Below are 72,089 nucleotides of genomic sequence, written 5' to 3' on the forward strand. Positions count from 1 at the left end.
TTGGTATAAAACGCATGAAGAAGCTCCATGTTGATGGATCTTTGGACTCACTCGTTTTTGAAAAGTTTGAGACATGCGAACCATGTCTATTGGTGTATACGCATGAAGAAACTCCATGCAGATGGATCGTTTGGACTCACTTGATTTTGAATCACTTGAGATATGCAAATCATACCACATAGGCAAGATGACTGAAAAGCCTCGGTTTCAGTAAAATGGAACAAGATAGCAACTTGTTGGAAGCAACACATTTTGATGTGTGCAGTCCAATGAGTGTTGAGGCATGCAGTGAATATCGTTATGTTCTTACTTCACAGATGATTCGAGTAGATGTTGAGTATATTTACTTGATGAAACACAAGTCTGAATTATTGAATGGTTCAAGTAATTTCAGAGTGAAGTTTAAGATCTTCGTGACAAGAGGATAGAATGTCTATGATATGATCATAGAGATGAATATCTGAGTTACGAGTTTTGGCACACAATTAAGACATTGTGGAAATTGTTTCACAATTAATACCGCCTGGAACACCATAGTCTGATGGTGTGTCGGAACATCATAGTTGCACCCTATTGGATATGGTGCGTACCATGATGTCTCTTATAGAATTACCACTATCGTTCATGGGTTAGGCATTAGAGACAACCGCACTCACTTTAATAGGGCACCATGTAATTCCATTGAGACGACACCGTTTGAACTATGGTTTGGAGAAACCTAAGTTGTCGTTTCTTGAAAGTTTGGGGCTGCGACGCTTATGTGAAAAAGTTTCAGGTTGATAAGCTCGAACCCAAAGCGGATGAAATGCATCTTCATAGGACGCCCAAAATAGTTGGGTATACCTCCTAATTCAGATCCGAAAGCAATAGGGATTGTTTCTTGAATCGGGTCCTTTCTCGAGGAAAGGTTTCTCTCGAAAGAATTGAGTGGGAGGATGGTGGAGACTTGATGAGGTTATTGAATCGTCACTTCAACAAGTGTGTAGCAGGGCACAGGAAGTTGTTCCTGTGGCACCTACACCAATTGAAGTAGAAGCTTATGATAGTGATCATGAAGTTTTTGGATCAAGTCACTACCGTACCTCGTAGGACGACAAGGACACGTACTGCTTCGGAGTGGTACGGTGATCCTGTCTTGAAGGTCATGTTGCTAGACAACAATGAACCTACGAGCTATGGAGAAGCGATGGTGGGCCCATATTCCGACAAATGGTTAGAAGCCATGAAATCCGAGATAGGATCCATGTATCATAACAAAGCATGGACTTTGATGGACTTGCCCAATGATCGGCAAGCCATTGAGATAAATGGATCTTTAAGAAGAAGACGGACGTGGATGGTAATGTCACCATCTATGAAGCTCGACTTGTGGCGAAGAGTTTTTCACAAGTTCAAGGAGTTGACTACGATGAGATTTTCTCATCCGTAGCGATGCTTAAGTCCGTTGGAATCATGTTAGCATTAGCTGCATTTATGAAATCTGGCAGATGGATGTCAAAACGAGTTTCCTTACCAGTTTTCGTAAGGAAAGGTTGTATGCGATAAAATCAGAAAGGTTTTGTCGATCCTAAGGATGCTAAAAGGTATGCAAAGCTCCAGAAATCCTTCTAAAGGACTGGAGTAAGCATCTCGGAGTTGGAATGTACACTTTGATGAGATGATCAAAGATTTTGGGTATGTACAAAGTTTATGAGAAACTTGTATTTCCAAAGAAGTGAGTGGGAGCACTATAGAATTTCTGATGAGTATATGTTGTTTACACATTGTTGATCAAAAATGATGTAGAATTTCTAGAAAGCATATAGGGTTATTTGAAAAATGTTTTTCAAGTGAAAACCTGTTTTAAGCTACTTGAACATTGAGCATCAAGATCTATGAGGATAGATCAAAAACCGCTTAATGTTACTTTCAAATGAGCATATACCTTGACATGATCTTGAAGGTGTTCAAGGTGGATCAGTCAAAAAGGAGTTCTTGCCTGAGATGTAAGGTATGAAGTCAAGACTTAAAGCTCGACCATGGCAGAAAAGAGAGAAAGGACGAAGGTCGTCCCCTATGTTTCAGATGTAGGCTCTATAGTATGCTATGCTGTGTACCACACCGGAAGTGTGCCTTGCCATGAGTCAGTCAAGGGGTACAAGAATGATCCAGGAATGGATCATTGGAAAATGGTCAAAAAATTGTCCTTGGAGTAAATAAGGACATGTTTCTCGATTATGGAGGTGATAAAGAGTTCGGCGTAAAGGGTTACGTCGATGCAAGCTTTAACACCTATCCGAGTGACTCTGAGTAGCAAACCGGATACGTATAGTGGAGCGACCATTTGGAATAGCTCCAAGTGGAGCGTGGAAGCAGCATTTACAATATGACCTAGAGATTTGCAAAGTACATACGGATCTGAATGTTGCAGACCCGTTGACTAAAACCTCTCTCACAAGCAAAACATGATCAAACCCCAGAACTCATTGAGTCTTAAATCACATGATGATGTGAACTAGTTTAATGACACTAGTAAACTCTTTGGATGTTGGTCACATGGCGATGTGACCTGTGAGTGTTAATCACATGGAGATGTGAACTAGATTATTGACTCTAGTGCAAGTGGGAGACTGTTGGAAATATGCCCTAGAGGCAATAATAAATTGGTTATTATTATATTTCCTTGTTCATGATAATCGTTTATTATCCATGCTATAATTGTATTGATAGGAAACTCAGATACATGTGTGGATACATAGACAACACCATGTCCCTAGTAAGCCTCTAGTTGACTAGCTCGTTGATCAATAGATGGTTACAGTTTCCTGACCATGGACATTGGATGTCATTGATAACGGGATCACATCATTAGGAGAATGATGTGATGGACAAGACCCAATCCTAAGCCTAGCACAAAGATCGTGTAGTTCGTATGCTAAAGCTTTTCTAATGTCAAGTGTCATTTCCTTAGACCATGAGATTGTGCAACTCCTGGATACCGTAGGAATGCTTTGGGTGTACCAAACGTCACAACGTAACTGGGTGGCTATAAAGGTGCACTATAGGTATCTCCGAAAGTGTCTATTGGGCTGGCACGAATCGAGACTGGGATTTGTCACTCCATGTAAACGGAGAGGTATCTCTGGGCTCACTCGGTAGGACATCATCATAATGTGCACAATGTGACCAAGGGGTTGATCACGGGATGATGTGTTACGGAACGAGTAAAGAGACTTGCCGGTAACGATATTGAACAAGGTATCGGCATACCGACAATCGAATCTCGGGCAAGTATAATACCGCTAGACAAAGGGAATTGTATACGGGATCGATTGAGTCCTTGACATCGTGGTTCATCCGATGAGATCATCGTGGAACGTGTGGGAGCCAACATGGGTATCCATATCCCGCTGTTGGTAATTGACCGGAGAACGTCTCGGTCATGTCTACATGTCTCCCGAACCCGTAGGGTCTACACACTTAAGGTTCGATGACGCTAGGGTTATAAAGGAAGTTTGTATGTGGTTACCGAATGTTGTTCGGTGTCCCGGATGAGATCCAGGACATCACGAGGAGTTCCGGAATGGTCCGGAGGTAAAGATTTATATATGGGAAGTCCTATTTTGGCCACCGGAAAATGTTTGGGATTTTTCGGTATTGTATCGGGAAGGTTCTAGAAGGTTCCGGAGTGGGGCCCACCTGCATCGGGGGACCCACATGAACGTGGGTAGTGGGGGCAAGGCCCCACACCCCTGGTCAAGGCGCACCAAGATCCCCCTTAGAAGGAATAAGATCATATCCCGAAGGGATAAGATCAAGATCCCTAAAAAGGGGGGATAACAATCGGTGGGGAAGGAAATGATGGGATTTCTTTCCTCCCACCTTTGCCAATGCCCCAATGGACTTGGAGGGCAAGAAACCAGCCCCTCCACCCCTATATATAGTGGGGAGGCGCATGGGAGCTTCATCAGAAGTTCTGGCGCAGCCCTCCCCCTCTCCCAAGTCCTCCTCCTCTCCCGCGGTGCTTGGTGAAGCCCTGCAGGATTGCCACGCTCCTCCACCACCACCACGCCGTTGTGCTGCTGCTGGATGGAGTCTTCCTCAACCTCTCCCTCTCTCCTTGCTGGATCAAGGCATGGGAGACGTCACCGGGCTGTACGTGTGTTGAACGCGGAGGTGCCGTCCGTTCGGCACTAGGATCTCCGGTGATTTGGATCACGACGAGTACGACTCCTTCAACCCCGTTCTCTTGAATGCTTCCGCTTAGCGATCTGCAAGGGTATGTAGATGCACTATCCTTCCCCTCGTTGCTGGTTTCTCCATAGATAGATCTTGGTGACACGTAGGAAAATTTTGAATTTCTGCTACGTTCCCCAACACAATGGAGGATCCTCACGGCGACCGGATCATCATCGGAACACCATGGTCGAACCACCACTAGCACCCAAATCCTAACAGGGAGAAACCGAAGGGGACGACCACAGGAGGCGGGGGAATGCAGATCGGTGCGGAGGAATCGATAGAGCTTGTCGAGAGAAAGCAGTAGAGGGCCACGTCGGCGACGTGGTGGCCGAAACCCTAGCTGCAGGGGTGGGTCGCGCTTGGTCGCATGAGGATGTGTGTGTCGGATCTGGTTGGAGGGGATGGAGGAGTGGGGCGAGGGGGTCACGTGGGTGTGCTGGGCGCCGTCGAATCCCGCGAGAGCTTGCCGGAGCTGCTCGTGCGAGGGAGAGGGAGAGACGAGCGGGAGAGAGAGGGGTGGGGCGGAGAGAGAGGGGATAGAGATAGAGGAGGTGGGACAATGGTTTTTTTACCCGCGAAAGAAGATAGCCCCCCCTCTTTGCCGTCTGCCAGCAGATGGCAAAGAATATTTGCCATCTGCCAGCGGATGGCAAAGAGGTGCTAGCGGATTCTTTGCCATCTGCCAGCAGACATCAAAGAAATGACAGATGGCAAAGAACTTCTTTGCCATCTGCCAGTTCTTTTCCGTATGCTGTTTGGTAGCTGATGGCAAAGAGCATCTTGCAGACGGCAAAGAACTGGCAGACAACAAAATCCCTGATTCCAGTAGTGATCCCACAATATAAGATCGTTTTTTGAGCTATGTTAGCTTGAAAAATGATCTTATATTGTGTGACAGAGGGAGTAATACATATAAATAATGTATAATAATGCTAATGATTGCACATAAAGTACATGCTAGTAACTCAATGGAGTAACTTTCTTTTTCTTTGAGAACAATGAAGTAAGTAGCTAGTATGGCTTACTCGCAGGAATGTTAGAGTTACACAGAACCATTTATAAGAAGATATTAGTTAAACATTTGGTTGGATGAACCCGTCCAGTAAACCCGGATGGAGGGTGTACATCAGTAGTAGTACATTCGTACTACAAGTGTGTAGTATGATCTTGAGCTAATAAAAGGTGGCTTGCCTCCAAAGAAAGAAAGACAAATGTACCACATCCATCCATTCATTTGGTAGGGGTAATATTATAAATACCACTTCTCTCGAGGGGCCAGGGCACAAGATTCCCCATAGTCGAAAATAAAAATTCGGTAAAGAAGAAAACAGGAAAAATAAAAACGGAAAGGCCCAAAACCGTAATAAACCATAGACGGATTATAGAAGGCTCTCAAAACCATAATCAAATACTACCCTCAGTGCAATATGGGCCGGCTAACTGAAGTGAGCATTCGCTTCCTTCTTTCCTGGGAATCAAGGAAGTAGTAGCGGGACAGTCCTTTATTTCCCCCTTTAGACCAACTACAACAAGATCGCTCCTTAGGTTAGCTCTCTGCTCTACGTATTTGTTCTCTTCTTCTATCCAAAATACAGTGAGAGCTATGCATCACCCATAGATCTTGCCTCTAGGTTTTTGGTGTGTAAGCTTTTCTAGGGGAAAGGTTTCCACGGAAGTGTTATTGATTGTTTTTTTGCATGAAAGTTTGTTTTTGTGGTGGATTTGACCATTTTTTCGCTTGGTTCCCTTCTGTTGTTTTGTTTTTATATGGTGGGTTTTGACCAGTTTTCCGCATGGTTTTTTCCCTGTTTGTTTCAGTGATGGTTTATGTGTTCCTTTCAACAGTTTTTCATCAGCTTTCTCTTTTTCTCTTTTCTCTCCTTTTTCAACACACATAAAATATTTTCATGTACACGTAGATTTTTTTCAAATACATATTGCACATTTAAAAACACAAGCTTTTGAACATGTTTTAAATATGTGTTTAAAACATTCAAATACTTGTTCAAAATTTTTTTTACATGGTATAAATTATTTTTAAATGTCATGAAGACACTTTTTAAAAATCATGCATATATTTTTTAAGTGTCATGTACATTTTTCTTGAATGGTACAAATTTTTTTTCAATTACATGAAGATTTTTAACACTTAATAATTCTTCGAACATGCAGGTACCCATGATCATGGAGTTCGAGCCACGTGGAAGTTTGGAGCAAGGAGGAAATGAAGCGCTAATCTGAACACCACTGACAGAAAGATGTAGTACGGTAGTGTGAATCCAATCCTTGGGGAGACATGAGGGTGTATTCATTAAACATCTAGTGCTTTGATTACGAATGGTAGCATAGGGTAGCATTTTGACGAGTGTATATCATGTGCTTACTTTTTTCCAGGGTAGGGGTGTCATGCAATCTTGACCAAGAAAAATGCTTGGTACCAAAGAGAGAAAGTCAATGGTCCATGCATTCAATTTCAAGGGCAATACTAGAAATACCCTTCTTTCAAGGGGCCAACATGCAAGATTCCCTGAATTGAAACACTTGCTTCTGGGACCACCTCGTTCCTTCCACCTGACGCGTTGCCCCTCACTAGTGTGTGGGCCCTACCACATGCCCCCTTGCTTAGGGTTTGCCGTTTTTTGCGACCACCGTGTATATATGGGACTGTCCTTGCCCCCATGTGCCAACCTACACATTCGCTCCAATGTGTCTTTAATAACTCTCCCCGTTTACCTATTTAGGTGAGGATCCTTCCCCCCTAGTGACTACAATGAGGTACTAGCGACCATGTGCGGTGGCGGTATCTCAACATGCGCGCGGTGACACAGAGGGTGACAAAGCTAAAGCTGTGGCCGAGAATAAGAAGTCTCGGCGAGGCGCTGACAGGGATCAGTGCTTTGCAAGGCTTGACGTGCTTGGGGTCAGGCTTGAGATGGAGTATGAAGAAGTGGACTTCGAAGAGTTTGAGGTTGGCTCCAGGGACTCTAACTTGGATCTCGGGTGTGTCGGGATGGCAAAGGAGGACGATGTCGACGAGCTCATCAAGATTAAGCCATTCGCCATCGTCAAGAGGTCCCTCTCTAAAGGTATCAACGCCACATCACTAGATCCCGGTTTTAATCTGTCTATTAGGATTATGCTTTCCATACTTGCCTATTGTAGTATCACATTTTCTCATTTTTTATGTAGGGCATAAAAGTATGAAATCTTATATGGCAATTTATTTAAGGGTGTTTACTATTTTCTTATGTTGTTAAAGCTTTAAATATATGGTTAGATCATAACCCGGGGTGGAGCTAGGACGAGACCCCCTAGTTGCGTTCCGGATGTGAATCCATACACACATGTCTAGCATTCTATTGTGAACTATACTAGGTCCACAACCAAGTGTGCATCTGGCACCCCTTGGTTATAGGTAGCACCAAACCAGATAACAAGCTTGTCTGCAAGAGGCGTTTCTTATATTCATATGGTGTACACTCTGATATTTCCTGGTTTCATTCGGCTTACGCTTGTATGTTTTCCGATTTCATGCATACACTCATTTTCTCTCTCTAGGTGCAACGATGACATAAATTTATGTGTTGATCCGTAGATAACTATATAGGTTATGCATCAACCTAACCCGAAAGACCACTCTGAAGTTACATTTTTCCATTCTTAGGTAGGACACAAGGTTGTAATGACATAATATGTTGAATGTTCTTGGATATTTTTAAAATTAGCTATGTATGGTTTACACAATTTTTATGCTATTTGAGTACAAAAAACTCATGTGTAGATTTTGTATGCAAATTCTATGGTTTGCCCCAGAGCTACTGCTTCGTTCATGCATGGGCCAGTCCCATCATCTCAAAAGAAACAAAATCACTCTCAAATTATTTCTTCTTGGTGCCAAGTAAGACACAAAATCATGAAGTAATGTTGCCATGTTATTATATAGAAGTGTTAAGAATCTCTATATACATGGTTAGATCATGAGCACACTGTAAAAAAGTGCTTGGTACCAAAGAAAGAAAGTCAATGGTCCATGCATTCCATTTCAAGGGAAATACTAGAAATACCCCTTCTTTCAAGGGGCCAACATGCAAGATTCACTTAATTGAAACGCTTGCTTCTGGAACCATCTCATTCCTTCCGCCTATCATGTAGCCCCTCACTAGTGTGTGGACCCTATCACACACCCCCTTGTCTAGGGGTCGTCGTTTTTGCGACCATTGTGTATATATGGGACTGTCCTCGCCCCCATGTGCCAACCTACACATTCGCTCCCATGCGTCATTAAAAACCCTACCCATTTACCAATTTAGGCGAGGCTCCTTCCCCCTAGTGACTACAACAAGGTACTGGCGGCCATGTGTGGTGGCGGGATCTCAACATGCCCGCGGTGACACGGAGGGTGACAAAGCTAAAGCTGTGGGTGAGAAGAAGAAGGTCCGGCGAGGCGGTTGCGGGGGTCGGCGCCTTGCAAGACTTGACAGGCTTGGGGTCAGACTTGAGATGGAGTACGAAGATGTGGACTTTGAAGACTTTCAGGTTGGCTCCAGGGATTCCAACTTAGATTTCGGGCATCGAGATCAAGCCATTCGCCACCGTCTAGAGGTCCCTCTCCAAAGGTATCTACGCCTCTAGGGAATTTGACTTGGATCTCAGGCGTGGTGGGATGGGAAAGGAGGACGATGACAACTAGCTCGTCAAGATCAAGCCATTCGCCATTGTCAAGAGGTTGCTCTCCAAACGTATCAATGCCACACAACTAGATCTGGTTTTAATCCATCTATTAGGATTATACTTTCTATCCTTGTCTATTGTTGTATCACATTTTCTCATATTTTGGTTAGTGCATAAAAGTTTGAAATTGCATATGGCTATTTTTAAGGGGGTTAAATATTTTCTTATGTTGTTAAATATATGGTTCGATCATATCCTGGGGTGGAGCTAGGAGTAGACCCCGTAGTTGCGTCCGGGATGTGACGTCCATACACACATGTGTAGCATATATACTATGGTGAACTATACTAGGTCCATCGCCAAATGTGAACCTGGCTCCCCCTTGGCTATATGTAGCACCAAACCAGTTAATAAGCTTGTCTGCAAGAGGCGTTCCTATTTTCACATGCTTTACTCTTCTACATTTCCTGGTTTTATTCGGTTTAATATGCCATGAACACACTTTTTTAAAACCGTGAATATATTTTTTAAGTGTCTGATACGTCTCCAGCGTATCTATAAATTTTGATTGTTCCATGCTGTTATATTATCAATCTTGGATGTGTTATAATCATTTTATATCATTTTTTGGTACTAACCTATTGACATAGTGCCAAGTGCCAGTTCCTGTTTTTTCCGTGTTTTTTACATCGCAGAAAATCAATATTAGACAGAGTCCAAATGCCACAAAACTTTACGGAGATTTTTTATGGGCCAGAAGGAACACAACGGGCCCTAGCAGCACCTGGGGGGTGCCCCCGAGGGGGCATAACCAACCAGGGCGTGCTAAGAGGCCAAGGCGTGCCCTGGTGGGTTGTACCCACCTCGGGTGCCGCCCGGACCACCTCTTTGCTCTATAAATACCCAAATATTCCTAAAACCCTAGGGGAGTCGACGAAATATTCATCCAGCTGCCATAGATTCCAGAACCACCAGATCCAATCTGGACACCATCTCGGATGGGGTTCACCACCTCCATTGGTGCCTCTTCAATGATGCGTGAGTAGTTCTTTGTAGACCTTCGGGTCCGTAGTTGGTAGCTAGATGGCTTCATCTCTCTCTCTCTCTTGATTCTCAATACAATGGTCTCCTGGAGATCCATATGATGTAACTCTTTTTGCGGTGTGTTTGTTGGGATGTGTTGAACTTTGAGTTTATGATCAGTCATATCTTTTTATGTCCGTGAAAGTTATTTGAGTTCTTTGATCTCTTATATGCATGATCTCTTATAGCCTCGTACTTATTCTCCGATATTTGGGTTTTGTTTGACCAACTTGATCTACTTATCTTGCAACGGGAAGAGGTGCCCGGTAGTGGGTTCAATCTTACGGTGCTCGATCCTAGTGATAGAAAGGGAACCGACACGTATGTATCGCTGCTACTAAGGGTAAAAAGATGGGGTCTATATCTACGCAATAGATAAACGGATCTTGTCTACATCATGTCATCGTTCTTATCGCATTACTCCATTTTTCCATGAACTTAATACACTAGATGCATGCTGGATAGCGGTCGATGTGTCGAGTAATAGTAGTAGATGCAGGAAGGAGTCGGTCTACTAATCTTGGATGTGATGCCTATATAATGATCATTGCCTGGGTATCGTCATAAATATTTGAGGTTCTATCAATTTCCCAACAGTAATTTGTTTACCCACCGCGTTTGCTGTTTTTCTCAAGAGAAGCCACTAGTGAAACCTACGGCCCCCGGGTCTTCTTCCTCATATATTTGCTTGAGATCTACTTTTATTTTGCATTTTTATTCAGATCTATTAAACCAAAAATACAAAAATACTTTGTTGCAATTTATTTTATTTGCGTTCTATTATTTCAATCTACTACAATTTTCTGGCATCGTTACCCGAAAGGGATTGACAACCCCTTTAACACGTCGGGTTTCAAGGTGTTGTTATTTGTGTGTAGGTGTTGTTTACGTTGTGTTCCTTGGTTCTCCTACTGGTTCAATAACCTTGGTTTCTTCACTAAGGGAAATACCTACCGTCCCTGTGCTGCATCATCCCTTCCTCTTTGGGGAAATACCAACGTAGTGCTAGCAGACAGGAGCTTTTCTGGCACTATAGTCAGATAGCGATCAAAAGGAATTTCTGGCGCCGTTGCCGGGAAGGATCTTCTTCATAACCAGGTTGCTAATCACAAACCTCATCTCCTTGCAATTTACATTATTTGCCATTTGCCTCTCGTTTTCCTCTCCCCCACTTCACCAAAAATTGCCGTTTTATTCGCCTTTCTTTTTCTCTGATCTCTTGTCTCCAGTCCGAGTGGCTAGCGTCCCTACTCCTCCTTTGTCACCAGATTCTGAAGTTCTTTACTTCAAACAAAGACAAGGAGAATATTTGAAAGATGCTTGGTATGGGATTCTGGAATCATATCGTATTTCCAATCTGAAGGGGGATGCTAAGATTTTGCTTCGTAATTTTTACATACGATTAGCTTTGCATCATAGACAACTTCTGAATTTTGCCGCTAAAGGAAATTTTACTGAACTTGATGCAAAGGCTTCCTATGAAATTTTGGAAGGGATTTTGGGAATTACTCCTCAAAAGAAGGGTTTTTTTTACCCCTGAGGGAGTTCAAATGTTGGATAAACTTAGTGATTTTCATAAACATATGGTTGAAATTCAGAAATATAACGAATCCCTCAAACACCTCTATGGTAGTATCAATCGCATGAATACCCTGATTACTCTTTGCAACAAGCGATTGGATATTTTGGATCTTAATATGGTTTCTTTACCGGAGAATTTAGGGAAGCGTAAAGAACCTCCCGGGTTTGAGAAAACCCTTACAAAAGTTTCCAAAACTTCGGAAGACAAAACTTAGATCCTTGCTTTATGCCTAGCTAAGAGCATAAAACTGTAGCGCTTGTTGGGAGGCAACCCAATGAATAAAATTTATTTTTGCTTTTTGCTTCCTTTTCTTGTGTGTTAGCACAATTATGCTACTGTAATGATTTTTTTATTTTTTAATTAGTGTTTGTGCCAAGTAAAGCCTTTAGGATCTTCTTGGGTGATAGTTGTTTGCTCTTGCTAAAAAAACAGAAACTCTTATGCTCACGGTATTAATTTTAATTTTTTACACGAGAGGGATAAAATACCCATTCCACCTGCAGTAGATCAATATACAAAGTTCTCAGGTTTTACTAATTGTTCAGAATTTTTGGAGTTATAGAAGTATTAGAAATAGTCAGATTGCTACAGACTGTTCTATTTTGACAGATTCTGTTTTCTTTGTGTTGTGTGCTTATTTTGATGACTCTATGGTTTTCTTTGATGAGTTTTTGCCATAGAAAAGTTGGAATACAGTAGATATAATACAAAAACAAAATATGAATTGGTTTTATACAGTACTTATAGTAGTGGTTTATTATTCTTATACTAATGGATCTCACGAAGTTTTTGTTGAGTTTTGTGTGATTGAAGTTTTCAAGTTTTGGGTTATCTTATGATGGATGAAGGAGGATGGAAGAGCCTAAGCTTGGGGATTCCCCGGCATCCCAAGCTATTATCCAAAAATGAGCAACTAACTAAGCTTGGGTATGCCCCCGAATGGCATCCCCGCTTTCTTCCAACAACTATCAATATTTTACTCGAGACTATATTTTTATTCGTCACATGATATGTGTTTTGTTTGGAGCGTCTTGTATGATATGAGTCATCAATCCTTATTGGACACACCTATTGTCTGTTTTAAGTCATCAATCCTTGCTGGATACACCTATTTGAGAGAGCCAAAATTATGTCATGACTTGTTAGAATTGCCCTCTAAGCTTCACTTAAATCTTTTATGAGCTAGGACTTGCTCTAGTGCTTCACTTATATCTTTTTGAGCACGGTGTGCTTAGTACTTTTGAAGAAATGCTCTCTTGCTTCACTTAGATTTATTTGAGAGTTAGTAAAATTTTGAAGAAATTCTCTCTTGCTTCACTTAAATTATTTTGAGAGAAAGAAATATTATGCTCATGATCTTCACTTATATTTGTTTGAGCTTATGAAAAGCAACACATGAAAATTAGTCCCAAAGTGATAGATATCCAAGAAGGATAACGAAAAGAAAAATGTCATGAAGATCATTGGACAAAATAAACTTGATTCTTCATAATAGTTTTGAGATATGAATATGTGATATGTCAGTTATGTTGATGAGTAATTATGCTCTAGTAGGAATGTTGGTGTTAAGGTTTGTGATTCCCGAAGCATGCACGTATAGTCTCTCGTTATGCTATGATGTTGGAGCATGATTTATTTTTGATTATCTTCCTTATGAGTGGCGGTTGGGGATGAGCGATGGTCTTTTCCTACCAATCTACCCCCTAGGAGCATGTGTAGTAGTACTTTTCTTCGAGAGCTAATAAACTTTTGCAATAAATATATGAGTTCTTTATGACTAATGTGAGTCCATGGATTATACGCACTCTTACCTTTTCGCAATTTTCTAGCCTCTATACGGTACCGTGCATTTCCCTTTCTCACATTAAGACGTGGTGCAAACTTCGCAGGTGCATCCAAACCCGTGATATGATACACTCTATCACACATAAACCTCATTATATCTTCCACAAAACAGCCACCGCACCTACCTATTATGGCTTTTCCATGGCCATTCCGAGATATATTGCCATGCAACTTCCACCGCTTCCATTTGATGACTTGATCATTTATTCTCATATTGCTTTGCATGATCATATAGCTGACATAGTGTTTGTGGCTCAGCCATCGTTCATCATTTTTCATACATGTTATGGTAGATTATTGCACATCCTGGTACGTGCCAAAGGCATTCATATAGAGTCATATTTTGTCATAGGTATCGACTTGTAATTTTTATTTCTTTTGAGTTATAAGTAAATAGAAGTATGATGATCATCATTATTCATTTTTAGAGCAGTGCCCTAGTGAGGAAAGGATGATGGAGACTATGATTTTCCCACAAGTCGGGATGACACTCCGGACAATGAGAGAAAAAAAGAAAAGAAAAAAAGAAAAAAAAAGAAAAAAAAAGAAAAAAGAAAAAAAAATAAACAAAGAGAGAAGGGGCATTGCTAGTATCCTCTACCACAATTGTGCTTCAAAGTAGCACCATGTTTTTCATATGGAGAGTCTCCTATGTTGTCACTTTCATATACTAGTGGGAATTTTTCATTATAGGATTAGATGCACACCCACTTACTTTTCATATTGAGTTTTCATAGACTTATAGCTCTTAGTGCATTCGTTGCATGGCAATCCCTACTCCTCACGTTGATATCGATTGATGGGTGTCTCCATAGCCCGTTGGTTAGCCGTATTGATGTGAGACTTTCTTACTTTTTTGTCTTCTCTATATTTACCCCTATCATCATACTCTATTCCACCAATAGTGCTATATCCATGGCTTGCGCTCATGTATTGCGTGAGAGTTGAAAAAGCTGAAGCGCGTTAAAAAGCACGAGCCAATTGCTCGGCTTGTCATCGGGGTTGTGCATGATAAATACCTTGTGTTAAGAAGATAGAGCATGACAAGACTATATGATTTTGTAGGGATAACTTATTTTCGCATTGATATTTTGAAAGACATGGTTGCTAGTTGATATGCTTGAGTATCTAAATTATTATGTCAACACTAGACTATTGCTTTGCATCACATAAAAAGTCCAATTGTGCATACTATAAAGAAAAGAATATGATATGACATGTTAAACAACACTCCACATCAAAAATTCTATTTTTATCACTTACCTACTTGAGGACGAGTAGGAGTTAAGCTTGGGGATGTTGATACGTCTCCAACGTATCTATAATTTTTTATTGTTCCATGCTACTATATTATCAATTTTGGATGTTTTATAATCATTTATAGTCATTTTATATCATTTTTTGGTACTAACCTATTGACATAGTGCCAAGTGCCAGTTCCTTTTTTTCCGAGTATTTTACATCACAGAAAATCAATATCAGACGGAGTCCAAATGACACGAAACTTTACGGAGATTTTTTATGGGACAGAAGGAACACAACGGGCCCTGGCTGCGCCTGGGGGGTGCCTAGGGGGGCACAACCCACCAGGGCACGCCAGGAGGCCCAGGCGCGCCCTGGTGGGTTGTACCCACCTCGGATGCCCACCGGACCGCCTCTTTGCTCTATAAATACCCAAATATTCCCAAAACCCTAGGGGAGTTGGCGACATATTCATCCAGCCGCCGCAAAGTCCAGAACCACCAGATCCAATCTAGACACCGATAACCCGCAAGTATAGGGGATCAATTGTAGCCTCTTTCAATAAGTAGGAGTGTCTAACCCAACGAGGAGCTAAAGGTAAAAAAATATTACCTCAAGTTCTATCGACCACCGATACAACTCTACGCACACTTAACATTCGCTTTACCTAGAACAAGTATGAAACTAGAAGTATTCTGTAGGTGTTGTTGGATACGTTTGCAAGATAATAAAGAGCACGTAAATAAAAGCTAGGGGCTATTTAGATAAAGACACAACTAAATTAGTTTCAGTAGAGAGCTTTTTGTCACGAGAAAGTTATTTATCCCTAGACAATCGATAACTAGACCGGTAATCATTATTGCAATTTTATTTGAGGGAGAGGCATAAGCTAATATAGTTTCTCTTCTTAGATCATATGCACTTATGATTGGAACTCTAGCAAGTATCCGCAACTACTAAAGATCATTAAGGTAAAACCCAACCATAGCATTATAAGGCATCAAGTCCTCTTTACTCCCATACACAAACAGCCTACTTACTCGGGTCTGTGCTTCTGTCACTCACGCCACCCACCATAAGAAAATCATGAACATATTGTAAACCCTATAGCGGGGATCCCTCATGCTTGCGCAACACGAAGAGAACCATAGGACAACACCAATAATAAAACATGCAACTCAAACCAATCACGATCATCAATTAACCCATAGGACAAAATGGATCTACTCAAATATCATAGGATAGCCATACATCATTGGGAAATAATATATAGCGTTGAGCACCACGTTTAAGTAGAGATTACAACTGGTAAAAGAGGGGTTACACCGCTGCATAGAGGAGGGAAGAGTTGGTGATGACTCGGTGAACTTGTTGGTGTAGATTGTTGTCGCGATGATGGCCCTGGCGGTGTTCCGGTGCCATCGGGAGAGAGGGGGAGAGAGCCCCCTTCTTCTTCTTCTTCTTCCTTGACCTTCCCCCTAGATGGGAGAAGGGTTTCCCCTCTGGTCCATGGAGCCCCTCCAAGATTGGATCTCTCTCTCTCTCTGTTTCTTTCTGTTTCTGCGCTCCCTAATTCTGCCCTTTCACTGTTTCTTAAATTCCCGGAGATCCATAACTCCGATTGGGCTGAAATTTTGACACAATTTTTATCTGGATATTAGCTTTCTTGCGGTGAAAGAAGGGTACCAACCGCCTTACGGAGTGTCCACGAGGGCCCAGGGCGCGCCCTACCCCCTGGGGCGCGCCCCTCACCCTCATGGGCCCCTCGGGCATCGTCTTGCGTTGATTCCACATCCCAAATTTCACATATATTCCTAAAAAAATACCCGTAAGTTTTTATCCCGTTTGGACTCCGTTTGATATGGATTTTCTGTGAAACAAAAAACATGCAACAAACTGGAACTGGCACTGGGCACTGGATCAATATGTTAGTCCCAAAAAAAGTATAAAAAGTTGCCAAAAGTATGTAAAAGTTGTAGAATATTGGCATGGAACAATCAAAAATTATAGATACGATGGAGACGTGTCACACACCATCTCGGATGGGGTTCACCACCTCCATTGGTGCCTCTCCGATGATGCATGAGTAGTTCTTTGTAGACATTCAGGTCTGTAGTTAGTAGCTAGATGGATTCATCTCTCTCTCTTGATTCTCAATACAACACTACAAAAAAATACACTTCCGTGATGATACGTGTTTGTCATAGTAGGTCGCGTTTTTTGTCATGCATGTACATCCATGATGTTTTTATGACAGAGTCAAGATAGTCATACCTGTGCTATCGTAGAAGTGTTCCATGACATTACCAAAATTATCATCACGGAAGTGTCCACTTCCATGATGATAAATCACGCGTCACAGAAGTGCTTTCGTCAAGACCGACATGTGGCATCCACCGTAATGAAACGCCGTTAAGCTATCGGGTAGGATTTTGGATCCGATAACCCGTTAACAGCCCTGACCAATGGGAAATTTCCACGTGTAAAATTCTGATTGGCCGAAGGAACACCTGTCAGCTCGTCAGTGGGCCAGATGTCGCCCGTCCATTGGAGGAGACATGCCTATGATACGTCGACACGTGGCTGGGCCCAACAGAGGCCCATATAGGTTAAAAAGGCCGGCCCAGTCAAAGGCCCGAGAACCTAATCAGGTACTAGTGGGCCAGCCCAATAACGGCCTACTTAATAAAGGCCCATTTACGGCCCGAAGCCAGATCTGGCCCGTTAATTGTTCGCCTAATGTTTGGGCCCATTTACGGCCCGAAGCCAGATCTGGCCCATTAATTATTCGCCCAATATTTGGGCCCATTTGCGGCCCGAAGCCAGATATGGCCCGTTAATTGTTCACTGAATATTTGGGCCCAACTACAGCCCAGTGACTTTCGGCCTGTTAGAGGCCTGATGTAGACATGGGCCCATTTCAGCCCAGTGTGACTTCCGGCCTGGGAATGGCCTGTGCTGCCCATGGGCCATATATGGTCCGACGAGACATCGGGCCCACTAACGGCCCATGCTAAAGGTGGCAACAGTTAAGCCCAACGTGACTTTGGGCATGTTAAAGGCCTGTCGCGTAATTCGGCCCGTTGATGCCTGCACTAAGCTTTCGGCCTCTTAAACGCCCATGATATCAGTGGGCCAACTAAGGCCCGGGATATGTTTCGGTCTGGTAATGGCCCGTGAGCTAACTGGGCCCAAAACGACCCGGTCTACATTTCGACCTGCTGAAGGCCCGTCGACGACTAGTGAAAATTGAGGCCCAACATGCATTTTTGCCTGCTAAAGGCCCGTGGTTTCATCTCGGCCGTAACAGGCTAGTACAATATTCAGCCTGTTAATGGCCCAACGCTACCTGGGCGAAACTAAGCACTGGATCGACAATAGGCCCAACTAAAATATAGGCCGGTGTAAGTTTGGGCCTGGCGCAATGTGTGAAGGCCCCAATCATTCTGGCCCAAGAAAGACGCAGGCCGGCCCAATTGTGGCCTGCTAAAAATCTAGCCCATTAGAGTCAAATGTTTCGGCCCGGTCAACTACATCTGATTTTTTTTTCAGATAGCGAATGATGGCAGTAACTAGTAGGAATTAAGAACAAACCTACTCTATACAATAAAGAAATTACGGCATAGTAACTAAGAATAACCTACACTATACAATAAAGGATTTAAGGTATATTACATCCACTGGGCATCAAAGTTCGCCACTAGTGATCATAAAGCGCAACGAAGAAGCAGATTACAAAAACTGGGCACCATTGCAGCGTAACAAAATAATACTGAACCAAGACCACTTCCAAGACAGTTCAAGAAAGGTTAGCCTTGCGGGGGAACTGCTGCGCAAGCTGCTGGGCAAGGCTGTGAGACCGGCCTAGCATGTCGGTCATAGCTTCCAGGTGTAGCTGTTTAGCGATGAGGTTCTCATTGGTGTTCTCCGCAATCTTTCTTAGAGATAGGACTTCAAGTAGAAGTTGAGTTGCAGAATGCCTTTCTGCTAGAACTTGGGACTGGAGAAGTCGAACTGATTCAGACAACGAATTCTGTGAGCTTGTCTGACTATTAGTCTCAAGGAACTTGAACATTACATCAAGAGAAGACTTTGGGGTTGTCTCGCTATCTTCAAGATGTTTTGCCTTCTTTGCTGCAATATATGTTGGGTTTGTCTCACAGCCTTCAGCAGACTTGTGCATGCCATCAGGCATATCACCCTGAAACAAAGCAGAGAGATGACATGTTTTGCACGTGTATAAACAAAGATGACAACTGTTCTGTCAATTCTATCCAATTTCAAATTAGAAAATAAAGAGTAAGTTCAAAATATCAATAGCATAATTTGGCATTGTTCATAATGCGGGGAGCTTCACCACACTACTGGATTACCATGTCAACATAACAAGCATAGATGAAGGGCAAAGAAAATCATTGTATCTATTTTGGATAATGTGCAAGGCATGTTGTTCATATCATCAGCCACATCAGTAAGATAAAACAGGAGATGAGAAGGTGCAAACGTGGGCTGCTTCACCACACACTGGATTATAGATCCACAAAACCAAGCATACATATAGGGAGTATTAAGTAATGTGCATGGTATGAATAAGGAATTTCGTTTTACAAGTAAAACTTAGAACTTACGGTTCTTTTGAACATGCATTTTGGTGGAAACAGCAAACTAAACAGCAGTAAACGATAGGGAGTATGAGCAAATTAAACAACAGTTGAGGATAAAGGCTTTAGAAGGACTGACTTACATTAACAGTTAACACCGGCTTTATAATGCCCTTCTCCATGTCAAGGGAAGGATAACTCAAGAATTTCAGCACAGAATTTCTTCATAAGCATTGCCTATACTCTACATTTTGTAGAGAGTAATTATAGATATGATAATACTTGAAGGGATAGAGGATAATGAAGATAAGATGCAGATTGATGCTACATAATCAACTACCAATCCCTGGAAGTACAAGCGTTACAGGACAAAATGTACTGACAAGAGCAATGGGCTACACTTCTGCACTGGCATTGTCTGTGTATTCTACTTGTTGGTAAGATTAAATATAGATCTGATCTTTTTTAGTAAATTGTGGGCGAGGGAGAGAAGATGCAGAATGCTACAAAATGAAACAATCCCTCTTCCCATAATACAAGAGTGTTTTGAACACTGGTGTACTGTACAAAACGTTCTTATATTATGGGACAGAGGGAGTAGCTGTTAATGTAAGTACAGTGATAGACCACGTTCAGTCCTTACAAGAGGACTACAGAGCTATACCTCTTCAAAAGCATTGGGTTGATTCTAAATTTGTGTAAGAGTCCATACAGATCTTATAATGTCCACCAAATGGACGGTTACGAGGCTAACATGTGCAGTGATGCTACATAATCAAACAGCTATGGAAGTAAGTATGGTCATACAGGGCAAGAGGTACTCACAGGAGCAATGCAGTGTGCAGTATAGTTGTGAGATTCTGTGGTCCCTTGAGAACGAATTTTCTTCTGCTACATAATCTCCTCACGCCCTCGCACAATGCAAGATGTCGTGATTCCACTAAAGGGCCCTTGAGGGCGGTCACCGAACCCGTACAAATGGCGACCCTTGGGGGCGGTCACCGAACCCGTACACTTTGGCAACCCTTGGGGGCGTTCACCGGTACCCGTCAAAATGCTCGGGACGATCTCCACAACCTAATTGGAGACCCCGACGCTTGCCCGGAGCTTTACACCACAATGATTGAGCTCCGAACACCACCAACTAACTAGGGCGCCCAAGCACCCAAGATGAACAAGCTCAAGGGCACCAAGCACCCAAGAGTAATAAGCTTCTCAACTTGTAACTTCCACGTATCATGTGGAGAACTCAAACCGATGCACCAAATGCAATGGCAAAGGCACACGGAGTGCCCAAGTCCTTCTCTCCCAAATCCCACCGAAGCAACTAATGCTAGGGAAGAAAATGAGAGGAAGAACAAAAGAAGAACATGAAGAACTCCAAGATCTAGATCCAAGGGGTTCCCCTCACTTGGAGGAGAAAGTGATTGGTCGAAACGTGGATCTAGATCTCCTCTCTCTTTTCCCTCAAAAACTAGCAAGAATCCATGGAGGGATTGAGAGTTAGCAAGCTCGGAGAAGGACAACAATGGGGGAAGAACACGAGCTCAAAAAGATAAGGTTCAATGGGGAAGGAGACCCCCTTTTATAGGACCTCCCGAATCCAACGGTTATGTGCTCAGGTCGTGCACAAGCGGTACTACCGCTTGGAGGAGCGGTACTACCGCTTAGCACGCTCAAAACAGCCCAAACGAGAGAGAAAACACGAGTTTTTGGTCCGGGGCGGTACAACCGCTTAGGAGCCACGGTAGTACTGCTCTGGAGCGGTACTACCGCTCAGGAGCCGCGGTAGTACCGCTCTAGAGTGCTAGTAAAAATTTACATCCGCTCTAGTCGCGGTAGTACCGCTGCAGCCTTCACCAAAATAGCCACAACTTTTGCAAACGGACTCCGAATTCAATGAAACCAAGTTTGTTGGAAAGCTAACGACAAGGGCTAACACAATCTTGAGAAAAATACCAATAATAAGAAAATGAGAAAAGGCCCAAAAGAAAATGGTGAGAACCCTTCCTTGGAGAAGACCGGTAAAACCTCCAACACCGAAAACATCATAGAAGACGCATGCAAACTCTGTTTTCGATGAACTCAAGCTTGTCATCAAGATGACCATAAGCTCTAAGACTCACAAAGAGAATCAAACAAGAATCAAGAAACATGATGCAAGAATGCAATGGTTTGAGCTCTCTACGAATGATACGATCAAGCAACTCATCGAGAGCCCCCCCCTTGATAGTACGGCAATCGATCCTATAACCCGGTCTCCCACAACTACCATGAGACCGGTAAAATAGAAAACCTATCAAGGGCAAACCTTTGCCTTGCACATGATCCACTTGAGCTAGATGATGACGATCTTCACTCCCTCAAGTTGGACCACCTTTCTTGATTGTGTTGGCTCGATGAAGACTAGATCATTGCTCCCCCATCGTCCACTATGGGTGAGCCACTCTTCGGCTCATCTTCACAAGTCCATTGACACCACAATGGATGGAAAGATTCAAGCAGAAATTTAGTTCAAATTGTGATGTGATATCATAGACAGTACCTTACGCTGCAGCCGAGACCAATGTGTAACAAGATTATTCCAGTCACTGTCGGATAAATGTAGCACCAGAGACTTTACAGAAATTTCGTTAAGAGGCTTGCCATCGAAGTGCGCTTGCCTCAGGTAGGAACGATACTTCATCAACGAGGGCTTGAAAAGCGCAACCAACCCTTGCTCGTCATCACAATCCAGTTTGCTCCTTGCCTATTTAAAAGAATGAAATCTTGTGTCTTCTGTCAGCAGAAACATATTTAGTAATGAATAACATTAGTACATTACTTACTCGTAAGTTGCGGTATAATCTTTCCATGAAGGAAAGATGTGCACAAAGTTTCTGACAACAACATAAGCTTCGTCTTCTAAACTGGGAAGAAATGGAACAGGGGTCCTATTTGCTGCAATTGGGGCTCTCTCTGGTTCGAAAAGGGATTTGGCAACTGGATTTGGTGTACTCTTTGCTGGAATGGGGGTTTTGCGTCGTACAGCTCATGCTATGTCAACTGGCATAATCATACTGTTTGCTGCAGTTGGGGTCTGCTGAGTTGGGGCATCAGAAATGACCAGTGTAGTAGGGCTAGATTTTGCTAGAGTTGGGGTATTTTGTGGGTCAGGTGATATTGCAACTACACCTAATGGGCTATTTGATTTATTAGGTGCCACTACCTTTTCCAAATACTTTGCTTGTGCTCCTCCATGATCAGCAATCGCCCTCTTCCTTTTGAACGTCTGATACACATGAACAACTTTTGAATGGATAAATATGTATGATGACAGATGGAATATGTAGTGAAAATGGATAGGCAGGGCGTATTCACATACACGATGTGTAATCTAAGCTAATGGTAGTTCAACAAAGTAGAAGCAATGCAAAGCATCAGTTGCAAGATATGTGCGAGCAATGTAACCTTGAAAAGTTAGAGCAAGTACCTTGATGGGTGAATAAGATAGGGCATCTTCCTCTGACTCCTCCACGAGGGAGCTACATTGACTTAGGTCTCCCTCTAGCTCAGAATCACTGTTAGGATCATATTCTGAGCATGAATCTGTAGGTGGAGAGCGTTTGCATTGCATTGCATCTAGACTTGATTTTAGTCCCTTAATGCCAAGTTTGAATGCCATGGGATTGTTCTGCTTTATTCTTTTCATGCGCGCAAGCTCATGATCATTATGATGCTGTTCAGAATCTGAGATTCATGAAAACATAAAAAGTAGTCAGATTATCTATGGAATGCATTGTGGATTCAACTCGGAGAGTGTCTCCCTATAAACACCTGCATATGCAAAGTTCACCTCCCCAACTGTGCTGACCAGACCACACACAGAAATACAAACCCATTATGTCTCTATAACAGGCAGGCACACATTTTAAAACTGAAGTAGGAACATTAGAATCATATGAAATTCGTATTTGAACAAATAAACTAAGCAATTATGAATGGCGTAATGTTTAGCTTCAAGGGTGGAGTGTTGGTAGTGCGACACAAAGCAAGTAGGCAGATTGTATTCCATGTAAAAGATCGAAACCTATGTAAAAGCTGGAAATGGCACTTTCTTTCTATACAATGCAGTGTTCGTTACCCACACATGATGGAAGAGATCACATAGAGAAATACTATTCACTCATGTCTACGGTTCCAGTATTTAGAAATAGGGTGGTCCACCCTAAAAGAATATTGATAACAAATATGACAAGGCAAGCATAGATGTAGTGAATCAATCATTTACTTGTGAGCTTATTAGGACAAGTGTGCAGAATTGTAACTGCAGTAAGAGACCGTCCAAAATCTGAATGGAGAAGTTTGTCTAGCACTTATTGTTTGCAACTAATTGACGTGAATAATTGGATATTATATCGAATGAGTAAGAAAGACAAGTAAAATTGTCAACAAACCTAGCTTGCAGTAGTAATTTGGGTCAATGTCACTATGACAAACAATCCAAAATGACTAGTTTCTATTCCGAGGGCCGGAATTTTGAAAACCCTGTGAACTTTAGAGGTACTAAAGATTACCGAAATACATCTGAACCATTAAGTGTAGGTAGCACTGAGCACACAACAAACCCTAATGACAGTCCTGCCTAATGAGTAATGAATCAATTAGAAAATGGGTGATGAGGAGTGGCTGCTGAGTGTTAAGGACGTATCTCAGGATAAATCGGGTTGGCTTGGTGGGTGCTGCACGCCTGAGCCCTGAACGGACTGTGAAGGTAGGCACGACAATGCCCGGGTAGCGGTGAGGCTGTTGGGCGAGCGGCTCCAGGCCTTATCTTAGTCCGGCGTCTCCTCCTAGAGTCATGCCGTGCGGGGATGGCAAGTCGCCGGCGAGGCAGGCGGCTGGGGCGAGTAGAGATCGGAAGCGCGCAGCAGAACAGAGGGGAATCGGGGCCTAGGACGACCCAAAATCCCAGGGTGGGCCGGCCCACCGTGGGCACCCTGTAGAGATACACACCCGAGCGGTGAACATGCATTTTCGAAACTAATTTAGGAACATTTAGCTGACCAATTAAACAACTCTGTTTAACAATATTAGATTCGTATTTGAACATCTAAGCTTGTTTAGCTTGATGGGTGGAGCAGTGTTATTATGACACGAAGCACGTATTCTGATCGTATGGTGATCATAAAAGGGGGAAACCCTAAGCATATTTTTTAGCAAAAGAGGGTTTCCCCTCCGATTTATATTAAAGAAACCACCACGGAACCAACATGATCAATTAAACCCTAAGCATGATCAATTAAACCGTATTATGGTTGTGCCATGGCAGATTTGAAGCTACAAACCGGAGAAATAATATTTAGCATCCATTGTTTGCTTCGAACTAAGAACTAAATTCTAAGAGCTGAAAAGAAAGTAGAGTAACCAAGTTAAGATCTATTTTCTGGTTGAGATCAAAAAGTTGAGATATGAAGTACCACCTCTCTTGCGGTGGCGTGTAGGCATCGCGGGCGCGATGGATGTCGATGGCGTTGAAGCAGATCTACGATGGTAGACATGTGCATCGGGGGATAAGTCCCGTTGCGGTGGAAGAGAAGGTCGTGTGAGCGGCCCAGACAAAGAGGACGACGACGCCGATGAAGCGAGGGGACGCGATGCAAGGCTATTGGTCCGTCGCCGTGGATGAGAAACGTCCATATCTAGAAGTGGATGACGCGGTCTTGGTAGGCGCTCCGGCATGGTGGAGGACGGTGGCGATGGATGTGGTGGAGGACGGCGGCGATGGATGGGGTGGTGGACGGAGGCTGGTGTGGGGATGGGGTGTTCTAGCACGGACAGTGTATGAATGGGAAAATGGGGGGAGAGGTACGAGGCACCATGTTTTTGGGACGCGCCTGTCTGAAATATGGGAAAGTTACGAACTTAGCCCCCATTTAAAATTTGGATGTCTCGTCGGTTGGGGATAGGACAGTAATCTCGCATCTCGCCAATATTTGCCTAGAGCGATTTCGGGCGAGGAGAGGGTGGTTGGCGCCCACGGTGTATGAACGGGGCTGTCAGGTAGGGCGGTTGTGTCCCGTCTGAGTGAAGTTACAAACCTGCCCCTATTGAAAATATTTGCCTACATCAATTTCGGCCGAGTCGAGTTTGTTTTGCCGCCCACCGTGTATGAATGGGGAATTGAGGGAGAAACAGAGGTCTTTCGGACGAGCTTGAATCAAATGTGTTTTTCTGCCCATGTTTGACGCCCACCGTGTCGGAATGGGCTGAGAGGCGGCCGTGTCACGTCTAATTGAAGTTACTAACCTACCCCTATTTAGAGCAGTGGAAATCGGGCCGATGGATTGTCCATGTAATGGGTAGACAATAATTTCCATCTCCCAAACACTTGACTTCGGGCAGCCGACGTGGGAGTGGACATTTTGCTGCTTCTTTCGAATTTTGGGACAATAAGCATCCACGTTTACCCTGGCAACTAAATTCGAATCCATTTTGTATTCCTATATGAATCTTTATAAATCATTCTATGTGTTTTTATATATCTTCAAAAGGACGACAAAGATGTATTCCACTGTCATATATGAATATGGTTTACAAATGCCGATACTCAAATTCAGAAACTAGAATCCAGTTTAAGGTGAATTCGAATAATGGGAACACTTCATGTCCAACTCAAATGTCACACGCAGCATAATGTGTACTCCCATTTAGATATGTACACAAGCGATGTATCAAGAATCAAATACCGAGTCAATCAACCAAGATTGTATAGAACTAACACACATATAAACACTTATAGAGTATATGGATCAATAATATCAACTAACATACATAAGCCAGGCCGCTGTGCTTTTTTTTGGCTACAACATCATCCTTTTTTTAGCCAGCATCTTGGCCCTTTCCGATGCGTGCCACTTATGGTCCATCTGTACTACTACTATTGCTGAATGCACATTCAACCTGATTGGCATATTTGTAGGTCTGGCACAGCAATCCAAATGAAATGTCTTCGAGTCTTATCAATTAATACAGACTTGTGCTCAAATAAAATTACAAACCAAAAAACAAAAAAAATATTACATGATCTCTAAAACAAATGGTTTGATTGATTACATGAACAGACAACACAAAGGTTATTCAACTATGGAAAGAACATTTGACCTATGATTTACCAAGTAGGAATTTAATTTCCTTTTTTCCTTCAGGACCTTAACAATCTGGTCAGTCTCGGCTTGCTTCGTTTTGAAATCCACCAAATATTTAATGGTTGTCTTGAGTACTGCTTGTGATTGTGCTGTTTGCTTCCTCAACATGTCAACTTCATGTCTAAGTGCAGAAGCAGAATCTCTTTCTACCACTAGTTTAGCCTCTAGAGCATCAGCAGTTGGCAATTCATAATGCACGATTGGGCCCGTGCCGCTGCAGTGGGATGATGCAATGTCCATGGGGACCTCGCTGTTTGATCTTGGGCTAACCTGTTTTGCCATTAAAGTTCCGATTGGATTCAGAAAAGTTGAAGTTAGCAAAACATCTCAACTGGGAGTTATGACAGCAAACCAGTTAAACAAACAAGGAATTAAATAGTTTCAATTGGATGCTGAAAAGTAGTTAGTAACATCATTGTAACCCATTGTTGCAGCAGCAAAGCAGTTAAACAAACAAGTAGATATTTAAGTTAAGGCAAACAGGTAACTCTTAACAGTAAGTATCAAACACATAGATAGGCGCAGTCTACAATATGATTAACAGGCTGTGCCATTATGTAATCAGTAGCAAACTAAATTAAGCCAAGCAACGTAATTGAACAATTTTGCAATAAGTGGCTAACTAACATTCCGAGAAGCAGGTAACTGAACTTACGCTAGTTCCTTGTACAGGCACACTGCAACTTCTTTTTCGCTTACAAGGTTGTACGAAGGAGTCCATGGCATCAATTGCTTGGATACGCAGTCCCAATACTTCTTTCTTCCCACACTGCATGGGTAAGTCGAATGGTTAGTCTGGTAAGATGGTGCATCCTTGATATGTTATATGAGGACGTGTAGTCAGACTAGTTGTAGCCAAACAAATCACATTGGCTTTTACTGTATATTTCATGCGATTACTTTTGGCATATCGAGATCTAAGCAATCTGCAATAGGATGAAAAGACTGGCATCCTTCACGTTATTGGCGAACTCAGTTCATAGAAATAAGCAATTCAATCATTCTGTGGGTAAATCAAAAGCGCCACTAGAATATTTTTCACTATCCAATCATACACGCAAAAAAGGGGCGACGCCACCATAGGGGCTGGTATGGGCGGCCGCCTCAGGTGGCTGGAAAGTGTGCACCTAGTTTGAGTCGTCCAAGTTGGCCCATGCTACTTTTGTTCGTCCCAACGCACGAGCAGGCAATGTAAAAAATGAAGAAAAATGTTTCAATTTGGATGGGCCAATAACATAAGTGCAAGGTGCTACGTCTTGAGCTTGCGTTGGTTTTCCTCGAAGAGGAGAGGGTGATGCAGCAAGTGTAGCGTAAGTATTTCCCTCAGTTTTGAGAACCAAGGTATCAATCTAGTAGGAGGCTCCTCAAAAGTCCCACGCACCAACACAAACAAACTAAGAACTCGCAACCAACGCAATAAAGGGGTTGTCAATCCCTTCACGGCCACTTGCGAAAGTGAGATCTAATAAAGATAGTATGATACGATAAATATATTTTTGGTATTTTTTAATATAGATGCAAAAAGTAAAGATGCAAATAAAGGTAGATTGAAAGCAAATATGATAAGAGATAGACCCGGGGGCCATAGGTTTCACTAGTGGCTTCTCTCAAGATAGCATAAGTATTACGGTGGGTGAACAAATTACTGTCAAGCAATTGATAGAAAAGCGCATAGTTATGAGATTATCTAGGCATGATCATGTATATAGGCATCACGTCCATAACAAGTAGACCGACTCCTGCCTGCATCTACTACTATTACTCCACACATCGACCGACTCCTGCCTGCATCTAGAGTATTAAGTTCATAAGAACAGAGTAACACATTAAGCAAGATGACATGATGTAGAGGGATAAACTCATGCAATATGATATAAACCCCATCTTGTTATCCTCGATGGCAACAATACAATACGTGCCTTGCAACCCTTTCTGTCATTGGGTAAGGACACCACAAGATTGAACCCAAAGCTAAGCACTTCTCCCATGGCAAGAAAGACCAATCTAGTAGGCCAAACCAAACTGATTATTCGAAGAGACTTGCAAAGATAACTCAATCATACATAAAAGAATTCAGAGAAGATTCAAATATTATTCATAGATAAACTTTATCATAAACCCACAATTCATCGGATCTCGACAAAAACACCACAAAAAGAGTTTACATCGAATAGATCTCCACAAGAGAGGGGGAGAACATTGTATTGAGATCCAAAAAGAGAGAAGAAGCCATCTAGCTAATAACTATGGACCTGTAGGTCTATGGTAAACTACTCACAACTCATCGGAGGGGCAAGGATGATGATGTAGAGGCCCTCCATGGTTGATGCCCCCTCCGACAGAGTGCCATCGAAGGCTCCAAGATGGGATCTCGCGGATATAGAAGGTTACGGCGGTGGAAATTGTGTTTCGTGCTGCCCCTGGATGTTTTCGGGGTACGTAGGTATATATAGGAGGAAGAAGTACGTCGGTGGCCGCCCGAGGGGCCCACGAGACAGGGGGCGCGCCCTAAGGGGGGGGCCTCCTATATCGTGGCTTCCTCGGAAGCTTCTTGACTTGCACTCCAAGCTCTCCGGATCACGTTCGTTCCAAAAATCACGCTCCCGAAGGTTTCATTCCGTTTGGACTCCATTTGATATTCCTTTTCTTCGAAATACTGAAATAGGCAAAAAAACAGCAATATGGGCTGGGCCTCCAGTTAGTAGGTTACTCCCAAAAATGATATAAATGTGTAAAATAAAGCCCATAAACATCCGAAAGGGGTAATATAAGAAAGAAATTATAGATACGTTGGAGACGTATCAATCATCCCCAAGCTTAATTCCTGCTCGTCCTCGAGTAGGTAAATGATAAGAAAGAAATTTTTGATGTGGAATGTTACCTAGCATAATTCATAATGTAATTCTCTTTATTGTGGCATGAATGTTCAGATCCAAATGATACAAAATAAAAGTTCATATTGACATAAGAAATAGTAATACTTTAAGCATACTAATCAAAGTAATCATGTCTTCTCAAAATAACATGGCTAAAGAAAGTTATCCCTACAAAATCATATAGTCTGGCTATTGCTCTATCTTCATCACACAAAGTATTTAATCATGCACAACCCCGATGACAAGCCAAGCAATTGTTTCATACTTTAATAATCTCAAACTTTTTCAACTTTCACGCAATACATGAGCGTGAGCCATGGACATAGCACTATATGTGCAATAGAATGGTGGTTGTGGAGAAGACGAAAAAGGAGAAGATAGTCTCACATCAACTAGGCGTATCAACGGGCTATGGAGATGCCCATTAATAGATATCAATGTGAGTGAGTAGGGATTGCCATGCAACGGATGCACTAGAGATATAGATATACGAAAGCTCAACAAAAGAAACTAAGTGGGGTGCATCCAACTTGCTTGCTCACAAAGACCTAGGGCACTTTTGAGGAAGCCCATCATTGTAATATACAAGCCAAGTTCTATAATGAAAAATTCCCACTAGTATATGAAAGTAACAACTTATGAGACTCTCTAACATGAAGATCATGGTGCTATTTTGAAGCACAAGTGTGGAAAAAGAGATAGTAGCATTGTCCCTTCTCTCCTTTTCTCTCATTTATATTTTTCTTTTCTTTTTCTTTTTGTAAAGTCCCAAGTGTCATCCGACTTGTGGGGGAATCATAGTCTTCATCATCCTTTGCTCACTAGGACAATGCTCTAATAATGAAGATCATCACACTTATATGGATTTACAACTCAAAGCTAGAATAAGATATGACTCTATATGAATGCCTCCGGCGGTGTACCGGGATATGCAATGAATCAAGAGCGACATGTATGAAAATTATGAAGGTGGCCTTGCCACAAATACAATGTCAACTACATGATCATGCAAAAAGCAATATGACAAAAGTAATGCGTGTCATATGAACGGAACGGTGGAAAGTTGCATGGCAATATATCTCAGAATGGCTATGGAAATGCCATAATAGGTAGGTATGGTGGCTGTTTTGAGGAAGGTAAATGGTGGGTGTATGGTACCGGCGAAAGTTTCACGGTACAAGAGAGGCTAGGAATGGTGGAAGGGTGAAAGGGTGCGTATAATCCATGGACTCAACATTAATCAAAAGAACTCATATACTTGTTGCAAAAATTTAGAAGTCATCAAGAACCAAAGTACTACGCGCATGCTCCTAGGGGCATAGATTGGTAGGAAAAGTCCATCGCTCGTCCCCGACCGCCACTCATAAGGAAGACAATCAATAAATAAAAATGTGCTCCAACTTCATCACAAAGCGGTTCAGCATACGTGCATGCTAAGGGAATCACAAACTTCAACACAAGAATTCTTTAAATTCATAATTACCCAACTAGCATGACTTTAATATCACTACCTCCATATCTCAAAACAATTATCAAGCATCAAGTTGATCATAGCATCCAATTCACTTCCTATGATAGTTTTTATTATACCCAACTTGGATGCTCATCATTCTAGGACCAACTTTAAAACCATAGCAAATACCATGCTGTTCTAAAAGACTCTCAAAATAATATAAGTGAAGCATGAGAGACTAGCAATTTCTTCAAAATTAAGACACCACCGTGCTCTAAAAGATATAAGTGAAGCACTAGAGCAAAAACTATCAAGCTCAAAAGATATAAGTGAAGCACATAGAGTATTCTAGCAATTTCTAATCAAATAGGCTTCTCCCAAAAGGTGTGTACAGCAAGGATGATTGTGGTAAACTAAAAAGCAAAGACTAATATATTACATGACGCTCCAAGCAAAACACATAACATGTGGCGAATAAAAATATAGCTCCAAGTAAAGCTACCAATGAACGAAGACGAAAGAGGGGATGCCTTCCCGGGGCATCCCCAAGCTTAGGCTTTTGGATATTATTGAATATCTTGGGGTGCCTTGGGAATCCCCAAGCTTAGGCTCTTGCCACCCTTTATTCCATAGTCCATAAAGGCTTGGCCCAAAACTTGAAAACTTCACAACACAAAACTCAACAGGAAATCTTATAAGCTTCATTAGTGAAAGAAAACAAAACCACCACATAAGGTACTGAAATGAACTCATTCTTTATTTATTTTGGTGTTAAACCTACTGTATTCCAACTTCTTTATGGTTCATAAACTAATTTACTAGCCATAGATGCATTGAAATAAGCAAACAACACACGAAAAACAGAATCTGTCAAAAACTGAACAGTCTGTAGCAATCTGTAACTAACGCAAACTTCTGGAACTCTAAATATCCTACCAAAATAGGAAGTCCTGGAAAATTTGTTTATTGAACAGCAGCAAAAAGAATCAACGCAAAATCACGTTCCTGTGATTTAACAAAATTATATTCATGTGCGCAAAGTTTCTGTTTTTCAGCAGAATCAAATCAACTATCATCGTAGGTTATCCTATAGGTTCTACTTGGCACAAACACTAGTTAAAAGATAAAAAACACATCTAATAAGAAGGTAGATGCAAGATTTATTACTAAACAGGAGCAAAAACAAAAAAAAACATAAATAAAATTGGGTTACCTCCCAACTAGCGCTATTGTTTAACGCCCCTAGCTAGGCATAAAAAGCAAAGATAGATCTAAGTAGTGCCATAATAATAAGATAGATCTTGAAAGCTCATCTCATATTCTCTAGGTTCGGTAGCAAGTTTTCTTTGAGGCAAGCAAAAGTAATCAAAAGGGCTAAATTTAGTGGGACAAAGGTCCCCAAGATCAATCACAGGAGGAACGGGTTCCTCCTTTGGCCCTTCATAGTGCACAACTATTTCATCACTAAAAGCATTCTTTTGGCAAAATCTTGTGAGCCTATACTCAAGAGAGTATCCTAGCTCATTGTTTCGAAGGGCAAAATCATTATTAAGTTCGTTAATGCAATCAACCAAGACATTGGTAGGAACCTTTTTTCTAAGGTTTTCATTAAAAGTGACATAGTCCAAAGATTGAAAACGTCTAAATTCCTCTTGATCATAGAGGATCGCCTCTATGGGAGGACGACCGGCGTCCACCCTATAGTGCGCAAAGATTTCTTTGGCCTCTCTTATGATAAATCTAAACGCATGAGCCAAAAAGATAGTAACAACACGCTTAACAGAAGAATGCTCAATATTAGAGAATTCTAGGAAAATTCTTTGTATGCAAGGATGCATATGCATAAATTGTCTTTCAAGTTCAACTATAAGCATAGCGATAGCATCCGCAAGACTACTAGTTCGATGAAGAATAGAACAACCCATGGAAGGTAAAGCACCGGCACAAGTAAAGAAATCTTGAATAACACCTTTGCCAATTATGTTTCCACTACCGATTCAAAACTTTTTAGTATGCAAGATAGGGGGTTCATTGGCCGGAGCCTCGGGATTTTCCGTGTTATCATTATTGTCCATATCGACGATAATCTCCCCAATTTCAGACATAGCGGCAAACAAAAGCAAGGTGAAAGAAAGCGGGCGAAAAAGAGAGGAGGAGATTGGGACAGAGAGGGCGAATAAAATGGCAAAGGTGTAGTGGGGGAGAGGAAAACGAGAGGCAAATGGCAAATAATGTAAATGCAAGGGAGATGGGTTTGTGATGGGTACTTGGTATGTCTTGACTTGAGCGAAGACCTCCCCGACAACGGCGCCAGAAATCCTTCTTGCTACGTCTTGAGCTTGCGTTGGTTTTCCTCGAAGAGGAGAGGGTGATGCAGCAAGTGTAGCGTAAGTATTTCCCTCAGTTTTGAGAACCAAGGTATCAATCTAGTAGGAGGCTCCTCGAAAGTCCCACGCACCTACACAAACAAACTGAGAACTCGCAACCAACACAATAAAGGGGTTGTTAATCCCTTCACGGCCACTTGCAAAAGTAAGATCTAATAAAGATAGTATGATAAGATAAATATATTTTTGGTATTTTATAATATAGATGCAAAAAGTAAAGATGCAAATAAAGGTAGATTGAAAGCAAATATGATAAGAGATAGACCCGGGGGCCATAGGTTTCACTAGTGGCTTCTCTCAAGATAGCATAAGTATTACGGTGGGTGAACAAATTACTATTGAGCAATTGATAAAAAAACGCAGAGTTATGAGATTATCTAGGCATGATTATGTATATAGGCATCACGTCCATAACAAGTAGACCGACTCCTGCCTGCGTCTACTACTATTACTCCACACATCGACCGACTCCTGCCTGCATCTAGAGTATTAAGTTCATAAGAACAGAGTAACACATTAAGCAAGATGACATGATGTAGAGGGATAAACTCATGCAATATGATATAAACCCCATCTTGTTATCCTCGATGGCAACAATACAATACGTGCCTTGCAACCCTTTCTGTCATTGGGTAAGGACACCACAAGATTGAACCCAAAGCTAAGCACTTCTCCCATGGCAAGAAAGACCAATCTAGTAGGCCAAACCAAACTGATTATTCGAAGAGACTTGCAAAGATAACTCAATCATACATAAAAGAATTCAGAGAAGATTCAAATATTATTCATAGATAAACTTGATCATAAACCCACAATTCATCGGATCTTGACAAAAACACCACAAAAAGAGTTTACATCGAATAGATCTCCACAAGAGAGGGGGAGAACATTGTATTGAGATCCAAAAAGAGAGAAGAAGCCATCTAGCTAATAACTATGGACCCGTAGGTCTATGGTAAACTACTCACAACTCATCGGAGGGGCAAGGATGATGATGTAGAGGCCCTCCATGGTTGATTCCCCCTCCGGCAAAGTGCCGGCCAGCGAAGGCTCCAAGATGGGATCTCGCGGATACAGAAGGTTACGGCGGTGGAAATTGTGTTTCGTGGTGCCCCTGGATGTTTTTGGGGTATGTAGGTATATATAGGAGGAAGAAGTACGTCGGTGGCCGCCCGAGGGGCCCACGAGACAGGGGGCGCACCCTTAGGGGGGGCTCCTATCTCGTGGCTTCCTCGGAAGCTTCTTGACTTGCACTCCAAGCTCTCCGGATCACGTTCGTTCCAAAAATCACGCTCCCGAAGGTTTCATTCCGTTTGGACTCTGTTTGATATTCCTTTTCTTTGAAATACTGAAATAGGCAAAACAAACAGCAATATGGGCTCGACCTCCGGTTAGTAGGTTAGTCCCAAAAATGATATAAATGTGTAAAATAAAGCCCATAAACATCCAAAAGGGGTAATATAATAGCATGGAACAATAAAAAATTATAGATATGTTGGAGACGTATCACAAGGCAGGCCCTATAGCAGGCTCGCGGCCCAAACGAGCGCCTCCCATATCGATCGACGGCAAGAAAAATCCCAATTCATTCGCTCCGGCCTCCAGTCTGGTTCGCTCCTAACCTAGCCGCTACTGGACAGACCGACACAACACTTCCTCATGCCCTCGTTGGAGGGCAGTCGCCGGGCTTCAAGCGAACGGAAGGACAAGAAGATGAAGATCCAACCTTGGGTGTAGCCTGCGTGGGAGGCAGCGGCGGCAGCACGGGCATGACATCGAGCTTGCGCAAACGGACAGTCGTAGCTTGCAAGAGTAGCATGCGCAACGAGCAGGTACATCATATCCCTGATTATATCTAATTCAACTCTTCAATTTCTGGCCAATAGTTAAACCTGACGGTGTTGGAAAACTGCTTGTATGTAGGGAATCTATGAGAAAATGAAACCAATTTCTACTTATTTTATAACTCCCCCAATCAACACTGAACTGACTGAATCTGATGTATCTAATCAAGTTTCCGGTGCAAACATACAAGCTCATGTTGTTCTTGAGCCTGAAGTGTCTAATGAACAGACTGCTAATGAAGGATTTGATGCAAACATTTTACATGCTCTGGTGATGAACATATAGTGTCTAATGAGGGATCTAATGCAAGCATTTTGCAAGCTCATTGAAGGATTTAGTGTCTAATGATGATCTACTATGTTGAGAGAGATAGAGATTTGCAGGCATTGATGACAAGCAAATTATAGTGCATTTTCATAGCTTGAGGAAACATCGAGCCCATCTACCAGAAAGTCCCCGTATCATGACAACATAGCATAAATACTTTTCTAATCTGTTGTTTGAAACTATTGGCATACTTGTGCAGGATAGATATATTGATATGTAGTTTGCGCACTGGTTATAGGTGCAATTACACTTTGATATTTTCAGCCAGAGAACGAATAATTCAAGCAGGTACAGACCATGTTTGTAGTCCTTGTACACCATGTTGCATTTTGTGTTTTTTGGTGCTTGCATCATTTAGTGTTTATAATCTGAACTACTTTGGATCATTAGCTGGTTTTCAAAGTGCATGTAGCTTCACATTTCTCAAGTTATGTTGATTTCCGGAGTGCAAGTGCCTTCATATTTTTTAAGTTAAATGTTCGCCCCTGGTAACTTGAATTCGTGGATCAGCCACTGCACACAAATCATACACGAATGCCAGTACGAATTAAATGAAATGCAGGGACTTACGCTAGCTCGCTGTACAAGCTCACTGCAGCTCTGCTTGTGCTTGGGATGTTCCATGTACAAGTCCATGTTACCACTTGCTTGGATGTGCAGGACTTGTGCTCCTTGCACCCCCCCTCTACATTTTTGACACGGCGAATGGTTGATCAAATAAGAGGAATTGACCTTGATGTTGTACCGGAGGACAGATACTTACAAGGTTATATGGGTGTGCAGGATGTGTACCAGATCCCGTAGCGCCGTCATGCTTCCCTAAAAAATGGATTTGCTTGTTTCAGATGATATCTCCACAAGAAATAAGAGTTAAAGTCAGAGTTGCATAGGCGTGTAAGCTAAGAGAGCAGTAAAAGGATATCCAAACATCGTCGGAACAGTGCACAAGGGAGTGATGTGTGGATACCTAGTTCGGGCCGGTGTTTGGGCATGCTCGCCTAGCTAGAGTGCGAGTCACTTCAGAGCAGTTGAGGGTGATGTGCTGGCGTTGGCTGGTGATACGTCTCCAACGTATCTATAATTTTTGATTGCTCCATGCTACTTTATCTACTGTTTTGGACTATACTGGGCTTTATTTTCCACTTTTATATTACTTTTGGGACTAACCTATTAACCGGAGGCCCAACCCAGAATTGCTGTTTTTTTTGCCCTTTTCAGTGTTTCGAAGAAACAGAATATCAAACGGAGTCCAAACGGAATAAAACCTTCGGGATCGTGATTTTCCAACCGAACATGATCCAGGAGACTTGGACCCTACTCCAAGCAGTGCCAGAGGCGGTCACGAGGGTGGAGGGCGCCCCCCTGGGCGCAACCCTACCTCGTGGGCCCCTTGACGCTCCACCGACGTACTCCTTCCTCCTATATACCTACGTATCCCCGGACGATCAGAACAAGAGCCAAAAACCTAATTCCAACGCCGCAACCTTCTGTATCCACGAGATCCCGTCTTAGGGCCTGTTCCGGAGCTCCACCGGAGGGGGCATCCACCACGGAGGGCTTCTACATCATCACCATAGCCCCTCCGATGAAGTGTGAGTAGTTTACCTCAGACCTTCGGGTCCATAGCTAGTAGCTAGATGGCTTCTTCTCTCTTTTTGGATCTCAATACAATGTTCTCCCCCTCTCTCGTGGAGATCTATTCGATGTAATCTTCTTTTTGCGGTGTGTTTGTTGAGATCGATGAATTGTGGGTTTATGATCCAATATTATCTATGGAAAGTATTTGATTCTTCTCTGAATTATTTTATGTATGATTGAGTTATCTTTGCAAGTTTCTTCGAATTATCCTTTTTGGTTTGGCCAACTAGATTGGTAGTTCTTGCAATGGGAGAAGTGCTTAGCTTTGGGTTCAATCTTGCGGTGTCCTTTCCTAGTGACAGAAGGGGAGCAAGCCACGTATTGTATTGTTGCCATCGAGGATAACAAGATGGGTTTTTTATCATATTGATGAATTTATCCCTCTACATCATCTCATCTTGCTTGAGGCGTTACTCTGTTTTTAACTTAATACTCGAGATGCATGCTGGATAGCGGTCAATGAGTGGAGTAATATTAGTTGATGCAGAATCGTTTCGATCTAGTTGTTTTGGACGTGATGCCTATATACATGATCATTGCCTAGATATACTCATAACTATGCTCAATTCTGTCAATTGCTTAACAGTAATTTTTTCACCCACCGTAGAATACTTATGCTCTTGAGAGAAGTCACTAGTGAAACCTATGGCCCCCGGGTCTATTCTCGTCATATCAATCTCTATCACTTTATTTACTTGCTTTGTTTTTACTTTGCCTTTTACTTTTTACTTTGCATCTATCTATAAAAAATACCAAAAATATTATCTCTATCAGATCTCACTCTCGTAAGTGACCGTGAAGGGATTGACAACCCCTAAGCGTTCGTTGCGAGTTGCTATCGTTTTGTGTAGGTACGAGGGACTTGTGCGTGGTCTCCTACTGGATTGATACCTTGGTTCTCAAAAACTGAGGGAAATACTAACGCTACTTTGTTGCATCATCCTCTCCTCTTCGGGGAAATCCAACGCAGTGCTCAAGAGGTAGCAAGAAGAATTTCTTGCGCCGTTGCTGGGGAGGCTCATGCAAGCAAGTCAACAATACCAAGTACCCATTGCAATCCCTATCTCTCGCATTACATTATTTGCCATTTGCCTCTCGTTTTCCTCTCCCCCACTTCACCCTTGCCGTTTTATTCACCCTCTCTTTACCAATCTCCTCCTCTCTTTACCGTTTGCCTTTTTCCCATTGCCTTTTTGTTTGCTCGTGTATTGGTTTGCTTGTCGTCATGACTAGTTTCTTATCGTCTCCGTTATCTCCCGAGAATGAAGTCTTAAATTGTAAACAAAGGGAGGGAGAAAATCTAAAAGATGCTTGGTATAGAATTTGCAATGCTCAAAATAAATCTACCAGGAAGCAATCTACCTCAGTTCTTCTTTGCAATTTTTACGTAGGTGCTAATCCTTGGTATAGATATATCCTTGATACCATTACCGGAGGGAATTTTTTGGGTAGCCATACTTTTGATTCTTATAATGCTTTAATATATTTATTTGGCTCACCACCCCTATTGATTAATGGAACTACGTTAACTTTGGAGCATGTTATGCAAAGGCTTGAAGCTATTGAAAATAAAGTTTCTACCATTGAATCAATTGAAAATCTTGATAAAAAGATCCACAATCAAGTTACGCAATATGGATCTAAGGTAGGAATGACTTTGAAAAATATTAAGGAAAAATAACCCATAGTTAATGAGAAAATAAATCTAGATTCCACAAGAATCGATAAACTTGAGGGTATCATTACCAACTTGGGAACCGCTTTTTCTTCTGTTCAAAAGACTCCAAGTTCTTCTACTAAAAATACTAAGCTTATTTATGTTCCTAAGAATAAGGGTGAATCATCTAGTAAGGAAACTGCGGATCTTAAATCTATAAGTGTTTATCCCAATCTTTTTACCATCATTAAGGAACCATTTGCTATAGATGAATTTTTTGATCTTCTGCCTGAAATTTTTTCAATTACTAGGAAGAAAGAAAATTATAAAGGAGCTAGATGCCTCATTGAAGAATTGCCTACCAAAGATGGCAAAACCTAGATCTATCCTTGCTTTTATGCCTAGCTAGGGGCGTTAAATGATAGCGCTTGTTGAGAGGCAACCCAATTTTATTTTGTCTTTTTTGTTTTTGCTTCTGTTTAGGAATAAATAATCCATCTACCTTCGGTTTGGATGTGGTTTTATGTTTTAATTAGTGTTTGTGCCAAGTAGAACCTATAGGATAACCTACGATGATAGTTGATTTGATTCTGCTAAAAAACAGAAACTTTGCGCACACGAATTTACTTATGATAAATCACAGAAATGTGCTTTTGCGTTGATTCTTTTTGCTTCTGTTAAATAAACAAATTTTCCAGGACTTCCTATTTTGGTAGAATGTTTAGAGTTCCAGAAGTTTGCGTTAGTTACAGATTGCTACAGACTGTTCTGTTTTTGACAGATTCTGTTTTTCGTGTGTTGTTTGCTTATTTTGATGAATCTATGGCTAGTAAAATAGTTTATAATCCATAGAGAAGTTGGAATACAGTAGGTTTAACACCAAAATAAATAAAGAATGAGTTCATTACAGTACCTTGAAGTAGTCTTTTGTTTTCTTTCTCTAACGGAGCTCACGAGATATCTGTTGAGTTTTGTGTTGTGAAGTTTTCAAGTTTTGGGTGAATTATTTTGATGGATTATGGAACAAGGAGTGGCAAGAGCCTAAGCTTGGGGATGCCCATGGCACCCCCAAGATAATCCAAGGACACCAAAAATTCAAAGCTTGGGGATGCCCCGGAAGGCATCCCCTCTTTCGTCCACTTCCATCGGTAATTTACTTGGAGCTATATTTTTATTCACCAACATGATATGTGTTTTGCTTGGAGCGTCTTGTATCATTTGCGTCTTTGCTTGTTAGTTTACCACAATCATCATTGCTGTACACACCTTTTGAGAGAGCCATACATGAATTGGAGTTTGTTAGAATACTCTATGTGCTTCACTTATATCTTTTGAGCTTGATAGTTTTGCTCATAGTACTTCACTTATATCTTTTGAGCGTGATAATTTTTGCTCTAGTGCTTCACTTATATCTTTTAGAGCACGGTGGTGGATTTGTTTTAAAGAAACTATTGATCTCTCGTGCTTCACTTAGATTATTTTGAGAGTCGTTAATAGCATGGTAAATCGCTTAATGTTAATATACTTGGTGTTCAAGATATGTGGAATGTTCTTTTGAGTGCGTTGAATACTAAGATAAGTTTGATGCTTGATAATTGTTTTGAGATATGGAGGTGATAATATCAAAGTGATGCTAGTTGGGTGATTATGAATTTAAAAAATGCTTGTGTTGAAGTTTGTGATTCCCGTAGCATGCACGTATGGTGAACCGCTTTGCGATGAAGTTGGAGCACAATTTTATTTATTGATTGTCTTCCTTATGAGTGGCGGTCGGGGACGAGCGATGGTCTTTTCCTACCAATCTATCCCCCTAGGAGCATGCGTGTAGTGCTTGTTTTTGATGAATTCTAAATTTTGCAACAAGTGCATGAGTTCTTATGATTAATGTTGAGTCCATGGATTATACGCACTCCCATCTTTCCACCTTTGCTAGCCTCTCTAATACCGCGCACTTTTCACCGGTATCATACACCCACCATATACCTTCCTCAAAACAGCCACCATATCTACCTATCATGGCATTTCCATAGCCATTCTGAGATATATTGCCATGCAACTTTCCACCATTCCGTTTATTATGACACGCTCCATCATTGTCCTATTTCTTTTTGCATGAACATGTAGTTGACATTGTATTTGTGGCAAGGCCACCTTCATAATTTTCATACATGTCGCTCTTGATTCATTGCATATCCCGGTACACCACCGGAGGCATTCATATAGTCATACTTTGTTCTAAGTATCGAGTTGTAATTGTTGAGTTGTAAGAAAAATAAAAGTGTGATGATCATCATTATTAGAGCATTGTCCCAAGTGAGGAAAGGATGATGGAGACTATGATTCCCCCATAAGTCGGGATGAGACTCCGGCCGAAATAAAATAAAAGAGGCCAAAGAAGCCCAAATAAAAAAAGAGGCCATAAAAAAAGAGAAAAGGCCCAAATAAAAAAATAAAAAAATGAGAGAAATAGAGAGAAGGGACAATGCTACTATCCTTTTACCACACTTGTGCTTCAAAGTTGCACCATGATCTTCATGATAGAGAGTCTCCTATGTTGTCACTTTCATATACTAGTGGGAATTTTTCATTATAGAACTTGGCTTGTATATTCCAATGATGGGCTTCCTCAAAAGTGCCCTAGGTCTTCGTGAGCAAGCAAGTTGGATGCACACCCAGTTAGTTTCTTTCGTTGAGCTTTCATATACTTATAACTCTAGTGCATCCGTTGCATGGCAATCCCTACTCACTCACATTGATATCTATTGATGGGCATCTCCATAGCCCGTTGGTACGCCTAGTTGATGTGAGACTATCTTCTCCTTTTTTGTCTTCACCACAACCACCATTCTATTCCACCTATAGTGCTATGTCCATGGCTCACGCTCATGTATTGCGTGAAAGTTGAAAGAGTTTGAGATTATTAAAGTATGAAACAATTGCTTGGCTTGTCATCGGGGTTGTGCATGATTAAATACTTTGTGTGACGAAGATAGAGCAACAGCCAGACTATATGATTTTGTAGGGATAACCTTCTTTAGCCATGTTATTTTGAGAAGACATGATTGCTTTGATTAGTATGCTTGAAGTATTATTACTTTTATGTCAATATGAACTTTTGTCTTGAATCTTTCGGATCTGAATATTCATATCACAATTAAGAAGTTTTACATTGAAATTATGCCAAAGTATCACTCCGCATAAAAAAATTCTTTTTTATCATTTACCTACTCGAGGACGAGCAGGACTTAAGCTTGGGGATGCCTGATACGTCTCCAACGTATCTATAATTTTTGATTGCTCCATGCTACTTTATCTACTGTTTTGGACTATATTGGGCTTTATTTTCCACTTTTATATTACTTTTGGGACTAACCTATTAACCGGAGGCCCAGCCCAGAATTGCAGTTTTTTTGCCTTTTTCAGTGTTTCGAAGAAACAGAATATCAAACGGAGTCCAAATAGAATGAAACCTTCGGGATCGTGATTTTCCAACCGAACGTGATCCAGGAGACTTGGACCCTACTCCAAGAAGTGCCAGAGGCGGTCACGAGGGTGGAGGGTGCGCCCCCTACCTCGTGGGCCCCTCGACGCTCCACCGACGTACTCCTTCCTCCTATATATACCTACGTATCCTCGAACGATCAGAACAGGAGCCAAAAACCTAATTCCACCACCGCAACCTTCTGTATCCACGAGATCCCATCTTGGCGCCTGTTCCGGAGCTCCACCGGAGGGGGCATCCACCATGGAGGGCTTCTACATCATCACCATAGCCCCTCTGATGAAGTGTGAGTAGTTTACTTCAGAACTTCGGGTCCATAGCTAGTAGCTAGATGGCTTCTTCTCTCTTTTTGGATCTCAATACAATGTTCTCCCCCTCTCTCGTGGAGATCTATTCGATGTAATCTTCTTTTTGTTATGTGTTTGTTGAGACCGATGAATTGTGGGTTTATGATCCAGTATTATCTATGGAAAATATTTGATTCTTCTCTGAATTCTTTTATGTATGATTGAGTTATCTTTGCAAGTCTCTTCGAATTATCCTTTTTGGTTTGGCCAACTAGATTGGTAGTTCTTGCAATGGGAGAAGTGCTTAGCTTTGGGTTCAATCTTGCGGTGTCCTTTCCCAGTGACAGAAGGGGCAGCAAGGCACGTATTGTATTGTTGCCATCGAGGATAACAAGATGGGGTTTTTATCATATTGATGAATTTATCCCTCTACATCATGTCATCTTGCTTAAGGCGTTACTCTATTTTTAACTTAATACTCTAGATGCATGCTGGATAGCGGTCGATGAGTGGAGTAATAGTAGTAGATGCAGAATCGTTTCGATCTACTTGTTTTGGACGTGATGCCTATATACATGATCATTGCCTAGATATACTCATAACTATGCTCAATTCTGTCTATTGCTCAACAGTAATTTGTTCACCCATCGTAGAATACTTATGCTCTTGAGAGAAGTCACTAGTGAAACCTATGGCCCCCGGGTCTATTCTCATCATATCAATCTCTATCACTTTATTTACTTGCTTTGTTTTTACTTTGCCTTTTACTTTTTACATTGCATCTATCTATTAAAAATACCAAAAATATTATCTCTATTAGATCTCACTCTCATAAGTGACCGTGAAGGGATTGACAACCCCTAAGCGTTGGTTGCGAGTTGCTATCATTTTGTGTAGGTACGAGGGACTTGTGCATGGCCTCCTACTGGATTGATACCTTGGTTCTCAAAAACTGAGGGAAATACTTACGCTACTTTGCTCCATCATCTTCTCCTCCTCGGGGAAATCCAATGCAGTGCTCAAGAGGTAGGAGATGGCCGCGCATGGATGCAGATCTTGAGTGGCAGCGGAGCGCTACGATGCGGTGGACGAGACCGTTGGTGAAGCCCCAACGGCCTCGGGGGGCGGAGGTGCAACGATGTGCTCGGTGAAGTAGCCCCGGTGAGCTGGGAGACGGCGTCGGTGAAGCGCACCTGATGCGGTGGAACTCGGTGTCTGTGAGGCACGTCGATTGCGGCGGTCGACATTGTCGGTGGACTACCTGGTGCGATGGACGAGGGCGTAGATGAGCTAGCTCCGGTGCGGTGGTGAAGCGCGACCGTCGTCTTCGTCACCGTTGTCCGGCATAGAGGTGGGAAATGGTGGGGAAAGAGATGAGACGAGGGGCGATTCGAGGGTTGGCGGCGAATTAGGGATTTGAGCAATCCGGGCATGAAAGGGGACGGTGGAGAAGAGAGATTTTGCAGGGCTAGAATTGGGGCCGCCAGATATTTCAATCCAAAACGTGGAAGCGCGAACTTATATTGTCGTCGTCCTTTTTTTGGGGGGAGGGGGGGTGGGTGGCTGGGTGCTACGCATCCGTCCAACACACGGGACCACCCTGATAGGACTATGCTTCGGTGCCTTAAGGCACCTGCCTTTGTGTCCATGACATGTGGGCCCAACAGGTGGCTGGCCCACATGTCAGTCACCCAAGGGCAGTTGCCTTTAAGGCACCGAAGCAACATCCACCCCGACATGACCCTGGTCTGCCTGGTGCGCCTCCATTTGAGAATGCAAACGAACCTTCTTTCCTTTGCAAACGAATCTGTATGGATTACCATGCCCGTGGTTTCCTTGCAATAATTAGTCATTCGAAACAAGATACTCCATCTGTTGGGGAATGTTGCAGAAAATTAAATTTTTTCCTACGGTTTCACCAAGATCCATCTATGAGTTCATCTGAGCAACGAGTCATGGGAGTGAGTTTGCATCTACATATCACTTGTAGATCGGGTGCGGAAGCGTTCAAGGGGATGGTGATGATGGAGTCGTACTCGCCGTGATTCGGATCATCGATGACCAAGTGCTGAACGGACAGCACCTCCGCGTTCAACACACGTATGGGACGGACGACGTCTCCTCCGTCTTGATCCAGCAAAGAGGAAGGAGAGGTTGAGGAAGATTGCTCCAACGGCAGCACGACGGCGTGGTGTTGTTGGTGCAGCAGTACTCCGACAGGGCTTCGCCAAGCACGTATGGAGGAGGAGAGGTGTTGGGGAGGGGAGGGGCTGCGCCTTGAGTTGTGTCCAGCAGCCCTCCCCTCACCCCTCTATTTATAGGGGAAGGGGCAAGGGGGGCCGGCCCCTCTAGATGGGATCTAGAGGGGGGTCGGCGGCCAGGGAGGGGGGACTTGCCCCCCAAGCAAGGGGGGCGCCCCCTTTAGGGTTTCCCCCAACCCTAGGCGCATGGGCCCAAGGTGGGGCGCGCCCAGCCCTCCAGGGGCTGGCTCCCTGTCCCTTGCGGCCCATGTGGCACTCCGAGAGGGGTGGCCCCTCCCGGTGGACCCCCGAAACCCCTCCGGTGGCCCCGGTACAATAGCGATATGCCCCCGAAACTTTCCGGTGTCCGTATGACAACTTCCCATATATAAATCTTCACCTTCGGACCATTCCGGAACTCCTCGTGACGTCCGGGATATCATCCGGGACTCCGAACAACTTTCGATAATCACATACAAGTCTTCCAAATAACCCTAGCGTCACCGAACCTTAAGTGTGTAGACCCTACGGGTTCGGGAGACATGCAGACATGACCGAGACTGCTCTCCGGTCAATAACCAATAGCGGGATCTGGATACCCATGTTGGTTCCCACATGCTCCTCGATGATGTCATCGGATGAACCACGATGTCGAGGATTCGATCAAAAACCCCGTATACAATTCCCTTTGTCAATCGGTACGTTACTTGCCCAAGACTCGATCGTCGGTATCCCAGTACCTTGTTCAGTTTCGTTACCGGCAAGTCACTTTACTCGTACCGTAATGCATGATCCCGTGATCAACCACTTGGTCACTTTGAGCTCATTATGATGATGCATTACCGAGTGGGCCCAGAGATACCTCTCCGTCATACGGAGTGACAAATCCCAGTCTCGATCCGTGTCAACCCAACAGACACTTTCGGAGATACCTGTAGTGCACCTTTATAATCACCCAGTTACGTTGTGACGTTTGGTACACCCAAAGCACTCTTACGGTATCCGGGAGTTACACGATCTCATGGTCTAAGGAAGAGATACTTGACATTGAAAAGCTCTAGCAAACGAACTACACGATCTTGTGCTATGCTTAGGATTGGGTCTTGTCCATCACATCATTCTCCTAATGATGTGATCCCGTTGTCAATGACATCTGATGTCCATAGTCAGGAAACCATGACTATCTGTTGACCAACGAGCTAGTCAACTAGAGGCTCACTAGGGACATGTTATGGTCTATGTATTCACACGTGTATTACAATTTCCGGATAATACAGTTATAGCATGAATAAAAGACAATTATCATGAACAAGAAAATATAATAACAACCCTTTTATTATTGCCTCTAGGGCATATTTCCAACAGTCTCCCACTTGCACTAGAGTCAATAATCTAGTTACATTATTATGAATCGAACACCCATAGAGTTCTGGTGTTGATCATGTTTTGCTCGCGAGAGAGGTTTAGTCAACGGATCTGCGACATTCAGATCCATATGTACTTTGCAAATATCTATGTCTCCATCTTGAACATTTTCACGGATGGAGTTGAAACGACGCTTGATGTGCCTGGTCTTCTTGTGAAACCTGGGCTCCTTGGCAAGGGCAATAGCTCCAGTGTTTTCACAGAAGAGTTTGATCGGCCCCGACGCATTGGGTATGAATCCTAGGTCGGTGATGAACTCCTTCACCCAAATAGCTTCATGCGCTGCCTCCGAGGCTGCCATGTACTCCGCTTCACATGTAGATCCCGCCACTATGCTCTTCTTGCAGCTGCACCAGCTTACTGCTCCACCATTCAACATATACACGTATCCGGTTTGTGACTTAGAGTCATCCAGATCTGTGTCGAAGCTAGCGTCGACGTAACCCTTTACGACGAGCTCTTCGTCACCTCCATAAACGAGAAACATGTCCTTTGTCCTTTTCAGGTACTTCAGGATATTCTTGACCGCTATCCAGTGTTCCTTGTCGGGGTTACTTTGGTACCTTCCTTCCAAACTTACGGCAAGGTTTACATCAGGTCTGGTACACAGCATGGCATACATAATAGATCCTATGGCTGAAGCATAGGGGATGACACTCATCTCTTCTTTATCTTTTGCCGTGGTCGGGCATTGAGCCGAGCTCAATCTCACACCTTGCAATAAGGCAAGAACCCCTTCTTGGACTGATCCATTTTGAACTTCTTCAAAATCTTATCAAGGTATGTGCTTTGTGAAAGACCTATGAGGCGTCTCGATCTATCTCTATAGATCTTGATGCCTAATATATAAGCAGCTTCTCCAAGGTCCTTCATTGAAAAACACTTATTCAAGTAGGCCTTAATGCTGTCCAAAAGTTCTATATCATTTCCCATCAAGAGTATGTCATCTACATATAATATGAGAAATGCTACAGAGCTCCCACTCACTTTCTTGTAAACGCAGGCTTCTCCATAAGTCTGCATAAACCCAAACGCTTTGATCATCTCATCAAAGCGAATGTTCCAACTCCGAGATGCTTGCACCAGCCCATAAATGGATCGCTGGAGCTTGCATACTTTGTTAGCGTTCTTAGGATCGACAAAACCTTCCGGCTGCATCATATACAGTTCTTCCTTAAGATGCCCGTTAAGGAATGCCGTTTTGACGTCCATCTCCCATATCTCATAATCATAGTATGCGGCAATTGCTAACATGATTCGGATGGACTTTAGCTTCGCTACGGGAGAGAATGTCTCGTCGTAGTCAATCCCTTGAACTTGTCGATAACCCTTAGCGATAAGTCGAGCTTTATAGATGGTAACATTTCCATCCGTGTCCGTCTTCTTCTTAAAGATCCAATTGTTTTCTATCGCTCGCCGATCATCGGGCAAGTCTGTCAAAGTCCATAATTTGTTTTCATACATGGATTCTATCTCGGATTTCATGGCTTCAAGCCATTTGTTGAAATCTGGGCCCGCCATCGCTTCTTCATAGTTCGAAGGTTCACCGTTGTCTAACAACATGATTTCCAGGACAGGGTTGCCGTACCACTCTGGTGCAGAACGTGTCCTTGTGGACCTACGAAGTTCAGTAGCAACTTGATCCGAAGTACCTTGATCATCATCATTATTTTCCTCTTCAGTTGGTGTAGGCATCACAGGAACATTTTCCTGAGCTGCACTACTATCCCGTTCTAGAGGTAGTACTTCATCGAGTTCTACTTTCCTCACACTTACTTCTTTCGAGAGAAACTCTTTTTCAAGAAAGCATCCGTTCTTGGCAACAAAGATTTTGCCCTCGGATCTGAAGTAGAAGGTATACCCAACGGTTTCCTTAGGGTATCCTATGAAGACGCATTTTTCCGAGTTGGGTTCGAGCTTTTCAGGTTGAAGTTTCTTGACATAAGCATCGCATCCCCAAACTTTTAGAAATGACAGCTTAGGTTTCTTCCCAAACCATAATTCATACGGTGTCATCTCAACGGATTTAGACGGTGCCCTATTTAAAGTGAATGTAGCTGTCTCTAGAGCGTATCCCCAAAATAATAGCGGTAAATCGGTAAGAGACATCATAGACCGCACCATATCCAATAGAGTGCGATTACGACGTTCGGACACACCGTTACGCTGAGGTGTTCCAGGCGGCGTGAGTTGTGAAACGATTCCACATTTCCTTAAGTGTGTACCAAATTCGTGACTTAAATATTCTCCTCCACGATCTGATCATAGGAACTTTATTTTTCGGTCACGTTGATTCTCTACCTCATTCTGAAATTCCTTGAACTTTTCAAAGGTCTCAGACTTGTGTTTCATTAAGTAGACATACCCATATCTACTCAAGTCATTAGTGAGAGTGAGAACATAACGATATCCTCCGCGAGCCTCAACGCTCATTGGACCGCACACATCGGTATGTATGATTTCCAACAAGTTGGTTGCTCGCTCCATTGTTCCGGAGAACGGAGTCTTGGTCATCTTGCCCATGAGGCATGGTTCGCATGTGTCAAATGATTCATAATCTAGAGACTCCAAAAGTCCATCAGCATGGAGCTTCTTCATGCGCTTGACACCAATGTGACCAAGGTGCCAGTGCCACAAGTATGTGGGACTATCGTTATCAACTTTACATCTTTTGGTATTCACGCTATGAATATGTGTAACATTACGCTCGAGATTCATTAAGAATAAACGATTGACCATCGGAGCATGACCATAAAACATATCTCTCATATAAATAGAACAACCATTATTCTCGGATTTAAATGAGTAGCCATCTCGCATTAAACGAGATCCAGATACAATGTTCATGCTCAAACTTGGCACCAAATAACAATTATTAAGGTTCAAAACTAATCCCGTAGGTAAATGTAGAGGTAGCGTGCCAACGGCGATCACATCGACCCTGGAACCATTCCCGACGCGCATCGTCACCTCGTCCTTCGCCAGTCTCCGCTTATTCCGCAGCTCCTGCTGTGAGTTACAAATATGAGCAACGGCACCGGTATCAAATACCCATGAGTTACTACGAGTACTGGTAAGGTACACATCAATTACATGTATATCAAATATACCTATGGTGTTGCCGGCCTTCTTATCCGCTAAGTATTTGGGGCAGTTCCGCTTCCAGTGACCCTTCCCCTTGCAATAAAAGCACTCAGTCTCAGGCTTGGGTCCATTCTTTGACTTCTTCCCGATAACTGGCTTACCGTGCGGGGCAACCTCCTTGCCGTCCTTCTTGAAGTTCTTCTTACCCTTGCCCTTCTTGAACTTAGTGGTCTTATTGACCATCAAAACTTGATGTTCTTTCTTGATTTCAACCTCTGCTGACTTTAGCATAGAAAATACTTCAGGAATGGTCTTCACGATCCCCTGCATATTGTAGTTCATCACAAAGCTCTTGTAGCTTGGTGGGAGCGACTGAAGGATTCTGTCAATGACCGCCTCATCTGGGAGGTTAATGTTCAGCTGGGTCATACGATTGTGCAACCCAGACATTTTGAGTATGTGCTCACTGACAGAACTATTTTCCTCCATCATACAACTATAGAACTTGTCGGAGACGTCATATCTCTCGACCCGTGCGTGAGCTTGGAAAACTAGTTTCAGCTCCTCGAACATCTCATATGCTCCGTGTTGCTCAAAATGCTTTTGGAGCCCCAGTTCTAAGCTGTAAAGCATGCCGCACTGAACGAGGGAGTAATCATCAGCACGAGTCTGCCAAGCATTCATAATGTCTTGGTTCTCTGGGACGGGAGCGTCACCTAGCGGTCCTTCTAGGACATATTGTTTCCTGGCAGCTATGAGGATGATCCTCAGGTTCCGGACCCAGTCCGTATAGTTGCTGCCATCATCTTTCAGCTTGGTTTTCTCTAGGAACGCGTTGAAGTTCATGTTGACATGAGAGTTTGCCATTTGATCTACAAGACATATTTGCAAAGGTTTTAGACTAAGTTCATGATAATTAAGTTCATCTAATCAAATTATTTTAATGAACTCCCACTCAGATTAGACATCCCTCTAGTCATCTAAGTGTTACACGATCTGAGTCGACTTGGCTGTGTCCGATCATCACGTGAGACGGACTAGTCATCATCGGTGAACATTCTCATGTTGATCGTATCTTCCATACGACTCGTGTTCGACCTTTCGGTCTCGGTGTTCAGAGGCCATGTCTGTACATGCTAGGCTCGTCAAGTTAACCCTAAGTGTTTTGCATGTGTAAAACTGTCTCACACCCGTTGTATGTGAACGTAAGGATCTATCACACCCGATCATCACGTGGTGCTTCGAAACGACGAACTTTAGCAACGGTGCACAGTTAGGGGAGAACACTTCTTGAAATTGTTGTAAGGGATCATCTTATTTACTACCGTCGTTCTAAGTAAACAAGATGCATAAACATAATAAACATCACATGCAATTATATAGTAGTGACATGATATGGCCAATATCATAAAGCTCCATTGATCTCCATCTTCTGGCTCCATGATCATCTTGTCACCGGCATGACACCATGATCTCCATCATCGTGTCTTCATGAAGTTGTCACGCCAACGACTACTTCTACCTCTATGGCTAACGCGTTTAGCAATAAAGTAAAGTAATTTACATGGCGTTCTTCAATGACACGTAGGTCATACAAAAAATAAAGACAACTCCTATAGCTCCTGTAGGTTGTCATACTCATCGACATGCAAGTCGTGATTCCTATTACAAGAACATGATCTCATAAATCACAATATGTCATTCATCATTCATCACAACTTCTGGCCATATCACATCACATGACAATTGCTGCAAAAACAAGTTAGACGTCCTCTAATTGTTGTTGCATCTTTTACGTGGCTGCAATTGGGTTCTAGCAAGAATGTTTTCTTACCTACGAATAACCACAACGTGATTTTATCAACTTCTATTTACCCTTCATAAGGACCCTTTTCATCGAATCCGCTCCAATTAAAGTGGGAGAGACAGACACCCGCCAGCCACGTTATGCAACTAGTGCATGTTAGTCGGTGGAACAGGTCTCACGTAAGCGTATGTGTAAGGTTGGTCTGGGCCGCTTCATCCCACAATACCGCTGAAGCAAGATAAGACTAGTAGCGGCAAGCAAGTTTACAAGATCTACGCCCACAACAAAATTGTGTTCTACTCGTGCAATAGAGAACTACGCATAGACCTAGCTCATGATGCCACTGTTGGGGAACGTTGCAGAAAATTAAAATTTTTCCTACGGTTTCACCAAGATCCATCTATGAGTTCATCTGAGCAACGAGTCAAGGGAGTGAGTTTGCATCTACATACCACTTGTAGATCGGGTGCGGAAGCGTTCAAGGGGATGGTGATGATGGAGTCGTACTCGCCGTGATTCAGATCACCGATGACCAAGTGCTGAACGGACAGCACCTCCGCGTTCAACACACATACGGGATGGACGACGTCTCCTCTGTCTTGATCCAGCAAGGAGGAAGGAGAGGTTGAGGAAGATTGCTCCAACGGCAGCACGACAGCGTGGTGTTGTTGGTGCAGCAGTACTTCGACAGGGCTTCGCCAAGCACATATGGAGGAGGAGAGGTGTTGGGGAGGGGAGGGGCTGCGCCTTGAGTTGTGTCCAGCAGCCCTCCCCTCACCCCTCTATTTATAGGGGAAGGGGCAAGGGGGGCCGCCCCTCTAGATGGGATCTAGAGGGGGGGCGGCGGCCAGGGAGGGGGGACTTGCCCCCCAAGCAAGGGGGCGCCCCCTTTAGGGTTTCCCCCCAACCCTAGGTGCATGGGCCCAAGGTGTGGGGCGCGCCCAGCCCTCCAGGGGCTGGCTCCCTGCCCCTTGCGTCCCATGTGGCCCTCCGAGAGGGGTGGCCCCTTCCGGTGGACCCCCGGAACCCCTCCGGTGGCCCCGGTACAATACCGATATGCCCCCGAAACTTTCCGGTGTCCGTATGACAACTTCCCATATATAAATCTTCACCTCCGGACCATTCCGGAACTCCTCATGACGTCCGGGATCTCATCCGGGACTCCGAACAACTTTCGGTAATCACATACAAGTCTTCCTAATAACCCTAGCGTCACCGAACCTTAAGTGTGTAGACCCTACGGGTTCGGGAGACATGCAGACATGACCGAGACTGCTCTCCGGTCAATAACCAACAGCGGGATCTGGATACCCATGTTGGTTCCCACATGCTCCTCGATGATGTCATCGGATGAACCACGATGTCGAGGATTCGATCAAAAACCCCGTATACAATTCCCTTTGTCAATCGGTACGTTACTTGCCCGAGACTCGATCGTCGGTATCCCAGTACCTTGTTCAGTTTCGTTACCGGCAAGTCACTTTACTCGTACCGTAATGCATGATCCCGTGATCAACCACTTGGTCACTTTGAGCTCATTATGATGATGCATTACCGAGTGGGCCCAGAGATACCTCTCCGTCATACGGAGTGACAAATCCCAGTCTCGATCCGTGTCAACCCAACAGACACTTTCGGAGATACCTGTAGTGCACCTTTATAATCACCCAGTTACGTTGTGACGTTTGGTACACCCAAAGCACTCTTACGGTATCCGGGAGTTACACGATCTCATGGTCTAAGGAAGAGATACTTGACATTGAAAAGCTCTAGCAAACGAACTACACGATCTTGTGCTATGCTTAGGATTGGGTCTTGTCCATCACATCATTCTCCTAATGATGTGATCCCGTTGTCAATGACATCTGATGTCCATAGTCAGGAAACCATGACTATCTGTTGACCAACGAGCTAGTCAACTAGAGGCTCACTAGGGACATGTTATGGTCTATGTATTCACATGTGTATTACGATTTTCGGATAATACAGTTATAGCATGAATAAAATACAATTATCATGAACAAGGAAATATAATAACCACCCTTTTATTATTGCCTCTAGGGCATATTTCCAACACCATCCATTCACTTTTGTAAGTCGTTTCAGACAACTTAAAATGAACTGTTTTGCACATTGTCTGAAATGTCTTCAAGGTCTTATAAAAGCGAACAGAAGGAGTACTATAAATTAATTAATGAGGAGTTATTTAAAAAAAATCGAAACGGTACCCACGCTAACGTGGATTAGAGTGTGTGTCACATAATTAGTTATTTGAATTAGAGTGTGTGTCAGGTAGTTAGTTATTTGAATTAGAGTGTGTGTCATGTAGCGATCTCCAATTCTAACGTGGATTTCACATTTCACTGTATCCACACTACTTTTTTAATACAAATTCATATGTATATGATGAACACCATGGTAGTGAGAATTTTTTTGGATGGATTCAAACATATGACCTACAAAATAGCACAACAAATTGAGTCAATGTCAACTTTTCGAAACTTAGTATGGCACAAATTCGAAATAATTACATGTATGCCTGGTCCTCGGTTCAAATCTTACAATGTACACCGAATTGAAACTTCGATATTATGTCTCGTACTATGTACATTCAAATGTTGTTTTTAGCCCCCCCCCCCCACCGCACAAACGCTACATACTTCCTGTATCGGTCAATCGTCCTCTCCTAACCACCTTAGGAAGCTATCGGTTTCCAACACACGTTCATTCTTTCTCTCCATGTTTCGATCTCTAAGTCTCTCAACTACACAACCCATTTTCCCACTCTATTACCAAATGTATTTACCTCACACACCCGCCATTGCACCCCATGCCGAGATCTCTCTCTCCCCCTATCCCTCTCACCCTCTCGCGCTAAATACATGCATTGCCTATCTAGCCCCCCCAACCTCTCGTGCGCACGCACTCACATTGTATATCTAGGTCACTCCCTCGAGACTATCTCACTCTTTCTTCTGCACGGCGAGCCACACTCGCTCAATCTCGCTCTCTTTATCTGAGTCTGGTTTAACCTCGTTTTCTTTCACACACAAATGATATATCTCCCTGTTCGGGCCTTGATCGACACACTCTATACTCTCTCACGCAGATTGTCTATCTAGGTTAGTCCATCCAAGCCACCGCCACTCTTTTGACCTCATGGTGGGCCACGCTCACTCAATCTCTCTCTCTATCTATCTCTCTATCTCTCTCTCCGTATGTCTCGATTGACCTCGCTCTTTCTCGGACAAAAACGATATATCACCATGTTTGAGCCCAATTCGACCTATTCACATTGTATACTCTCTCACGCACATTGTCTATCTAGGTCACTCTCTCCAACCCGTCTCACTCTTTCGATCGCACGGCGACCCTATGTGATCGGTTGACCTTGCTTCCTCCCACGCACAAAATATATCTACACGTCTGTGACTGGATCATCTCTCAAGCTCTATCTTACAGCCCTCACCCTTCCCAAAAGCTCAATCGGACAATATCTCTCTGTAGCATATATATTTGTTCAATGAATGTCGGGCCACACTCACTTTGTCTCTCTATCTATATGTCTCTCGATTGACCTTGCTTTCTCACACTGTATCTTCCACGCGTTGAAGCTACTACCTCTCCATCCCTCGCAAAGCCGGAGCTATTTACATTGCAAGGGGTACTCCAACCTTGGATTAATTTGTGTAGGCATTCATTCCTGTCGGTTTAGATTATATTTTCATAGCATGCGGCCCACAACTACTCCAAACACTGTTGCAACCCACGCAACTCCCCTAGTTGATTTCCCTGTGTCTCGGCCATCGCTCTCTCGCACGTTCTTTCTCGCCTTCAACGTTGCACCATGGTTTTATTGAAAAACTATGTTGTTCTCTTTAATTATCTATTATATACTTAAAACAAGAGTCAAACAAGCCATCACATTCGTCCACATATGCTACTCTTTTTTAAGCCGTTTGATTAGAATAACAAGGGCTGAGATTTAAAGATTCTTACGTAACACGAAATAATATATATACGCACAATATTGGACTTTCAAGTTGTCATGTTGATAAATTGAAAGTGAAAAAGAAAAACTTTTACGAACTCTTTTGCTCTTGTTTCATAAATAAGCTTAAACAACACCCAGGTTTTCAGCAAGCATTATAACTAACCATGTCAACAATAACTCTTAAAAATAATATTAACTCATATCAATGACATAATCAACTAGAGAGCAATAATAAGAAATCTCAAATAGCAACACGTTGTCAAAACAACCATGATATAATATGACAATAGTGGTATCTCGCTAGCCCTTTCCGAGACCGCAAAACATAAATGCAGAGCACCCCCAAAGTTCAAGGAGCGACTAAACATTGTAATTCATGGTAGAAAAGATCCAGTCATGATGCACCCAACATTAGCTATACACAATGCATCAGCATGACAACAATGCTCTCAGGTTCTAGCGCTTATTTGAGAAGGTGATGACACAACATAAAAGTAAATAGATAGTCCCTTCGTAGAGGGAAGCAGTGATTTGTAGAGGTGCCAGATCTCAAGTTTTTGAAACAGAGGTAAATGATATTTTGAGACATGCACCCTTCTCATTTACTTCACGACCATCAGTTATCAATATCTTCCATGCTAAGCAAGCTAGTGGCGGTTCCCAAGCGATAAAAGTAAAGGTTTACTCCCCCTCCACCAACAATCACACTCCACGGCTTGTCTGAAACAAAGTGTGCCGTCCAAACCAACAACAGTCCCAGGAGAGTTTTGTTTAATTAATTGCATTTTTTATTTGTTCGGGGCTGGGAATCCCTATTACCAGGGGCGGATCCAGCGTGGGGTCGTGTGGGGGCGGCCGCCCCGGGTAAATTTCGTGAACCTAGGGTACCCCCATACTAGTTATGACCAGTGGCCACCATGAGAGCGAGCTTCGAAGGTCTCCTGAGGTGGAGGCATGACGAGCGGAGAAGAAAGAAACAATTCACCGGGAGACAGGCCAGGTAACGATTCATTAAATATCTGGAGATGGGCCGGTCGAGTTTCCATTAGTTGTTGTATACGTAGCCCATTAGTTATTCTACGTGTGAGATGACCCAATGAAAAAATAGATGATCCCATTAGTTGTTGTACGCAAGCTGACATTGACGTACCCAAATCCTTCTCGATGGTGGTTCCAGATCGTCCTACCCCATGCCTCACGCGATCACGCCCGCCCTGCCCTGCCCGGCACTGCCGCCTCGCCGCCTTGATGCGGCGCCGGGCGCCCTGCACTGCCGCCTTGCGGCGGTGCGATCTAGGTTTGTCCAGCCGATGATGCTAGATGGAGAAGAAGAAGCGAGTTCACCTTCCCTCGATGTCATCTGCACGGAAGGGGAGGCACCGCCACCATGCGCCCCGCTCAAAACAGCAAGCGACCAGACAACAGAGGCACCAAGGAGCAGATATAGACCATTGAAGCCATCTACCAAATCCCTGAGGTATAATTATAACTTAGTGGTAAAACCGTGCCTTTATTTTTTGTTTGAACAAGTGTCATATTATGCTATGATTTAGATTAATCTAATTATTCTTATATGTTACAGGTACCGTACCTAATGGACTTGAAGATTAACCATTTTGGATTAAATCATGGAAGATTCAACCAACGAGAGTTCAAGTTAGACTTTATATTATTTTTTGTGTTATATTTATTTTTCGCCTAGTTCTTAAGCATGAAATTAATTTTAACAATTCATTGTGTTCATCGTTTTGCTTGAATGTGCACTGTTGGTCAATTAATTTTCTAGATTATCTTATTACTCCTAGATAGTATTGTGGCTTCGATTTTTCGTTTGCTTTAAAACTCCGCCCCGGGTAACTTCAAATCCTGGATCCGCCACTGCCTATTACCACCCTTTTCTCGTGCGGTGGCGAGCGAATAAACACTCAACCGGAGAATAACCCGCTTAGCATGAAAGATACCGACCACCTCCTATCGTTCCGAACGATCCAGGCACACAAAAAAGAATATTTATTTGATGTTTTTAGAGGCGGCACATGCAAATTTACTTAGGACGGCAGGGTAATACCGTATATAGGTAGGTATGGTGGACTCATCTGGATTAACTTTGGGTTTAAGGTTTTTGATGTACAAGCAGAGTTCCCCCTTAGTACACGCGAAGGCTAGCAATTAGGTTGAGAATCGGCCAGCTAGAGAGTAACAACAGTCATGAACATGCATTATGCATAAGTAACATTAGATGCTAGCATGAGTAGGATATGAACACCATGAACATAAATATCATAGAGGCTATGCTGGTTTTGATTCAACTAAATGCATGAACATGTGCCAAATCAAGCCACTCCAACATTCATAGGAGGATACCATATCATTATACTAAATCACAATTATTTTAACGCAATGTTGCTATCCAAGATAAGTCATTATTCACTCCTAGCTACTGAAAAACTATAATCTCTAATTGTCATTGCAAACATGTTTGATCATAATAGGCTGAAGCATGGATACTAGGTTAAACATATTTATAGAAACATAACACGTCGAGTTCATACCCGTTTCTCTCTGCCACGACCAGTTCATCTAATATCATTATTATTGCCTTTCACTTGCACGACCGAACGATTTGAAATAATAATAGTGCAAGAGTGTCGTGCTCTAAGCTGGAATCTGCAAATATTTTATTCAAGAGGAGAAGACAAGGTAATATGGGCTCTTTGTTAGATCAACAATAATGCAAATGAGAGCCACTCAACATTTTCATCGCGGTCTTCTCCTCGGTATGACTCGATAGAAGAAAAATAAATTCAGATAAACACAATGAAATATTTTTGGAGATTTTGGTTTTCGAAAGCAAGCAAACGAAAAAAGGGAAAAAGCAAAAACGAGAAAAACTATTTACACGGGAAAGCTCCCAACAAGTAAAAGAAGAACAAGGAAATCTTTTTGGGTTTTATTTTTAGTGCTACAATAATTTAAACTAGGAAGAAAAACCAAAAAGAAGCGAGAAACATAATTTGGATATTCTCGAAGTTTTTCAAACACACAAGAAGAAAGCGAGAAAATAAATTAAACATGGATGATACAATGAAAAAGTATGCACACCGACAACTAGAATGAAATGTGTGAACACGAATGTAATGTCGATGGAAATACGTACTCCCCAAGCTTAGGCTTTTGGCCTAACTTGGTAATCACCAGTCGTTGAAGCCATGAGGTCCAATGTTGAAGTGCTGGGGAGCAGGCACCATAGGGTCCCATTGCTGAGGCTCCGCTTGTGCCGCCGCTAGGTTGTTCCTGTAAGCGACAATGTCCACAGGCATAATCCTGTATCCGTTCCTGGCAACATAATCAAACAAAGCACGTGCAGGCAAGGGGATAATATCACAAGTAGTCTCACTAAAAACTAAATTATAAGGCAAGTCAATATTTGTGTAATCAACAGCAAGAAACTGATGGTCCTTCATAGCTGCTCTGTCTAGATAAACCTTGGTCAAGGGGTGATCATGCGGGCGTATCTGCACATTGAAGTGAGTCGCCAAGCAAGTAGCATAGATGCCCCATGTATTTTAACCTTGAATCTGTTAAGGTGAAATCGACGTGCCACAATAGCTCCCAAGCTAAAAGTGTTGTCGCCGTAAAGTGCGCGACGCAAAGCAGCAAAGTCTGGGGCGCTAAGTGAACCCACCTTCTATCTCACTAGCAGGCACTTTACAATAAATAAGGCAAAATAATGCATGGCAGGAAACTGCAAGCTAACGGGAGTGGTGCCTGATACTCCTCTCTCAACCCCCACTGTCGGAGTACAGTAAAAACCTTCAAACTCTAAGGGCCTAGGCTCTACCAAACCCCCATAGAAGGAAGCATGCATATGTCACAAAATTCAGTACGTGGGATCTGGCGGTGTTCAACATATAAATTAAATGACACCTCAGGGGGATTATTCCTAGGATGAAAATGAAAGTTTTGCACAATGAAATTTGTGAGGAGATGATACTGTTCACATTCAGCTGTGATGAAGTCGGTGAGGTCGGCATTAGCAGCATATTGGTTGAACTCTTGGAGGATTCCGGCCTCTTCCATGAACTCATTTTGCGGCCACTCGCATGGCCGCAGTTCCGCCAACCTTGGGGTCTGGTGATCATTGTCAGATGACTGCCCAATAACCCCCTTGCAAGGTCTGCCATGGCAGACGACAAACGCATAGATCCCGGATGACAAACTTCTTTGCCGTCTGCCAGCAGACAGCAAACTGTCCGTCTGAACACATGCTGGCAAAGGATTGTGCCATCCGCCATCCGAGGCTAGCAGACAGCAAAGATAACGGACGACAGTGGAGTGGGGTGAGAGCCGTGAGCGGGTTAACGGTGCTCTTTGCCGTCCGCTGACAGACGACAAAGAGCTCGGCTCGGCCAGCACTGAGAAGTTGTCGCATGTCCAGCCATGCCGTCCGCCAGCCGACGGCAAAGAGGTCCTGTTTGCCAGTCCTATTTGGTCACTTTGCCGTCCGCCAGCAGACGGCAAAGTGAGCAAATAGGCAGCCAGTGTTCCTAGTTTGTACAGGTAGCTGCCACGTGTCCTCTTTGCCGTCTGCTAGAGGCTATATAACCCCTGTTTTTATTTGAATCCATTTAATTTCACAGGAATTCACACACAAATATACATATATTTTTTTCACAGGCACAGCAGACATATGATGTATCCAACACATAGCTCCATCCATGACAATATACATACATAAGAAACATAGTTCCCATACATATTACAGTAATATCACAATGTTCATCTAACACATTGTTCCATGCATCCATATAACAAGTTCCACATTTTTCATCTATACAAACAAAAAGAAGAACAGGGAAACAAGCACTCCATCCATGCAAGCTTCCATATAGTGAATTAAATCTGCAAAATGGGAAACAAGAAAGTTAGAAGGAGAAGACTAGAATCAGAAGAAGAAGAAGAAAAAGAAAATGAAGAAGAAGAAGAAGAAGAAGAAGAAGAAAAAGTAAGCATACTTACGTAAAATGGAGCTAACCTAGCTAATTATGCCATTTTTGAGTGAACTAAGCATATTATGCCATTTTTGATATAAAGCAGCTTAGTATAGGTCATTATTGAGCTAATCTAGGTAACTAAGATTCTTCTTCTAGTCTTCTTCTTCTTCTTCTTCTTCTTCTTCTTCTTCTTCTTTTCTTCCTATTCCTTCTTTTCTTTCCTCTTCCTTGATTTTCTTCATCTTATTATGTCATGTGTGGACTAAATAGGCTCAATTATGCCATAAATGGACCAAATAGGCTAAATAAGAAAAAAATTGCTATTTTTGAGCTTACCTAGCTAATTATGCCATTTTTGTCCTAACTAAGCTTATTGTGTCATTTTAGAGGACAAGAAGCATTTATGAGGTTAGCAAGGTTATTATGCCATTTACGAATAAAAACAAGTAAGAGGAGGAAAAGAAGAAGAAGAAGAATAAGAACTTTTTCTTCTTCATCTTTTCTTCCTATTCCTTCTTTCCTTCCTCTTCCTTGATTTTCTTCATCTTATTATGTCATTTGTGGACTAAATAGGCTAAATTATGTAAAATGGACTAAACAGGCTAAATAAGAAGAAAAATATCATTATCACGGAGGTGTAGGAATGGTCGGGGCTGCGCCAGTGGCAGATGGAGGTGAAGGACCGGTCGGGGTTCCGCCATTGGCAGACGCAGAAGGATTGGTCGATGCTTGTCGGGAGCCATGCTGCACCAAAGATCATTTCCAATAATCTCTCGTTAGCATGATGCAAACTGAAATGTGAATATTAGTAACTAACGACCATTCAAATCAAACTCATCGTGGTCGCTGGAGCAATCTGGGGCATCGGTGGAGGGGGCTGACCGTTTTTCTCGCACATGGTCTGCACATTTGGTTCTCACGAGTCAGTCATATTAGTTAGTAATGCGAACATTACGTGCACGATTGGGCTAATATGCATGAGAAAATGTACCACGATGAGCTCGTATAGGGCCTGGTTAGACGCCTCGTTCCAGTTCCTCTCCTCCTCCAACAGCTTAGCTGTCCTATCCTGCAACTCCCTCTCCCTCTCCGCCGCCTCCCTTTTTGCCTCCTCCAAAAGCGCCTGGGTCTTCAATCTCTCTTTCTCAACCAGGGCCTGCAACACACCACTCCTCGTTAGCATTGTAATCATCGATGGACGCACACACAATGTAATGGAGGAAAGGTGAGAGAGTCCGTATAACTAACCGCCATGGCGAGCTCCACGGGCCGTGCACGAGGCGTTATCTCAGGATCAGAGCTACTCAGGCGCTTCTTGATTTGCGGGAGAGTCCTAGGACAACATATCATTCCATCACCAATGGCTTGAGAGCCATGGGACCTCCCGCCACCAGATATCATCACCAGCTCTGTATCAAAAGGATCCTGGCTCGGGTTAAAGTCCTCCCCTTTCCTCGCCTTCCCCTCGTCTCTGTACTTCACAAGCTTGTGGTGGGAGGAGATGTTGGTGAAGCTCTCAGGATGATCTAGGTCAGACTTCGTGAATGGCTTGGCCTTCTTGTACGGGGCCACCATGCCATAGATGTCGAACAGATTTGGCACAGGCTTCTTGTGGTGGTGCAGCAGAGAGAGAGAGAGAGAGGGGGGGGGGCAAAATATTAGTTAAGGGCTCAAGCTAGCATGAAGAATGATATTGCTATGTAAATAGGTCATTTTGGAGCGAAGTAAGGTTATTATGTCATTTTCGAGGAAAATAAGCTAAGTTTAGGTCATTTTCGACGTAACCAAGATTATTATGCTTTGACCAAAGTATGCTAATCTATCTATTATATACTTAAAACAAGAGCCAAACAAGCCATCACGCTCGTCCACATATGCTAATCTTTTTTAAGCCGTTTGATTAGAATAACAAGGGCTGAGATTTAAAGATTCTTACGTAACACGAAATAATATATATACGCGCAATATTGGACTTTCAAGTTGTCACGTTAGATGCAACTCCTGATTTATACAATATATAAAAATAGAAAAGTGGTCACATATTTACATGCAACTTGCACCGGAATAAAAAAAAAGAAGAAGACCTGCACCACAACGATTCCTCAATTGTACGTACATATACATACATGGTAAGCTAACAGGACGGACAGACTTTTGGGCAAACCAAATGACATCCGGACACTCCCTCAAAAAGATTACATCCGGACACCAAGTGCCACCACGTCCTCTCTTGCATAAGCAAACCAACACACAACCGGACTACATGTGCATCTTTTTCTTCTTCTTTGCTTTGTTCAATGAACTACCGAGAGGAGTACCAAAAGAAAAACTAATATAGGTACGGAATATGTTCACAAAATATCATGTTGGGTATTATAATATTTTTAACTGATCTCCGACTACTTTGAATAGTTTCATATGATGGTAATTATCCACATTTATATTAATTTAGGTTCTGTGCAACATTGCCGGTGAGCTTTTTTTGCAACTCTTGCTTGCCTCAACTTCGCTATCCGACGAATATGTATTTCAAGAAGAATATCTACAATGAATACATTTAGACATTTCAAATAAAAAATTGTCAAAAAAGCCTTTTTCTACTCATAGGAACAGTGTGTTGAGTATATGAACTATATCTAGAAGCTCTGTTTTTGAACCAAGTATATATGAAATCGTTTATAACTAAGTCCAGAATAAACTATATCTTTCAAAGTTCTTATAAGGTTACAAAGAATATGAATCTTCATAATTATGAATTTTTATATAAGAACTAAAATCAGTATTCTATTTTTCATACGTACTCCACTAAGTGAAATAATTAGGACGCTGAAGTCGGAATATTATATATAAATACATAAATATATACAAGGTGATTAAATAATTCAGATTATATGCATGAAATTCAAAATGCGAAATACATGAAAATAATCGATATGTGTATTTTTATATAATATGTGAAATACATCAATATATAAAATCTTTTAAACATTTATGCAAGAATCTTGACACGTAGAGCAAGAGTAAGAAAATTATATTATGTGTGCGAGTAAGTATGAAGAATGAAAACAAAGTTATTAAATAGTACCAAACATAGAAGCAAAAAATCATGTTGACTATGTAATCGATCATTTGTGTTGTGCTAAACATTATATATTTATGCAAAAAACATTATTATGACTGGATAAATAGAAATGATGACGAATTGAGTGAGGAACGATGGTTAGAAATGGTAATTTTCTTATCAAGAATTTCACTATATATTATATATAATTATGACGTATGGGAGAAGGACACCTGTTGGTTTACAAGGCAATCATCACGCGTTTTTCTAAGGGAGGCAATTATCACGTCTTGGTAAAAAGAGATATAAAAAGATGTAAGTTGCCATATAGAAACAGTATAAACATCTCTGATGCAAAAAAAAAACAAACAGTATAACATCTCACGTGTAAAGTAGTACATGGAGGAAAAAAGAGTCCTGATCGGAAACTGTCACGAGCCCATCCCAGTTTTTTCATGGCGTGTGTTGAACAACCGCCCTTCTCTCTCCCATCGCCAGCGCACCACCTCCAACCATGACAACGCTTCCATATCTTCTTCGTCAAGCCGTTCCTGGTTTCCCCATGGGGTATCAAGCAGCCGCCAATCTTCTCCACCATCACCAGCGCGGCACCTACCAGACATCAGGCTCTCCAGGCAATATTAAAGATAAGAGGGCAAGACATATCAGTGAAGCTAACTGATTATACTTTGCAAGCGATCAGACAAGGCAAAGATATGCATGTACATAGCAGCTACCTATTGATTTCTCACGGAGACAAGCATGCTAGATTGCATGCACGTACAGAAATCGTTATGTAGTCATCACCGGGAGCCAGGTTTTGCAGGTCGCGCGAGCCGAAAAGTACGCGGCAACTCGCCGGATCGTGTTGGCGCAAGTCAAGAAGAGTCGGGGGCCAAGACGTGCGTTATTTACTACAGGTCATCACGCGCCACAAGCATATGGATCCATGTAGCTGGTGTTCATGGTAATGAACAGTAGTCATGTGGACACTCAAGATGACAAGATTGGTCTAGCAACCGGTGCATGCTTGCCAAATCTGTTCCCGGGGCACATCAAGGCAATTTGATCGTTGTAGCTTGGCTACACAGCGGCATTGATACCAATGGTCCCGGTAACATATATGTTTGCAGTAGCTACCTGATTGATTTCTCACCGGAAGACACAGACACTAGATTGCATGCATGTACAGCAATCGTTTTGAAGTCATCACCAAGAGCCAGGTTTTGCGGGTCACAATGGCCGAAAAGTACGCCGCAATGACCCGGACCGTCTTGGCGAAAGTAAAGCCGAGTCCGGGGCCAAGACGTGCGCTATCTATCATAGGCCATGGCGCACCACAAGCATATGGATCCATGTAACTGGTGTTCCTGTTGATGAATTGTAGTCGTGCAGACACTTGAGATGACACGACGGATCTAGCAACCGGATCACGCTTGCTAAATTATTTACCACACATATCAAGGGCAATTTGATCCCTGTAGCATGCCTACATGCCGGCAGTCATGGCAATGGTCCAGGTAACATCTATGCTTTCTTTAATTATAGAGTTTAAGATCATGGCCGTAATAATGGGTGAGCGGAGTTAATTGTGTGGCTATTCAAAACGTCCAGGGTGGTGGGTATGCAAATCCTTTTGCTAAAATTTTCGTATATGTACGCCATCCTGCAACTGATTCCGACAATACATGGTCTAGAGCCAAAATCATAATACAGTTTGGACTTAGGATAAGCGATCAACAGACAACTGTATTAAAGTCTCACCGATTGATTTATTTAGATGCACAAAAATTCATACATTCCATAAAAAACAGTATCTTTTAGATATATTATTTCTCAATAGTTATCTTGCAGATTGAACTGATATAAGCTACTTCAATTACTTTCTTATTGGAAAGGAGTTGCTCGAAATATTACATGCAAAGGTACATGTGTTGTTCAGTTGAGATATCAATATCAATGCTTACAGATCAGGAGAAGTCAATTGTGTAATACGATCTTCGGTGTGACTATAGCCTTAAGATGTCCGCCATAGCTTTAAACATCAAAATTTCTATCAGATTTACGTAATGATCTACAACATTGTTTTTGATGATAATGCTACATAGTATTTCACGTGTAAGTATACATACACATATTTTGAGATAATAACTATGTTAGCAACATTTTTACAGTTAGTTTTTGCTAAATCACTGAGGTAGGAGTATAGATGTTCATAAGACATTGCCATACAATAATAATACCTTATATTCAGATGACTTTTAATGCATGTAATATATTTATAATGCATGTCAGTCATCAAAAAGTATCACCGGACAAAATGGAAACTCCAGTATATGACAAAAAACAGTTACTCCATCAACCAAGGTCTGCTCCATGCATTATCTTTGTGTCCATAGAGATGTAGGTCGGTGTACTTCATTTATTTTGAATTAGTTGTAGTGGAGGTGTTCTTTTCAAAATTGATGAATTTCATGTGCAAATATTAACCAAAGAATGGATTGCTTGATTCAAGGAAACCAATATTTTCTTGGGATGAATGTAAACATGTTTGAGAAGAATTGGAACCTGTATGTATTTTATGAATATGAAGCTTTGATTTATCATGATATGATAAAATAATAACAAATATTTAGTTCCTATAGAAAACATGAATTGCAGAGTACTATTACTGTTAACTAATGCATGTGAGTAAGCATTGAAAATATATGGGTTTTCATACAAGAAACAATATTAGATTGCCAAGTAAGAACATGACCTACCTAAAGACTATATGGCATATAAATATATGTGTTATATATATTGTGTGTATAGTTGAGCTATTCTTTTAACATGATATATTGCATGGTGCAGATATTAACCTAATTAAGAACGCATTGCTTTGTTCAAGAAAAATAGTATTTTCTCGGGATGAATGTAAACATGTTTGAGAAGAATTGGAACCTGTATATCATTTAAGAATATGAAGCTTTGATTTATCATGATATGGTAAAATAATAACAAATCATAGCTTCCTATAGATAACATGAATGTCAAAGTACTATTACTGTTAACAAATGTGATAAAGCATTGAAAGTAGATGAGTTTTTGTACAAGAAACTATAGTAGATTTCCGACTACAACTAAGAACATGACCTACCTAAAGACGAGTTGTTATATACTATATATGTTATATATGTTGTGTGTATAGGGCATAAACAACTATAGAAACATAGGCGTGCCAATTAGTCGACAATCAAACATGCCATAATGGTGGCAGAAGTGATGTAACCTCAATTTGAGATGGAAATTTTTGCATCTTCTATCTTCAAACCACCAAGCAATTTGGATACTCATGGGTTGGTGCAATGCAACTCAACCTACATGTGTTATATGCAACTTTATAACATTGAAGTTTCATTCAAACAAAACAAAAATGATCTTAGGAAGCAAGTACACTTTCAACTTTACGATATAAATAATGGTGCTATCCATGCATAATTACGTAGAGAAAATATTTGCACTACAAATTTTGGTGCAACTATCAATTTTATGGTAATCTTAAAAAAATCAACACAAACAAAATTCTAGCCGCGCAATTGCGCGGGTGACTCCGCTAGTTATAAATAAGCTACAAAACTACACACCAATAGTCTACTTGGAATGGAACAAATTTCGACCCACAAATTAAAGTGCTACAAACTACACACCGAGGGGCCCACATGTCATGAAACAAATTTGGACCCATATACAAATTAAAAAATAAAGGACAAGGATCGAACATGCGACCGGGCCTTCAAGCCGCACGTCAATAGGCAACATACGTAGAATAGCAATGTTTGTTGTACCCCCTTTGTTCACATAATGTTTTTATATTACCACAGCCTAATTAATGGATAACATGTAATATTATTTTTAGTACTATTCGCCTTCACTTACTGCTGGGTTCCATGTGTGCTCTCTCTCTCCTCTCCTTCTGCGTTTAGACGCACGGGCAAACAGGAAGAACTCGTGGGCGATGTTGCCGTTGACCATATCTGGACGCGTTCACAAGTCACGGCACCAGTTTCACGTACTAGCAACACTAGTCAGTGTGTATGTGCAATGCACGTTAATTTGGAAGTATATTAAGTGCATGCAAATATTACCTACTAGGATATTATTTGCGTGTTGTCATGTGATTAGCACTATTTTTGGCATGAAATTAACTGCACACTAAACGTGTTGAGCGCTCGATATTGAAGCAGTCTAGGTTGTTGGATGACAAGGAATACATGTGGCTTGATGATGTTTTATATTTAATTTGATACGGCTCTAGCAGAACATTCAATCTATCAAACCATACATTTCGTTCAGTCTGACTCTGATTTATACAGTACTTGCGTTGAGTAGAGTACAGGGAGTGCCTCGTCAACACGTGCATGACCGTTGTCTACCTTACTGGTGGGTCCCAGGTCTGCAATCTCAATCTCTCTTCTCTCCATCGTCTAACCTTTGCACGGGCACACACGAAGAGCGGCGCTAGCTTGCCGTGGTGTTATTACAACTAAAAAAAGCTTGGAAAATAGAAGAATCGCCTAGAATAAGAGACGTTGTGGCTGGTCGAGACGGAGCTAACCACATCTATCCTCCGTGCCACATTTGCATGATGAAGTTGTGTGGCTAGTGGGGTGTTTTCGACAGAGTGGCTGGGCCCTGAGGTCGAACCATAGGCAATATGTCTGATACAATATATTTTTACACACACATTTTTCCTCCGTGCCGAGACGTGGCACACCCTACCGCGCGGTTTCGGGGTTCTCCCAGGTGGTGCACACATATATTCTTCCTGACGTGGGACGCCCTACCGCGCGTTTTCTGGGTCCTCCTCGGTCGTAGCACCGAAGCAAGTAAATGAGTCGTCAAATCACGAAAGACCACCTTTCCCGCCGAGTACATCAGTGAAGCACGGTGGCTAGCTAGTTGGGCTAGTTCGACCGATTAGCTAGGCTGCCGCCACATTTGTTTTTTCACCCCTTTTTTTATCTACTTGCCGGCATGTAAATTTAAATATCCACCGCGGCGTTGCTCTGGTGTTTGGGTGCGGCAGGATTTTTAATTTTCTGATTGACGGGAGCAGGTGCGGCAGGATTTTTAATTTTTTGATTGACGGGAGCAGGCGCGGCAGCAATTAGTCACGATGACTCCGCCTGTAAAAACCCACTGCTCCCTGATGTGAGAAGTCATCGACTGGTGTTTTACCGTGGTGATAACCAAAAGATTCCTCGCTCCCTGCACCTTCCCGTAGATTGCATTGCTTTTCGGCCGTTTCGCCCCCTTTGCTTCCTCTCCCTATAGCTTCTACCTGGTGCCATGGCGGTGCAGCAGATCACATAGTCCAAGGCGAGGCGCCTGACACAGGAGCTCCATGCCAAGGATGCGTAGCTCAGGGCCAAGGACGTGGAGCTCTATGAGCTCAAGGAGGAGAGGAGGGCCATGCTCCTCTGTTATGTGCGGGAGCTCATGGAGCTTCAAAAGCGGCAGGCGTCCACCACAAAGATGCTCGAGGCGTCGGCGGTGTTGCTGCAGAAAGCAGGAGATACGATAGGCCATCAGGGGAGCCGGCTAGAGCGCGAGCGGGCCGATCGTGACGAGGTCCAGGATTGCCTCAGCCACTTGGTGAACCAAGTTGCCACTTGCCACGCACGTGTTGCGGCTGTGCGATGCCTACCGTCGTGCCAGCGCGACGATGCCGGCCGTCGGGCTAAACCCATTCGACCACCTGGTCGACTTCAACAAGCTGCGTCTTGCTGACCTGGTCTCCTTCTTGACCTATATCTCCGAGGAGCTAAGACGTCTCTGTGCGATGGTGGGGGCTGAGCTGGACAAGGAGGGGTTGCGGGCTACCGTTGCCGTTGCCGGGCGAATCCTTTCAGGGCTCCGTCACCGGAATCCATTCGTGCCATTGGACGCCGTCTTTGACGAACTGGCTCCCGTCGACCGGAAGCAGGCTCTGCGGGCGGTTGCACCCTGCATCACCAACGTCGTGCGCCTCGAGAAGCAGAGGGACTTCGGTAGTGTTTAGGCGCCCTCTGCATGGGCATGTCCATGTCTCGGCGCAACATGACCGTTGGATCAAACTCAGACGGTGCAGATCAGTCACTTTAGCACAAAGCGTGTGGGTGTGTTTGGTTGCATTCTCATCTCAATATACTTGTTTCCTCTTCGTGTATTTTTGTCAACCTGCTAGTGTGGACTCATGCACCCTTCATGCACTCTGCCAAACACCGAAAAGTGGGTCGAGAAGGGAACTTTTGCTCCCATCCCGTGCACCCTTCATACACCCTGTCTAACACTATTTGTGGTTCATATGGTTCATGTTTCATGGAGTACTGTAGCACCGTACTCTCCGTGCGCTATGGACCTAGTTCGGTTAACATTGATCTCACCATTCATTCTCGACCGGACAGTCGAAAAAGCGGTACTATGTTACTTATAGGATTAGTTGACATGCGCACAACATCATTTGTTATCGTCATATCTTACTACACTAGCAACAATATTGTGTAGTACTGACGTATGAACCACTTCACATGCCTAGTAGTAGGAGAACTGTGTATGTTCAAGTGGCTGCCGTGTTTCGCACTCCTCCGTCGTAAGAGTGGAAACGCTTGTTGTAATCATTTTTTTCTTCAGAATGAAAAATAGTGGACACGCTCTACCGTGTGGATCCTCCTCCAGCCATGCACTAAATTACTCACTTTCACCAACGTGTGGGACAACCAACACCTGGGTCTACCAGCCATGCACTAAATTACTCCGTAGTAGAGTGACGGTAGACTACCCCGATCGAACCGCCGCAGTAATGCCCAATGAGCCGTCAAATCAAAAAAAACCTCCTTTCCAGCAGTAAGTTGGACGGACGAAGAAACCATCATTTCACTCTTCTCTCTCAGCTTCCTCTCTTGAAGAAAACCCCCACTCACTTCGCTTCTACCTCATCTCATTCCTCCTTTCACACTTCTCTCTCAGCTTCCTCTCTAGGATGGACGCCGGAGCACCGGCCGACGTGATGTCTATGGCTCTGGCCAAAACCGTCGAGGCTCATGGTACAAAGAAGCGCAAGCACCCCGCCGGGACTACCGCAGACAAGCTCAAAGCCATCGCCCTGTCCAAGCCCCCCTCTCCGGGATCCCTCATTAAGCAAGTCCAGGTAATGTCTCTTGTTGACGATCTTTTTCTCGATCTTGATCGTGTTTTTTCATCTAACACGCAGTACTAGTACTGGTAGTACAACTTTCTGGGTGATCTTGCATGTGATTTTAGTGTGCCAAATGACGGTTCTAAATTCCTCTTTTGACCAAAACATGCGAGAGGTTGACACTAATTTCTTATAGATTACTTTCAACTACTCCCTCTGTCCCAAATTTCTTGTCTTAGATTTGTCTAGATACAGATATATCTAATACTAAAATGTGACTTGATACATCCGTATCTAGACAAATCTAAGACAAGAATTTTGGGACGGAGGGCGTACTTTATGAACATCAATACTACCTTTTAAGAGGGTATATTTGCCTCGGTAACTTGTGTTATGGATATTGCATGTAATCCCTCTGCTCTCATGCAATTGAAGACATGTTCTAGTGTCTTTGTTCACTCATTTCTGTGCGTATATGTAGTCATATATGGAGTAGAATATCGAAAATCATCTTATATTTCTGAACAGAGGTAGTAATAAAATATGATTTCTGTTTGAATTAGAACCAGGTCCGCGGTGGAGATGAAATTCTCAAAGTCATGTCGTGTGAACTAGAAGACCTGATGATGAGTTCTACTGCTGAACTATCCAGCTGCTGTGTCCTTGTCGCCACGTGTCCTGAACTAGTTTTTTCCTATAGCATTGTTGTCGGGCTTGTTCTCGAGGCTGTACTTGACCACAACAATTTCCTGGTTGTGCCTTCGATTACGAAGGGTGTGGTTCTTGTAAAGCTTCCCAACAAATCTGATGCGGCCTGTCTTCATCATCATGTTTATGAGTGGAAAGACCACTCTGTTAGGTTCTCCAAGGTTGACAAGATGGTGATGGTGCATGTAGACATCTCACACGAAGTCCATGGCCTAGTCAGTTATGCAGGTTCATCCCATAGGTCGGTGGCAAGAAATAGTCCGCAGAGTTTAGTTAGTGCAACTTTGCTTGTCTGTAGTAAGTACTATTGTTCAGTACTTGATTTGTGTTTGTGAATCCTGTATTGTTTATTAGTACTTCCGCTTTTGGTGTGTGGTCAGTCCTGAGAATGGTCTATGTTAATGTCTGTCCACTCAATTCAGTCTGTATATTTTGAAGTATCCAGATCATATTTTTTGTGAGGACGGTTTATCAATTATGGTTACACTCCAATATCTGTATGCACTGCAGGGTTTATCGCACCCACCAGGATTTCCAGTCCCATGGATGTTTGGTCCATACGATTTGTCACGACCTTTGGACTGTCCTGCTTGTGGGAGTAGGCGGGGCCCCTACATGCCACGCGTAGTTGGACGATCAATCTTGTGTTTAGTACTTCAATACAGTGATTTCCTGGTAAGGATTCACTCATGTCACATCAAGCAAATCTTATTGATTTACTGTCTAAATCTTATTGATTTAATGTCATGTTTTGTTTCTTTTCCTGCAATTTTACGATGCGGGTTTTGCCATGTGACATTCATCACAGAATAAATCGGTTGGTTTGCTCTACGATGGCTATTTTTGCAGGTTTCACTTCTTATGTCATGTCAGTAACGAAGGCACTGTCCATCACTTATATTACTGGAAAAAATTGGATCAGTCTGTTATCTGAGTATAAGCTGAATCCCTATGATGAACTGCAGTTTGGTTTAACAAAAACGCCATAATTAGTCCTTCTCGCGTTTAAAAGAAATGAAGAAAAAAACTGGATCACAGTCACGGATCCTAGTCAAGTTAGAAAGCTGATCATAGCAGACCAGACACGATCGTCGCTGTCTCGCACAGATCGAGCACCGGCAGTTGCTCTAGCACTGACAACATCAACTGCTCAGTCTGATCCAACTGAGGATTGGGCACCGACCGCGTCAACGGATCAGTCTGATCTACCGGA

This window comes from Triticum dicoccoides, chromosome 2B (assembly GCF_002162155.2).
Source record: "Triticum dicoccoides isolate Atlit2015 ecotype Zavitan chromosome 2B, WEW_v2.0, whole genome shotgun sequence".
Taxonomy (NCBI): Eukaryota; Viridiplantae; Streptophyta; class Magnoliopsida; order Poales; family Poaceae; genus Triticum; species Triticum dicoccoides.